The sequence below is a fragment of the Diuraphis noxia genome, unplaced genomic scaffold (assembly GCF_037042655.1).
Source record: "Diuraphis noxia isolate RWA-SAM2 unplaced genomic scaffold, SU_Dnox_SAM2 contig0010, whole genome shotgun sequence".
In the NCBI taxonomy this organism is placed as follows: domain Eukaryota; kingdom Metazoa; phylum Arthropoda; class Insecta; order Hemiptera; family Aphididae; genus Diuraphis; species Diuraphis noxia.
Genome location: NW_028301720.1, coordinates 2,635,386 through 2,707,427, shown reverse-complemented (window position 1 = coordinate 2,707,427; position 72,042 = coordinate 2,635,386). Strand labels below are relative to the sequence as shown.

Sequence of the window (72,042 nt, the reverse complement as noted above, 5' to 3'; positions counted from 1 at the left end):
TAATTATTTTATACATATCAATAGAAACAACTAATTACTGAATACAACAGTTTTTTTATTCACGACGCGGGTCGTCCAACCGGACGCACCGTATCAAACAATATAATGATTATGAAAATATTAAAAAATATCAATATCTAAGGAAAAAAGAAATAAAAAATAAAAACATTAATATGAGAAAAGTTTGCGATCATGATCATTTGACTGGTAAATATAGAGGGGCTATATGTAATCTTACTTATCAAAACCCTAAATTTATTCCAATCGTTTGTCATAATCTATCAGGTTATGATGCTCATCTATTTATAAAAGAATTTGGGAATGATGACAATGATTTAAAATTAATTCCAAATAATGAGGAAAAATATATTTCGTTTTCAAAAATTATAAAACGTACAAAAGTGATCAAAGATGAAGAAACAATATTAACAACAGAATTAAGATTTATTGATTCATTTAAATTTTTACCAAGTTCTTTAGATAAACTAGCAAATAATCTTGAAAAACATCAATTTAAAGAACTTAGTAAATATTTTCCTGAAGAATATTTAGATTTAGTTACTAGAAAGTTAGCTTATCCTTATGAGTATATGGATTCTGAAGATAAATTTAATGAAACATGTTTACCACCTATAGAAAAATTCTATAGTTCTCTCACTGATAAAAATATAACCAAAGAGGAATATGAAAACTCACAAAAAATTTGGAAAGTATTTAATATACAAAATCTTCGTGAATTCACCAGTTTATATAATAAGATTGATGTTTTACTATTAACAGATATAGTGGAAAATTTTAGAGACATTTCTTTAAAAAATTATAAATTAGATCCTCTGCGGTATTACACTACACCAGGATTTGCGTGGGATAGCATGTTAAGAATGACAAAAGTAAAGCTAGATTTATTAACAGATATCGATCAAATATTGATGTTTGAATCCGGAATAAAAGGGGGCTTATCTCAATGTAGTCAAAGATATTCAAAAGCAAATAATAAATATATGGGAGATAAATTTAAAGAAAATAATGAATCAATATTTTTACAATACTTGGATGCAAATAATCTTTATGGTTGGGCAATGAGTAAATATTTACCTACTGGAGATTTCAAATGGGTTGATAATCTGAATGATTTTTATGTAATGAATATTTCTGATAAATCATGTAAAGGTTATATTTTAGAAGTCGATTTATCTTACCCTAAAGAACTTCATGATCTACATTCAGATTTCCCTTTAGCACCAGAAAGACATTTTGATGACAAACAACTCCCGAAATTATTAACAACTTTGTATGATAAGAAAAAATATATAATACATTATGACACACTAAAATTATATATTAAACTAGGTTTAAAGATAGAGAAAATGCATAGAGTATTAGAATTTAGTCAATCTCCTTGGTTAAAAGTGTATATTGATTTCAATACTAACCTTAGATCAAAAGCTAAGAATGAGTTTGAATAAGAATATTTCAAATTAATGAACAATAGTGTTTATGGACGTACTATGATGAATGTGAGAAATCATGATGATATAAAATTATGTTCTAATGTTTCAAAACTAGACAAATTAATTGCGAGACCAAATTTTGATAAAAGAACAATTTTTACAGAGAATTTAGCTGCAATCCATATGAAAAGATGTCAAATATGTTTCAAACAACCAATATATATATAGGAATGTGTATTTTAGATTTATCTAAATTGTTAATCTATGATTTTTATTATAATATAATAAAGAAAAAATATGGAAATAGAGTTAGATTATTATATACAGATACAGACTCACTAATATTAGAAATAAAAAATGATGATTTCTATCATGATATAAATGTAATGATAAATAATAAAGATAGATCATTAATTGATGATTATTTTGATACATCAGATTATTCAAAAGATAATATTTATGGTTTACCTTTAGTTAACAAAAAAGTCTTAGGCAAGTTTAAAGATGAGTTAAACGGAAAAATTATGACTGAATTTATAGGTTTAAGATCCAAATTATATTCACATCGAATCTTAGGTACTGAAAAGGAAATTAAAAAATCTAAAGGTGTTAAAAAAAATGTTGTGGAAAATAAAATATGTTTTAATGATTTTGAAAATTGTTTACTAACAAAAAAATCAAAATATGTTAAACAAAATTTATTCAGAACTAAGCTGCATGATATTTTTACTGTAGAACAAAACAAAAAAGCTTTAAGTGCTTATGATGATAAAAGATTTATTTTGGAAAATAGTATTGATACATTAGCTTGGGGACATTATAAAACAAATATAGATAGAAATGATTTTGTAAGCCATCTCAATACATTAATTAAAAATCAAAATAAAAAAGATTGAAAATATAATATATTAAAATATTTTCCATTTCTATTATTTATATCACATTTCAATATTTTCTAATATTGAAATGTTGCATTTAAATTTTCAATTATTAATATCATAAGTTTTGCGAAAAATATTTTAATAATTATTGCATTTCAATTGTCTGATCTTTTTGCACATTGTTTTCTTTGTGATCTTTTACTGATGGATTTAAGGACTGTGCCAGGAATGGTACATCTATACTACTGCCGTGTATTTTCGAGCGTTTTGTTTAAGTAGTACTTGCAGTATCCCGACTTAAGGTCCAAAATGCTGAACATATTTGCACCTCGCATTTGACCTATCAACGTATTAAGATCCGGCATTGGGTAAGCGTCGGATTCAGTGACGTCATTGAGTCGTCTGTAGTCGATGCACAGTCGGGGCGAGCCTTCTTTCTTTTTTGCTAAGACAACGGGTGCGGCCCATGGTGATGTGCTTTGCTCCACAAGTCCCTGTTGTTCCATATCCTGTACCATGGTATCGATTATGGTCTGTTTTGCCTGCGGTTAGGGATATGGTTTGAGCGCTATCGGAGTTTGGTTCTTTAAGAGCATGTCGCAGTATAAGTTTTCCAGAATGGCTACGGTGAAAGTGACCGTCAAGTCTCCTATCCTGGCTTTGAATGTGGCGGTACCACTTGTTTGTGCCTAACCTAACCTTGTGTTGTGTCCGTCCGCTATTCGTACGTGGGTGGGTTGTCCGTGGCGTGGTGTGCCAAATGAGTGTGCAATGTTCGGGCTTACATATGATTTTTGTGCTTGTGAGTCGAGTAGCGCTGTTACGAAGCCTGACCTAAATTCGAGCTCGATCGCAGGGGTCAGAATTTTGTCGGGGCATGTTCGTTTTTCGTTACTCAGCGTTGTTTGTTTACTGTAGAGGGGCAACTGGTTCTGAACCGCCTTACCGGTGCTCTGGTGAGAGGTTTGCTCCGCCATTATCAGAGCGTCCGTTTCGGTTGCCTCTGTGCTACCTGTATGTTCCAACAGTGCACGTGTGAATTTCATAGTAGTGGTCTGTGTGTGTGTGTGTGGTGGTGACGACTGTTGTATATATACATAGAAAAAATTATAAAATTAAATCGGTCGATGCAGAATTCCATCGAGTCAAGTCAGCAGAATTACACCACCAAACACACTACATAAGGCGACCTCTGGGACGGGAGCGGGGCATTTTTTCGAGTAAGGTTTCGTTCGCAGTTACGAATATTATTACGTGTTTATTTTTATTGTTTTTGATATATTTTATTATAACAGTTTGATTTTTAACCAAGTGTTTATTATTATTCTTTAATTCTATTTTAGAATATTTTACTATCGTGCGTAGACTTTTGTGGTGAAAGACACTTGTCGATCAGGATCAGGTAGCAAGACACTGTAATACTTCATTTTCTCGTCCAGTACTCGTCATCGTGGTCAGTCGAGAAAGAGTAAGACTTTGGTCTAGGTTAAAGAGATCTCACTCTCGAAAACATCTAGTACTCGTTATCGTGGTCAATTGTTCGAGAGTAAAGTAACCTTAGAGTTGTATAGTATAAATCCTGTTGGGCCTAGTCTAATTATCTTTTTGTGCAGTACTCGTTATCGTGGTCACCAAATGGAGAACTTACATTAGCTCATACAGCAGGTATCAATAATTTACTCGTTTGACGGTTTGGGAATCGGAAACCGTAATAATATACCTGTTATATACATCAAGCCTTTGCGTGGCGTATACGACACGACCTACTACTTAATGAAATTTTGTGTGTGTGGGTGGGTGATATATCTGATGACGCCGAGCTTGTCGATGCCTGTTTGACAGTTATATCCCCTTCCGTAATGCCGAACGTTGGTGGCGTGGTTGTGTGTATATGTGCATGTGAGACTGCGGAGCGGACAAATGTCCGCCGACTCAGTATCCGTTTCCCGAAGCCGGTGTGTACCCGGAGCAGTCACTGTTACAGTGAGGCCCTCCACAGTACTTGCACAGATTTGGCGGTAGCGGCTTTCCAGCCGTAAGGTTAGGTTAGGTTAGGTTAGTTCAGCGGTGGCTGTTGTGGCGTGTGGTCGTGTTTCTGCGTCGCTCCCGGGCAATTGTCGTTGTTCAACGAAAACACCAAGCCGTTTTTTACGCTGCGAGTGCGAGTCGATGCGTTACGTCTTCCTGTATCAACGTATCTAAACCGCGCGGATATCGGTTGAGTTATTGCAGAGTTATCGTGATTTCCCTTCCTTACTGTACTTTTCCGCCTGTTACGCAAAACTGTTTGTTTACCTAAAAAGTTCACGATCGGGCCGGTGTCGGTGTTGAGCCGGCCCGAATAAAGCTCACCGTATCCTCCCGAAGAGTTCGGAGCATCGCGCATCCCTCTCGGACCCCCGTTGGCCGAGATAACCTACAACACAAGTCCCAGCGCCGCCGGGATTTTAGTGACCAAAGTACCTGAGATAATTTCACGCGCAGTGGCTAGAAGGACGTGGCTCGGGTAGACCTTTCCTTGGACACCTTGACCGACAAATTCCGACGAACCGCGGGTGAGTAATACGAATTTTTAGTTTTCCCCTATCTGTTAACACGGCCGCCCAAAGCCGCCCGGGTGAAAACGGTATTTCCAAACGAACAGCTGTTTGGCGTTGGTGAACAGCGGCTTTCAAGTGAACAAGTGTCGGGGAGCAATTGGCACAGTGTGAACAATCGACGTGGCATAACCGACGGCGCAACCGTCCCACGGCGGGAAAATCAAACTTACCTCCACCGTGGAGGCAATTATACAAACCGCGGCGCATGCGCAAATAACTCGTGAGCGACGGGGCAAACGCCATAGACATTGTTGTAGGGCACGGCTTGCATTCCCCTTCATCGGAAACACAAGCCCCCAGCTTCCTCCAGATTTTTTCAATTTTTTGCTGATATCTCGGCTGAGTTTGCTCTGAGAGCTTCGGGAGTGAAAATTTGCCCTCCCAAAACCTTCCGACCTAACACGGCGCTTCTACGCAAGATCCCCTAAGCCCGACCACTCCAGCCCCCCCAGGGGGGGAGTTACCGGAACTGATAGGGACAGTGAGGCTCGACGCGGTGAGAAAGGATAGGGGCAGTGTGTCTCAACAACAACAAAGAGCGGAACAGGGCACCGATACCTTCGGATTGGGTGCCCACTCCGTTGAAATGGGCGACACAAGTGTGAGCCCGACGGGGTCGGATGTTGTGACAACACAAAATAACATCAGCAGCCACGAAAAATTTACTCGACGATAAAGGCTTGGGGGCGGTAGTCAAGGCTCAGGATGGCGGGATCTCCTTGCTAGGAACCAAAGTAAAAGCCCTCGAAGCCATAATACCTAAACTGCATAGTGACGATGCCAAGAAGACAATAAAGGAGTTGCTATTGGTGGTAAGTGCTCTCCAAGAGTCACGCGAAAAAGTAGGTACCATTAAAGAGGAGAAAAACAAACAGGTGGTAAAAGTCACAAAGTCATGTGATGCTGAGACACAATCCCCATGTTGGTGGGACATAGGAGGCATAGGAATACTGACCCCGGGACAAGATTCAACGACGGGGAATGTTTGCGCGACTGTCGGCACCTAACCTAACCTTCCTGGACTGAGGTGGTAAAGAAGGGGAAGAATATGAAACCACCCGCGTCAGCGGAAGAAACTGATAAGCCAATAACACCTGCAGACATGCGATCGCGAGCCACTGCTCGGCCGTCAGCCATTCTGGTAAACGTTGGTGCGGATGAGTTCCCGGAGCTCGCCAAGAAGATACGCGAGGGTGTAAACAAGGCGATCACAGGCGACAGTTTTGTGGGCATGCGGCAGTCCAAATCAGGCGGCCTACTTAACTGAAGTTCATGGAGATCAAGAACACATAGAAGCGGTTCGTGCTGAAGTTGCTAGGTTTGCGGGGCCTGACTTTCAGGTGAAATCCCTCCAGCGGAGGGCACTGGTGGAAATATTGGACTTGGATCAGTGGACTAGCTCCGACAAAGTAACCCACGCGGTGGCGAGGGCGGCAATCATCGCGCAGGAAATCATCAAAGTGGTTAGCCTTAGGAAAAGGTTCGGCGGCTCACAGCTGGCCCTGGTATCTCTTCCTCGAGAGACGTCGCGGAAACTAATCAATGCAGGACGGCTAAGAACCGGTATGGTCAGCTGCAGGGTCAGAATGGCTGACACAAAGGTCAGATGCTTCCGCTGCCTTGCTTTTGGACATACATCGAATAAGTGTGAAGGCCCGGATAGGACGGCGTGCTGCAGACGCTGTGGGGAAGCTGGCCACAAGGCGGCCAACTGTAGCGCTTCTGATCAAGCAGTGAGTGCCTTTGCCAGGGTGGTCGAAGTGGCTAAAGTAACATCGTCATGATGAGCATAAGGTCAGGTAACCCCCCTCGTTCAGTCATCTCGGATGGGACTAAAGTAATTCAAATAAATCTCAATCACTGTTGGGCAGCCCAACAGCTGCTCCTGCAGGCGATGGCAGAACGGAGTTCCAATATTGCAATCATCAGTGATTATCACAAGCCAATGGGAAACACTGAACGGTGGATTAATAGTGACGACGGCAAGTCAGCAATTTATGTAACGGGTAACCCACGCCCGCTCATCATGGACTATGGTGCCGGTTTTGGCTTTGTTTGGGTGGAGATTAACAACAGTATTATGTATAGTTGTTACTGTAGTCCGAACTGCAGCATTGCTGAGTTCGACTTCTTCCTGTCTGGCCTCGAGGCGTCCATTCGCCTACAATCCATGAGCCAGGCAAATATCATCGTGGCTAGTGACTTTAATGCCCACTCAGCCTGTTGGGGATCAACAACGGATGACGCACGGGGCTCGTTACTCTCCGATTTGGCATCGTCCCTTGGCATGATGATTTGTAATAGAGGCTCTGTCCCGACGTATGCACGGGTAAACGCAGCCTTGGTCATCGACGTTATTATGGCAAGGCGTCTGCCCTACAATTATCCCTTGATCACAAATTGGACAGTGTTATAACATGTGTACTCAGCAAGCGACCACGCATACATTTCGTTTGACGTAGTGATCGCACAACCACGCTTTCCTGCTGACGGTCCAACTCGTGTCCTGGCTCCAGGCTGGTCAGTCAGAAAGCTCAATCCTGCGGTGGTAAACTAGTATTGGGATTTGACAGGTGCTCCCCTGAAGCTTCCGGCAAGCGAGTCAGCCGATAGCCACGCCGACCGTCTCAACGAATTCCTAACAAAATCTTGTGACGCAGCGATGCCACGTAGAGCTGTATTTACAAGCAAATTTTCGGCATATTGGGTGGAATAGCGAAATAGCGGAACTGCGCAGGATCACCATTGCCACCCGCAGGAATTACCAGCGGGCCGGTCGTCGATCGTCAACGTCTTCACGAGAATTGGAGCGTGAGTCATACAACAAGGCGAGACGGGACGTAAAGCTTGCTATAAGAAAGTCACAGGAGAAGAGCTGGCAGGAGCTGTGTATATCAGTGGAAAATGACCCTTGGGGAGTTCCATATAAATTGGTGTCAAAAAGACTTGGCAGACGTGCCCCAGATCTGAGTCAAGACTTGGTTGTTAACCTGGCCCGCGGGCTATTCCCAGCGTCACCGCACACAGATTGGACACGCATTCCCAACGTGTCTCAGCAGCCATCAGTTTTGGTAGACTTACCCTCGACGCTCGAAGACGAACCCATGATGCGGCAAATTACTGACCATGAAGTAAGCAGCACCGTAGATAGGTTACCGTCGCGGAAGGCGCCGGGTCCTGACTTTATCCCAAATGAGGTAATTAGGCTGGCATACGAAAAATTTCCAGAGCTGTTTACTACCTTTTACAACACGTGTCTCTCCAATGAGGGCTTCCCAGCAAGGTGGAAGCGCGCAAAGCTGGTGCTCTTGCTGGTTAACGACTGCGTAGAAGTTTGTCTAACCGATACTATCTCGGCCCGCAGCCGGGATTGTATGTCCGCGTTGTAGAACTTTTCCAAAAATTCGGCGGGGAACTCATCCAGGTGAGGTTCAGCAACCTGATGGTGTTCCACAATGTACTGGCTACGCCCTAAACCGTACCGGGTCCTTGGGTGTGGTTTCGTGGAACTCCGGCTTCGAAAATCTCGCTGTACGTACATCGTTGTACGGTATCAGTATAGACTGTTGCGGTTCATATGTGTGGGTGAGTGTGGGAGCATTGTGATGACACGCTGTGTTTTCAAAACGCACTGACCGGTCAGGTGCGTGGTCGGGTGTTGATATTCCGTGGCACGTGATTCGCGTGTCGCCGGGTAACTCGTTCTGTGGTCCGTGGTGGTTGACGTGTTTGTGTGCGTGTGTGCGTGTGTGTGTGCGCGCGCGTGTTATTGGTCGCTGATATCTCTGGAGTGTTCCGGTGTTGTCCTGATAACATTGTGCTGTGGAGGTTGGACGGTGATGGTACATCCGGTTGTCGTTCCGGTGCTTGTTGAGACATACCCATCTCCAAGCGTCGCATTGTCTCTGCTATGCGACGCTGGTCGTCACCAAAACGGATCATGCAGCTCGAGAGCATGGCCAGTCGTGATTCCAAACTGTCTGCACGCGGCGGGGTCGTTGCCGATTGCTGCGCCTCCTGCAGTATGCCGTGGGCTCTTCTAATCATGTCCGTAGCTTGTTGGTTGTTTGGTGTGAGTGTTGGATTGGTGGTGTTCTGTGGCTGGTGGGTGTCCGTTCTGTCGTCCGCTGTGGTCACAGGTGGTCTGCCCATGGTGTGCCTGACTCGAGTCCAAGCGACTTCCGGTCGGCCTAATGGTCTCCATAGGCTGAAACCGGATGGCGTTTGCCTGCAGATCCATGCCCGCGAAGTGCTAGGTCAATCGGATTTCGAGGGCGTCTTTCGCGCCCCCTTCCGGTAGCCCGCGCTGCCTACATTCATAGCCTAGTTCCACAACGGTTAACTCGTTAATATACTTTCCCGACATGTCATCCGGTCGGTTTTCCGGTGCTGTGTACGGGAAAGAATATGTGTGGCTGTTGTCGGTAGAACGGGTGTCACGTTCCTCCGATTACGAGTGGGTCGTTTATATGTGTTTATTTCCGTCCGAATGTAGGTCAGTGGGTCTGTTGTTGTTGTGCGTGCCGGGTGATTACACTCACCGGTTTTTGTGACATATGTCGCGGCTGCGCGTGGTGCGTTGTCCGGTCGACTATCGCGATTACGAATGCGGCGGCGGCAGTCCGGTTTTATGTATTTTTGTCCTGGGTGCTTGCGGGTGGTGGTGCTGGGCGGTGGTTGTGTGACCTTGTCGCGCTCTAGCGTTCCTACCTATCCTACTCCGTGTGTGTTTATGGTGTCGCGCGCGCTGAAAATCGGTGCGTCCGTAAGTCGGGCGGCGTAGCCGGTCGGTCGTTACGTGCTTTATGGTTATGTTACGTAACGCCGGGTTTTTCCAGGCGAACCACGTTTCCGTCGTATGGGATCGGGAATTTTCCGCAAGTTGCACAACAAGGAATGTAATGGGGGGTAGTATGTGGTAAGTAAATGATACCAAGTATTCACTTACCGGTGATTCCTTTTCGGGGAGCCAAATTTGTGGCGGTCCTGGCACGGTTGCCACGAGGATGAATGTGGTGGAGTTGTTTGACAAAATAGAAAAAAATAAACACTAACGTTTTTATGTCGCAGAGATGCGGTGGTTTGTCGTATATTTCAAAAACAAAAGAAAAGAACAACAAAAAGAATTAGTGCGGGGGGTGGTACGACACGTGCGAGGACGATGGGTGTGATGTGGTGATCACTGCAAGCGCAGTCATAGAACTAACTGTCTACGAGCCGGTTCGCGTACGGGCGGTCGACATTTCCAGGCACGCTTATCGGGTGTCGGTGTCGGCCGTCGTCGATTGGCGGTTGAACCATAGACATATAAAACAACTAGATATCCGACTACGGGATAATATTGAAGTCAGCCGCCGCCCTCCATAATATGCCAACAAGGCAATGTTTACAAAATCGCATAGTTGATAAGAATATTTAATAATGATAACAAAATTAATATAAATAATTGTACTGTAGTATATTATGTACTTATTACTACTTTATGTAATTTAATTTGTAGTTGACATTTTGACTATAGAATATGAAAAGAAATTCGTTTTTTCATTATTTGAATTATTATTTATTATCACTTATAAATATAGGTATGTTATCTATTGAGTTATTATGTAAACATTGGCCTGTTGGCATATGGCGTCCCGACTTCAACCTTCTTAAGGGGAATGTAATTCACAGTCGGCTTTCTAGTTATTTTATATGTCTATGGGTTGAACAAAGAAGTGACAGCGCGGGTTATCGAGCAAAGGCCGTTTGATTTTCAAACGGCTATTACGCGGGACCCCGTCAAACTACGTATTTAAAATGTTTAATTCTATGCTTGGCCTAATAGTAGACATATAAGTATGAATATGTTATAACCAAGAATTCTATTTCAAATTAAGTTCAATGATTTTTCTACCCTAAATATTATGTTTCGAAATTTATATTCTACCGATGAACTTGAAAATTCTTTGCAAAAATTTCAAATAATTCACTTGATTTTCCACTTTAATCGTAACATTTGATGAATATTTTATAAATATAAAATACATTATACACTTATTAATTATTATTGGGTATTCTCTGTCTACAATAGTCCAAAGTAAGTTGATTTAATATTAAATAATTTTAGAATTTTACACGATTTATAATATAAATCTTAAATATATTAAAAGTTTAATCTTACGTTTATATTATATCCAAAATAATTTCAATGATTAGTGTGATTTTTTTTTAATTATCTGCATTCCATTTTCCGAGAATCTAAAAAAAAAGCCTTTAGTTATAATCTATTATAATTAAATAATAACCTTAAACCGGAAAATGGTAGTTGTCAGAAAAATGATAAGAGTGGTTACCCGACGGTTAAATATAATGGTTATACGACAACAAATGTGTTGCCAACCTTGTAAAATTAAAATGGATTTGGGTGGTACTAACAACTATATACCACTCGTTATATTTTATGATTAACTATGAAAAGGTTATTATGATTTCTACATAGGAAATTTCCAATAATAAAAACCTATTTTACTCCATGTTATACTATGACTTCTACATAGGGAATCTCCAGTAATAAAAATTAATTTTACTCTATATTTTACCTCCATGTTATATTGTATTTAATATGTACAAATATGCTATATTTATGAAGAATGAGAGACATATTATTGCTATCACTCATTGGTACCCGTTAAATTTTTTTTTCAATATTTATAATTAACATTTAAAATTTTTAAGAATTGTTTTTTTTTCTTTTATAGGTTCAAAATAACACAGCTAATTTGCTGATGACAATTTGGATGGTTAAATTCCAAACAAATTCAATCTATGTCGAATCCATCTTGTAAAATCTAAAAATTCAATTTTAATAATTCTTTAACATTCAGAAATGCCACAATTGTTAAATGTATTAAAAAATGTATTATTTATTACATAATTTTATTTAATCTGAGGTAAAGATTAAAGACGTATAGTGCTAAAAAGTCAAAACATTTTAAATACTATGTAAAGATTTTGTCATCAGTGATGTCTATATGTAGGCTGTGATTATTATTGCGATGATTTTTTTTTCACGCTGGTATCACTGCTGGTTCACTAGTATAAATCGTGGTTAAAAATTCTTATCATTTTTCTGACAACTACCCTGTACCCACCTTAAACTACGTATTTATAATGTTTAATTCTATACTTGGCCTGATAGTAGACGTATAAGTATGAATATGTTATAACTAAGAACTCTATTTCAAATTCACTTCAAATGATTTCTCTACCTTAATTATTATGTTTCGAAATTTATATTCTACCGATGAACTTGAAAATTCTTTGCAAAAATTTCAAATAATTCACTTAATTTTCCACTTTAATCGTAACATTTGATGAATATTTTATAAATATAAAATACATTATACACTTATTAATTATTATTGGGTATTCTCTGTCTACAATAGTCCAAAGTAAGTTGATTTAATATTAAATAATTTTAGAATTTTACACGATTTATAATATAAATCTTAAATATATTAAAAGTTTAATCTTACGTTTATATTATATCCAAAATAATTTCAATGATTTGTGTGATTTTTTTTTAATTATCTGCATTCAATTTTCCGAGAATCTAAAAAAAAAGACGTTAGTTATAACCTATTATAATTAAATAATAAACTTAAACTACGTATTTATGATGTTTAATTCTATGCTTGGCCTGATAGTAGACATATAAGTATGAATATGTTATAACTAAAATCTCTATTTCAAATAAATCACTTGATTTTCCACTTTAATCATAACATATGATGAATATTTTATAAATATAAAAAATATTATACACTTATAAATAATTATTATCGGGTATTATCTGTCTATAATAGATGAAAGTAAGAAGATTTAATTTTAAATAATTATTTAATTTTACACGATTTATAATTTGCATCTAAATTATGTTTATATTATATCCAAAATAATTTCAATGATTAGTGTGATTTTTATTCAATTACCTGCATTCCATTTTCCGAGGATCTAAAAAAAAAAAGCCATTAGTTATAATCTATTATAATCAAAATATATTAACCTTAAATTTGCGTTTTTGTAATGTTTAATTCTATGCCTGATAGTAGACATATAAGTATGGATATGTTATAACTAAGAACTCTATTTCAAATTAACTTCAAATGATTTTTCTACCCTAATTATTATGTTTCGAAATTTATATTCTACCGATAAACTTAAAAATTTATTGCAAAAATTTTAATAAATCCCTTGATTTTCCACTTTAATCATAACGTTTAATGAATATTTTATAATAATATAATATATTATACACTTATTAATTATTATCGGGTGTTCTCTGTCTACAAAAGTCCGAGGTAAGTTGATTTAATATTAAATAATTTTTAAATTTTATACGATTTATAATATGAATCTTAAATATATTTAAAGTTTAATGTTATGTTTATATTATATTCAAAATAAATTCAATGATTAGTGTAATATTTTTTAATTATCTGCATTCCATTTTCCGAGAATCTAAAAAAAAAAAGCCGTTAGTTATAATCTATTATAATTAAATAATAACCTTAAACTACGTATTTATAATGTTTAATTCTATGCTTGGCCTGATAGTAGACATATAAGTATGAATATGTTATAACTAAAATCTCTATTTCAAATAAATCACTTGATTTTCCACTTTAATCATAACATTTGATGAATATTTTATAAATATAAAAATTATTATACACTTATTAATAATTATTATCTGGTATTCTCTGTCTATAATAGATAGAAGTAAGTTGATTTAATTTTAAATAATTATTTAATTTTACACGATTTATAATTTGCATCTAAATTATGTTTATATTATATCCAAAATAATTTCAATGATTAGTGTGATTTTTTTTTAATTATCTGCATTCCATTTTCCGAGAATCTAAAAAAAAAGCCGTCAGTTATAATCTATTATAATTAAATTATAACCTTAAACTACGTATTTATAATGTTTAATTCTATGCTTGGCCTGATAGTAGACATATAAGTATGAATATGTTATGACTAAGAACTCTATTTCAAATTAATTTCAAATGATTTTTCTACCCTAATTATTATGTTTCGAAATTTATATTTTATTGAACCACTTGAAAATTCATTGCAAAAATTTCAAATAAATCATTTGACTTTCCACTTTAATCATAACATTAGATGAACATTTTATAATTATAAAATATATTATACACTTATTAATTATTATCGGTTATTCTCTGTCTATTATAGTTGAACGTAAGTTGATTTAATTTTAAATAATTATTTAATTTTACACGATTTATAATATGCATCTTAAATATGTATAAGGTATAATCTTATGTTAATATTATATTCAACATGATTCAAATAAGTAGGATGATTTTTTTATTTTAATATCCGCTTTCAATTTTTTGAGTTCCTAAAAAAAAAAAAACTGTGGCACGAACCTTTACTGTCGACCCAGAGCCATCGACCGATCCGGCTACATTTAAATAATTTAATAATTGTGGCGTATACCTTACCACGGCGTATTCAAAACTTACCTCCTAGGTACTGCTCCAATCCACGAAGGAAGAAAGAGGACACTTTGCAAATATAATGGAGATTGAATAATAAAAAAAAATAAATAAATAAAGAACACGCAAATACTGTGTTTTTAGATACGGGCACAAAGCGCCGCCGTACTATTCAAAATAATAAATAATCAAATAATACTACACTATACACTGAACTAATTCAATAAATTTACATGAGACCTTGATGGCCTTAACCAAATAATACAATATTTAATATATTTACCGATACAAAGAGTACATACATACGATCTGGCACAATGAATGAAGTCTTCGTATAAGAGTGTATAAAAGATCCATAAATGCCGCACAAATAACGGAAGGAAGATGGATCAAATCCAACGTTGTCGGAACGCCACAACAAACAACGCGTGTCAATATAAATTGATACGCGGTTGAAATATTACACGTTGCAAATAATAATAATGAAAGGCCTTTTGCTGTGCATTTATTAGCACCTTCACATCGGCGACCACTGTCCGACTACGAATGTCGGGCGACAACTATCCGACTACGAATGTCGGGCGACAACTATCCGACTACGAATGTCGGGCGACAACTACTATTCATGTCCGGCTCGCCGGTGACACCGTCACACCCCGGTAAAGATAATGGACGAGCGGACGAGTGGCGAGTGGGGAGTCTAGAAGGTTCTAGAACGATCTCGACTATCTTAATGACCGGTGATCGATCGATAAAGGCGATATCCGACATCCTCCCCCTAGTAAGACGTGCACGTCTTACTACAAAACAATGCTAGCTCGACGACTTCAGGCTGCTGTAAGTGACTGGGTGACATTGGACCCGTGTTGACCGATGAAATTGGTTTAAAACCCGGAAGGTTCAACATAAAATAATACAACGAAAGAAAAAAAAAAAAATAAATAAATAAATAAATAAATAATAATACAAAAAAATTATCGAATTCCAAATATTATACAATTCAAATGCCAGGGCTTATAAATACAATATTTTCAATATGCCCTTAATTTTCTCTGGCATCTATCTATAATACATGTCCACTTTCCTCCGTGAATCATAAGCGAAGTGCCTAGTAAAAAAAAAAAAAAAAAATGTATACTGTGTGGAGGAGTCAGTGACGGAGAAAAAAAAACCAAAAGGGGGAAGTTTGACAACCTTTACCACCGGACGGGTTAGGATACCTGTAGCGGTTCGGAGTCGAACGACTCGAACGACCTGGTCAGCGCCTGGTAATACTTCGATCACGCGGCCCATACGCCATTTTAAAGGCGGTGTTTGAGCGTCCTTTATCACAACCATATCATCCACTTCTATGTTGGGGACGTCATCAAGCCACCGACTCCGCATCTGGAGCGTTTGAAGATATTCATTTCGCCAACGACGCCAAAATGCTTGGACACATTGATTGACCAATTTCCACCGCTGTACCCAGGGACGCGTTTCATTTGGAATTTCCGATTCTGGGACAGCAAGTAATGGTCTGCCGATCAGAAAATGGCCTGGAGTTAAGCATTCGAGTTCGGCGGGATCGGACGAAGCGGGAGTAATTGGCCGAGAATTTAAAATGGCTTCACATCTACACAAAATTGTTCCAAATTCTTCGATTGTGAAGGTGTGCTCCCCCATTATGCGAAGTAACAATGTTTTGGATGAGCGCACTGCGGCCTCCCACAAACCACCGAAATGAGGGGCACCCGGAGGGTTAAAGTGCCACGTACAATGAACACTAGCTGTCAGTTGGTCGCGATACGATGGGTCATTGACCAGAGTGCGAAGTAGATTATTTGCCCCAACAAAATTCGTACCGCAATCGCTGTAAATATCGGTAGGCAGACCCCGGCGAGCCACAAACCGCTGTAATGCTGCTATAAACGCCTCGGTACTCAAATCTGATACATACTCTAGATGTACCGCTCGGACCGTGAAACACAGAAAAACGGCAATATACATTTTGTACTGGCGTGGCTTCTTGAGCCGGTTCTCTTTTACTGAAAAGGGACCTGCGTAATCCACTCCGACCCTCGCAAACGGATGGCATTCTGTCACTCGTGCAGATGGTAAATCCGCCATTATTGGCTGAGGGTTTCTGGCCGTAATGCGTACGCACGTGATACATCGGCTAATGATCGTACGGATCAATGTGCGTACCGATAATATCCAATACTGACGACCAACCAACGAAGAAACGATCTGTGGACCACTGTGACCTGTGATGTCATGCCAATGCCGAATTAATAGGACAGAAAAATGTGAAGTCTTTGACAGCAGCAATGGGTGTTTTTGGTTATCAGACAAATCCGATCTTGATAACCGACCGCCAACTCGTACTAAATTTTCACTATCGAGGAACGGACGCAAACGCGCCAATAGTCGTGCCGAGGGCGCTTGCCCCTGCGACAATTCACGGATCAACATACTGAAATGAAAACGTTGCGACGACCGCGCAATCAGGAGTGCTGCCTGGTCGAGCTCTTTCCGGGATAGATACCCATTATAAACTGGTTGCTTTTTGCATCGCGTGATGAACCGGAGCATACGGGCAGTGGTTCGAACTGCTTGAACATAAGTGGAAAAACGCTCATACCACTCAAATTCTTCTTGTATAACCAACACCTTCGATGATTGAATCCTAAATTCAGGCAATTGATCGGTGGTATTAATCGGTGTATACTGGTTCCATTGTTGAGATGACAGATACAGACATGGTGGACCGTTAAAATAGAGATCATGTTTAATGAAATCTGACGGAGTAAGTCCCCGTGAACAACAATCCGCTGGGTTGAAGGCTGATTCTATATAATGCCACTGGCAATTGGGCACGAGAGAATGAATTTTGTAAATTCGATTAGATACAAATACCTTAAATGAATCATGTGGATACTTTAACCAACTTAAAACCGTTGTGGAGTCCGACCAAGCATGTACGTCAAGGATCTGTAGTTTGAGGCTTAATGTGACGATCAGGCAAGCCATCCATCGAGCGAGCAAAAAGGCCGCACAGAGTTCCAGTCGTGGAATGGTAATTGACTTCACTGGTGCAATTTTAGATCGTGCTCCCAGCAACGAAATCGTAGAACGACCCGACGAATCCACTGCTCTAAGATACACCACGGCAGCATATCCGATTGACGACGCGTCACAAAACCCACATATTGAACACTGCATGTTTCGGCGTGTGCCTAAGAATCGAGGGATGCGGATTCATTTCAGATTGGGCAGGTCAACAACGTACTTGCGCCAAGGCTCCGCAATCTCTGGAGGCAGTTGCTCATCCCACGAAAGCCCGGCTTTCCACACACGTTGGATCAATGTTTTAGCGAAAAAAGTGACAGGCGATAAGAGTCCCAGCGGATCGAACATCCGCGCTATCAATACCGCGTTTCGTGGAGACGTGTTGTTCGGGTTGAAGGTTATACACAAATGCATCTTCTTGGTGAGACCATTGTAATCCCAATACTTTCGTCCCGATGCCAGCAGAATCATCTAACGACAATGGTTCGCATGTCCTGTCCTCGAAAGGAACCTTATCAAGTATGGCGGGCGTATTACTGGCCCACTTTTTCAAATCCATACCAGCGCCATTTAGAACCTTAATAAGACCATCTTGAAGGGAAAGGGCGTCATCTTCCGTGTCACCACCAACGCAGATGTCGTCCACGTATGTTTGATATAATAATGCTTCTTTTACAAAAAGAAAATTATTACAGTCTTGCTCTGCAATGGACTAAAGTACCTTGATCGCGAGGTAGGGGGCACAGTTGACTCCGTAGGTAACAGTATTAAGCTCATATGCTTGCAACTTTTGTTCGGGCGACGATCTCCACAATATATGTTGATACCGCCGATGTGATGGAAGCACGGACACCTGACGGTACATTTTGCTTATGTCGGTTGTGAAGGCAAAACGGTGGACACGATACAATAACAAAACATCCATAACATCGCGTTGTAATTTCGGTCCCGGGAGCATTCAAAGAAACACCCGAAAACGACCTCGCGGAAGCATCAAATACTACACGTATTTTCGGATCGATATCATTAGGACGGTAGACGGCATGATGGGGGATAAAGTAGTCACCATCGGAATTGGCTGGGGACATATGTCCCAATGTCAGATAATCAGATATAAACTCACAATATAATCGCCGAAGACAAGAGTCATTGGCCAATTTCTTCTCCAAATGCTCGAAACGCTTCTCAGCCAAGGCACGTGATCCTCGAAATGTGTCACCGGAAATGGAATGACGGAACAAAAGTGGTACACAAAACCGACCCGAACTATCACGAGTACATCCGTCACGGAATATAGATTCGCATTGTCCTTCTTGCGTAAATTTTTCAGGTGCTGCGTCTGGTTCTTCGAGGGCCCAGAACCTCTCCAGCAATGTTTCCACCGATGTAGTCAATGATGCGTGACATGATATTAAAACCTTAGGTAGCGATATTGGGACCGGTCCTATGACAGTCCAGCCAAATACGGTTCCGAAGGCCACCGGAAAAGCATCACCAACCGACACACGCTTTCCGTTTAGAATTTGAGCAAACAGATCCGCACCTAATAAAACATCAATAGTACCAGGATTGATGAACGATGGATCAGCTAAAGCAAGGTGTTTGTATCTTTCTGCAATTGAATGTGGCAATGGATGCCGTGGCATCTCGGCCGTAATTGACGGGAACACCCACGCATCGAAGTTGAAGACTGGATCCGGTAAAAATCTTGGTTGGGCCTGACAATGGACAATTCCCAGAACGTTTTGTACCGAAACACCACCAAGACCGGACACAGGAGCTGTCCATCTACGCATCTGGAGTCCTAAACGATTTTTACACTCCAAGGTAATTGCACTAATTTGTGAGGCTGAATCGATAAGCGCTCGCACCGTATGCATCACACCGACATTATCAGGCATGTGGATGAGCGCTGTCCCAAGAATAACAGAAGGCGATGTATTTTGACCAAGACATGACGATGGGGTGGCAATGTCCGATTGTCCCTCCTTTGAGGAGTTCTCTTCCTTTGAAGGCGCTGTAGATCCGACTGAATGCAATAGCGAATGATGCCATCGTGAACACTGACCACATACATTCGAGGATTTGCACTTGGTTACCCAATGACCGGGGCGCAGGCACCGAAAGCATATCCGCTGATCTCGCGCCCAATCGTTACGCGCCTTTTGCGTCCAACCTTTGAATTTCGGGCATGACGTTAGATCATGAGTACCCTTGCAACATTTGCAAGACTGTGCTGCTTTGGGCGGGTTGTTGCTTGTAACCATAGAAGTGTGCAGCGGCGGCTTCCTCGCATTATATGACGCAGTCTTAGTAACTTTGTGAGAGTTTGATTGTTTCGATGTAGACTCCCGTGGAATGCATTCCAATATGGCCACACGTGATTTTATAAACGTCAATAAATCTTTTACTGTAGGGAAACCGTTGGATAATTGCGCTTCGAATAATTTAATGCTGTAAATAGGTAAGCACCGTGAAGCTATTGAAAATAATATAAAATCGCCTAAATTTGGTATATTCAGGGATTCGAGTAACGACACACCTTCATCAAATACCACCAATAATCTGTTCAACTCGGGTAGGTTTTCTGAGGTAGCTCGTTGTGCACTTAACAATTTTTCAATTAAGGAACATGCAACCAGACGGGGTTTGTGGAATCGTTCCTCAAGAGTGGACCACGCCAACTTGTAATTATGGTCTGATACCGGAATTCCGCGGATAGCGTCTCGGGCTGCCCCTTTGCAACATCCCACCAAGTAATAAAACTTATCAATATTTGACAAATGTTCTCGACGATCTACCGATGTAATAAAACGATCGCGAAAAGTTATCCACTCATAAATGTCACCCTCGAACGTGGGCAACGGGATTTCGGGCAGGCGGGCAGGCTTGAAGACTGGAACGCTATTAGATCGGAGAGAACCTGCATTGTTAGATCGTACTTCACTTGGGTTCACATCCACAACCACATTGTCAGGAACCGCTTGCTCGTCTGATTTTGGGACATTCTGGTCAACATCATTCAGCGACGCCTGTGAACCGCCGTGCGTGGACGCAATAGTTTGATCGGGGCAATATTGCATAAAGCGATTAGTTGTTGCCTTAGCAAAAGAAACCAAATTGAACATCTCGACGCCCTCCATGTCGGGGTATTCACTGTCCCGGTCCAAATCCATCAAATGATTTAAAAACGCTTCATCTTCAATGGTGAATGACGCTAACAACTGATCGAGTGTTTCTACCATAACTAATAATTGAGGCACTACCGACGTATCTTCCGCACTACGGATAGCCAAATCGTAAACTGACCGAATTTTATTCATGTAACCCTTGCGTTTTACTTCGCATTGACGGACCAACCACCTGGCTCGTGCTTCATCGCCGCTTGAAGCCATGATGTAGGTTTACACAAAAGGAGGAAAAATAAATAATTAAATGGACGCAAAAAAAAAAAAAAAACAAACGGGGCTCTTACGTAAAGAAAATAATCAAAATATTAATCGCAATATCAAATGAATTAATGCAACACAAGTGCGTTTTGCGCAAAATATTAACTAGTGGACTAACAATCGCAAAGAAAATCAAAATAAATTAAACGCGACAAGAGGCACGGTTGACGCGAAATAATAATAAAATTATTAAACGTTGATTAAATAATTGAATACGAATAGTACGATTTTCGCAAATTAATAGCAAAATAGATATTAACGCAAAATAAAAATAATTTAAACGTAAACCGCAATGCGCAAAATAATAATAACAAAATTAAAAAATAAAAAATAAATAAACACGCAAAACCAAAAAATATTACGAGAAAAATAAACGCGTTTTTACGCGAAATATAAATATACCAAATTATTAATCGCGAGATAAATGCACGGAGCGCGACAAATATGTGCGCGGTTTACGCGAAGTAATAATCAAAACACGAAAATAACCGCTTTAAGCCAAATAATAAATAAAATTATTAATCACAGATCAAAATAAATAAGATACGACCAAAGCTGAATAAATAATTTAAAAAATATTATTAATCGTAGTATGAATTGTTTAAATACCAACGATACGCGCGTCTTACGCAAAATGATGATAGAATCAACTGATAATCGTAATAATCACAATAGTCGCAAATGAAATACTTATAGTACGACAATACGCGCGTGTACGCGAGATAAAATAAGTTAACAGTCACACAATTAAATAAGTAATACACAAGTTTACTTTATATAGAGCGCTATTTAAACGAATTAATAATTCAGAAATAATCAATCGTGTACAACTAAATAAGTCAGCACGTCGCTCACCCAGTAACGTGTGACAACAAAATAAAAATAAATTTTCACCAATATTTACGCTTACCTTAGGACGAGCCCATTGATCATAAAAATATAATAAACAAGATGTGGACGAAACCACGCTCTGCTACCAGAAATGTGGCACGAACCTTTACTGTCGACCCAGAGCCATCGACCGATCCGGCTACATTTAAATAATTTAATAATTGTGGCGTATACCTTACCACGGCGTATTCAAAACTTACCTCCTAGGCACTGCTCCAATCCACGAAGGAAGAAAGAGGACACTTTACAAATATAATGGAGATTGAATAATAAAAAAAAATAAATAAATAAAGAACACGCAAATACTGTGTTTTTAGATACGGGCACAAAGCGCCGCCGTACTATTCAAAATAATAAATAATACAATAATACAATCGAAATAATCAAATTTAAATATATAAATATATATCTGGGCGCCCAATTCAGTAATACAAGAACTGAACTAATTCAATAAATTTACATGAGACGTTGATGGCCTTAACCAAATAATACAATATTTAATATATTTACCGATACAAAGAGTACATACATACGATCTGGCACAATGAATGAAGTCTTCGTATAAGAGTGTATAAACGATCCATAAACGCCGCACAAATAACGGAAGGAAGATGGATCAAATCCAACGTTGTCGGAACGCCACAACAAACAACGCGTGTCAATATAAATTGATACGCGGTTGAAATATTACACGTTGCAAATAATAATAATGAAAGGCCTTTTGCTGTGCATTTATTAGCACCTTCACATCGGCGACCACTGTCCGACTACGAATGTCGGGCGACAACTGTCCGACTACGAATGTCGGGCGACAACTATCCGACTACGAATGTCGGGCGACGACTACTATTCATGTCCGGCTCGCCGGTGACACCGTCACACCCCGGTAAAGATAATGTACGAGCGGACGAGTGGCGAGTGGGGAGTCTAGAAGGTTCTAGAACGATCTCGACTATCTTAATTCTTAATGACCGGTGATCGATCGATAAAGGCGATATCCGACAAAAACTGTTAGTTATAATCTACGAGTATTATAATTAAATATTAACTATAAACGACGTATTTATAATATTGAATTTTATGTATGGCTTGATAGTAGACATATAAGTATAAATATTTTATAATTAAGATCTCTGTTTCAAATAATTTCAAATGATTTTTCTACCCTTATTATTATTACGATTTATAATATGTGTCTTAAATATATTTAAAATTTAATCTTATGTTAATATTATATCCAACATGATTTAAATAAGTAGTGTGATGTTATTTTTTAATTATCTGCATTCAATTTACCGAGTAAAAAAAAAAAAACTGTTAGTTATAATCTATTATAATTAAATATTTCGTGGCTTGGTGAGGCTTGGTCGTATGCTCAATCTGTGGAAACGCAATGAGCTCACATATAATCTACCACTATAGATTATATTCTTGATCAGTGATTACATTGCCATGGAGACGATCAATATTATATTATCCATATTATAGTAAGGGCTGTTTTAAAAAGAAAAGGGCTGTTTTTAGGGTCTTCCCAGCAATTATTCGAATTTTTCTCGCTGTAAAAACAATCCTTGGACTTCAATGAACATTAAAACAAATAATTGGCCAAATTGGTCCAGGCGTTGTTGAGTTATGCGCTTAAAAAACGGTTAGTTATAATCTATTATAATTAAATATTTCGTGGCTTGGTAAGGCACGGTCGTACGCTCAATCCCTGAAAACGCAATGAGTGTACGTACTCTGGCCGCAATTGCTAGCTCCCGGATGGGTGACCTCCTGGGATTTCTAGCAACGTATCCTTGCCACACATACACAAACACGTGTTACAATCATACCCACTTAAAAAACCTACAAACTCGATACACAAAAATAACCCCTACCGTACCACCTCACAACATGCAATGGCCTATATATAATGACATTAGTTACCGGGCTTTAAATCAATAAAAACAAAAAAAATTAACCTTAAACTACGTTTTTATAACGTTTAATTCTATGCATGACCTGATAGTAGACATATCGACTGGTATATAAAAAAGAAGGGGCCAAGCGACATTTTTACAACTTTTCAGGAGTGCAAATACAAAATTTTCATGTGTTCTCAACTTTGGCGTTGGGGCTTTGGTGTTTAATTAAGCTCCAGGAATGAGGTTATTGTATATTTTCATTTGATGTCATGCTACCTTGATGGCTTGATACTAGTTATACTGAAATATCTCGTTAATGTTTAAACAAAATAAATTTTGTTAAAACTTACCAATTTTTGGCACTTAGCTCTGATTTTATTGTTTACAAACAGAATAATTTGCCTTTATAAACGAAAAGCTCAAAATATGACTGATGATGAAATGTTGTAAAATATTGAATTAAAATATCTGTCTATTTTTAAACATAATAGTAATAGGTATGTAAATACAAGCAGATACAATTTAAAAATTCGCTAGATTCTAAAGGGATTCTCCACTGAAAATATTATATCAATGAGTTGTTTTAATATTTAATACAAATTAATTTAATGTATAGGTAATACCATTGATTATAAATACTATAGATTGCTCACTGGGTGGTTTTTCGATGGTCTACAATAAAACTCTCGGTAGATGGCGATAAGAACTAGAAACATTTAATAAATTCGTATTTCATTTTTAGCCTCTGTTAAATGGCCCAGTGCGGTGCGGGGTTAAACAGGTTTCAGCGCTGAGACGGCCGGCATGTTGACGCACGACGTAGCGTTATAAATAAATATAAATATTTCGTTCTAATTATTAAATTAAATATATTTTTTGTCACGCCTGCACCGAAAGTTTGGTTTTCGACCACGGTTGAAGCGTTCGAAAGCGTCCTTTTTCTGTCCAGCGGGCGGTAAAGTGGAAATCCCCAAAGTGCCGAGCGGAAAAGAGGAAATCCCCAAAAGTGCCAGGCGGAAAAGAGGAAATCCCCAAAAGTGCCGGCCGCCGGGCGCGTATCCCCTGCACAACAAGAAACTAATATGTATACCTACCACGGTTTTTACAAAACATAAACTTTTGGTTACATCTTAAATGTATAGTATAACCTCCTTGCATGACGAATAAACATTTAAACATATTTAATTTGCACTGTTCCTAGATAAGTGCGTCGAACGATGCGTTAGTAATAATATAGTATATTAGTATAATAATCTTATCAGTTACAATAATAAAATATACTAAGTAAAAGTAAAAATTGTAATTTTGAAATTAAATAAAATGTCTTCCATGAAATTGTTTTTGTAGAATAGTCTATAATTGTTGCATAGATGATGTTGCAGGGAGCATAACCTTTTCCATGAACGCAGGGGCGTGACAAAAAAACAGTATGTGTGGCTCGCGCGGGAAGGCCATTTCAGTCTTGGGCTAACCTAACCTAACACGACGCCCGCAACTGAAATGGCTCACTTCCCGCCCTTGCCACACAATATACTATTGGAGACAAATAAAAATGTTATAATATATTTTAATAACAGGGATAGAAATCATACGATATCTTTAAAGTTTTAAATTTAAAATGTTAAATTTTTAGATATGGTTATTATATGACATTGTAATATAATATACAATGTATATATTATATCACAGTTATAATTATTTATTTTGTAAAATACGTAACTTATCTGCATTTTGTACTTTTCTTTTTCCAATCATCGAATTTTCTAATTTGCATTCTTTAAATATTTTTGTTCTAAACAACAATTCAATTACATACATGTAATGACAATAGCATTTTAAGTTTTGAAAGTTTGTATATTTTTTATTAATTTGCAGCAATGCTTTTTCTTTTAGTTGCTGTAAAATTTTTTAGATTCTGAACGAAGTGATGAATGTATTGATTTTACATTGATGATGTGTGTTTTATTTTTTTTTTTTTGTGTCTGTGTACAGCATAACTAGTCGAAATAATGCTTCAATTTTAAACTTTGAGGGTGGTTTCCGATGTAAAATTGAATATCCATGGTGCATTATAGAGGTCAAAAGTAAATATTTTCCAACTGTTTTCAAAAAAATCGAGAAATACGAAAAAAAAAATGACAAAAAAACCGGAAACAAAAAAAAAAACACACATCATCATTGTAAAATCAATACATTCATCACTTCGTTCAGAATCTAAAATACAACACTAAGTTCTCCATTAGTTTTACTTCAAGTAGCTATAGATAAAACTCGAAACATCATTATAGAAAAATTTTAAGTGCGTTTGAATTTTAAATTTTTACGAAATAGCGTAACGATTTATCCTCAAACGATTTTAAATATTTGTTATTATTCAAAAAGTATAATTCGTAGATTCTTGAAAATTTCACAAGTTATTTAGATTGGCATTTTCTTTACATGATTTAATTTTCAAAATATTTTGACTTTTTTGACATATTTATAGATGTTCGGTACGAGTCGCTTTATCACAGGTAAAGCTAATAATTATTGTTCGTGATGGAGACCGGTCGGGTTATCTATATTTTTATATAATAAAGGCGACAATCACCGACGGTCTTTAACCAGCCGTTAGTCAGTCGCAAATAAAACTCGTACCGAAACGCACCGCACTCCGAAAAAACAAAAAAAAACAAACGAAAATAAATGATAAATTTAATTATTAAAAATACACCGTTGTATTCACCTTAACATTTGGTCCTTCGCCCGTGATCTGTGTATCAGTAAAAAAAAAAAGAGAAAATTCTCAACGCGTAAAGGTGCGGAATTGATGGTGTCGAAAAGCACCACGAGGTATCGTTGCGTTTAACCTCAAAAAATATTCAAGTTTTCACAAAATATAAAATATTCGGAGTAAAAAATAAATCGAAAGTGCGGCGAGTGCAAATACAGTATACGGCAGACCACTGACAGGCACGTGTTGTATAAATCCAGTGAAGGCTAACAGTCATCTACGTGAAGTGTAAGGTAAGGGCGTTATTAATATTATCCTATTATCTTATTAAAGTTCATCATAGTCTCTACCCGAACTCCAATATAGTAGCTACTGTTTACTACGTAGTACGTACTCTCGATAGTCACCACATTTGTAGAGCCGTATATCTCATAACACCGAAATGGGGGAAGTAGATAATCTGAACTTAAAAAGAGGGCAATTAAAAGCATCAATAACACGCTTTTGGAATATTTTACAAACCTCAAAGGTTGATCCAATCGAGATAAAAGCTCAACGAGAAAAAATCGAAGAGGTTTGGACGGAGTATGAACAGGTTCAATCACTAATAGAGATGCAGCAAGGAGTAGACATGGATGCGCAAAACGAGTATAGGACGATATTTGAGGATCTCTACTTTAAGTGTGTAGTGGCAGCGGAAAAAATAATTACGCCAACGGACAGCGTGGTGGAGAGTATAAAGGAAAATAGTGAAACAGGGCACGAAAAGAAAGTAATGTCAGCGGTTAAATTAGCGGCGTTAAATGTACCTACATTTAGCGGAAATTATTATGAATGGACGTCATTCTTCGATATATTTTCGGCATTAATTGACGAAAATAGTGCGCTAAGTTCAATAGAAAAATTTTTCTATTTGCGAGCGTCACTGTCAGGCGAAGCATTAACTTCAATACAGTGTTTAGAGACGACGGCAAATAATTATACGATGGCGTGGAAGTCGCTGGTTGAGCGCTATAATAATAAACGGGTATTAGTACAGGCACACGTAAAGGCAATATACGACCTTGAAGTAATGATAAACGAATCAGCGGCAAAATTAAGGCAATTTACGGACAAGGTGTGTGGACACATGCGTGCGTTAGAGGCACTAGGCGAACGACCGACGGATTGGGGCCCGTTACTAATACATTTAATCGCGATAAAACTTGATAAAACCACATTGAGAGATTGGGAATCAAAATCGTCGCATGATAAGGTTCCGGCCGTTTCAGAATTAATTAAATTTTTGGAATCGAAATTCAAAGTATTAGAAGCGATAGAGGTCGCAAAAAACATAGGTGTTCGAGCGCCAACGGAGCCAAATGCAAAAAAACGGCAGGAAAAAGGAAGTACGTCGCAATTATACGTGTCGACGTCGACATTGAAATGCTATGTGTGTGGACTAATGCATACGATTTATAAGTGCCCTACATTTTGCGGTTTAAATATAGCGGATAGAATAAAAAGAGTGACTGATCTGAATTTATGTAAAGTCTGCCTACGTAAACACGAAGGTAAAAACTGTAACGCACGGTTTTGTTTCAAATGTGCAAAGCCGCACAATAAGTTGTTGCACTTAGCCGGATCCGAAAATAAATCGACTGCAAACGAAGGAAAGCAAGGTCAAACGGCAAGTTCGACTATGGCCGTAGCGAACGAGAATAGTGAAGAGTCAAAGTCGTCCATAAGTGCGTACGCGTCGGTTGTAGCGGACGATCGTATTTTATTAGCAACAGCGATAATATTATTGCGAGACGATACGGGTAATTTAGTACCCGGGAGGGTACTACTAGACTCGGGGTCGCAGAGTAATTTAATTACTGAACAGATGGTTCAAATTTTACGATTGAAGAAAAGGCGAGTTCATCATAATTTATCGGGAATCGGAGATAGCGCGCAGACGGTGTCGTCGGTAGTGAATACGACAATCAGGTCAAATTATAGCGAGTTCACACTATCAACGTCGTTTCTGGTAGTAAAACGAATAACAACAAATATACCATCGAAATTGTATAAAGGAAATTACACGGTTCCTAATGGTATAAATTTAGCGGATCCAGCATTTTTAAAACCACAAAAAATAGATTTATTAATTGGGGCAAATCACTTTTTCGATTTAATGCAATCTGGACGGCTTAAACCAATAACAAACGGACCGGTGTTCCAAGAGACGTTCCTAGGATGGGTGGTGTCAGGTCCGATAGGGTTTCCAGAAAAATCCGAATATGAACACTCGTCTAGTGTGGTATGTTTATCGGTCAGTGAGACAGCGGAGACGGACTTAGAAAAATTAATCGCGACATTCTGGCGGCTCGAGGAGTATGAAGCAAAGAAAATATATACTTTAGAAGAAAAAACGTGCAAAAATGATTTTGACAAAAATGTTAAACGGGACGGCGATGGCAGGTTTATCGTGCATTTACCGTTTAAAAAAGACAAAACTAAACTAGGAAATTCATACGATATAGCGATGCGTCGACTATTATCACTCGAGAGGCGTTTCCAGAAAGACCCGAATTAAAGACGGAATATTGTAATTTTATGTCCGATTATGAAAAGCTGGGAAATATGGAACTTATCAACGATGATCATAACGGCAGTATCGAGGAGTCATATTATATACCACATCACGCGGTCCGTAATGAAAATAGTTCGACTACAAAATTACGCGTAGTGTTTGACGCGTCGTGTAGAACTAATAAGGGCGTCAGCTTTAATGACGTTTTAATGAAGGGGCCTATGATCCAAGATGAGTTGTTATACATCTTAGTACGTTTCCGGACGTATAATTACGTATTATCAGCCGATATTGAAAAAATGTATCGGCAGATTTTAGTTACCGAAAAGCATCGAAGTTACTAACGTGTGTTATGGCGAGCAGATACAACGCAACCGATACGAAGCTACCGGCTTAATACGTTAACGTACGGCACGGTGCCCGCTTCATATTTGGCAACAGCGTGTTTGGAAAAATTGGCGGAGACTGAATACGAAAATTATCCCGATGCGTGTTTGTCAATTACAAGAAATTTTTATATGGACGATTATCTCGGTGGCGCCATGTGTAAACCCGAAGCCATAAAATTGCGAGATAATGTTAATGCAATTATGAAGAGCGCGGGTTTGGTATTGCGCAAGTGGATATCCAACGATAAAGAATTAATTAACGACGTCCAGTGCAATAGCGGCGGCGTGCGGACTATGGGCGATAACGGATCAACCAAAATACTAGGCCTAAATTGGAATTCGGATAATGACGTGTTATTATACACCGTGCGCCAAATAGAAAATAACATTACAAAAACGACAAAACGAAAGATACTGTCCGAAATTGCGGCCATATTCGACCCGTTAGGATTGCTTGGTCCGGTTATAGTAAATGCCAAATCAATAATGCAAAGTCTGTGGCAAGTAAAGGCTGGTTGGGATGAGCCGCTACCGGAAGATATTCAAAACGAATGGCGTAAATGTCGAGACGGTTTACCACAATTAAACGAAATATCAATACCACGAAAAATAATTGGTGGAGGTATAAATATAGAATTTCAAATACATGGTTTTGCGGATGCGTCTCTAAAGGCATATGGCGCCTGTTTATATTTACGCGGTACCAATGTGACTGGAAATAGTGTTGTTAATTTAATTTGCGCAAAATCGAAAGTAGCGCCGTTGAAAGTTGTATCTCTACCACGGTTAGAGTTGTGCGCCGCACTATTGTTAGCTCGGCTAGCGAGCCGCGTAATTCCAAAATTAAATTTACCTATAGGTCGGCGCCAATTCTGGAGCGACTCAAATGTAGTTATTGCGTGGATATCATCGCCATCAACCCGATGGAGAACGTTTGTAGCCCATAGAGTGGGGGAGATACAAGAGTTGACATTATTTAGTGAATGGGCACACGTAGGTAGGCAAGATAATCCGGCTGACCTTATATCACGCGGATGTGAGGCAAAAGATATAGGGAAAGACGTTGTGGTGGCATGGCCCTAAATGGCTAAGCGAAGTCAGCACAGCATGGCCAAATACCGAATCGGGAACGTATAATGCTACAGATACGGATATACCTGAAGCAAAAGATAACGCCGTAACTACAAAAACGAGCAGTATAGTTTGTACAATGAAAGATGATTATTCAGTGTTATCAATATTATCAAAGCGATCTTCATTAAGTAAAATCATACGTATTACGGCGTATTTTTTACGGTGGAAAAGAAAAGAAAAAATGATTTTTGGTCCGTTGCGAGCTTTTGAAATAGAACACTGTAGTGATCCCTCACTAACGCCTATTATTTGAGTTCAGCGACGTTGGATTGACAATCAGGTTTTTCAAAGGAGACGGTGATAGAGTTACAAGTTACACAACGTTGAAAATGTTAAGTATTTTTATTAAAGTAAAATATAAAATTATTAAATTTGAGGACAGAACGTAAAGTATCTGCCCGAGAATTTAGTAGTAAAAATTGGAATGAACTTATGTATAGCGGCGTTGTTGAGGACAAGCCCAACGACTATACTAAGTTCTACATTGAGTGAGACACAAACTAATTCTAATTCTGCAATGGACCTAATCCTGTATTTATGCAGAATTTTTACACGGTAGAGATTGTAGGGAGTGGATCAAAGGAACCGCAAGGTGGTTGTTATTGTGAGTGTTTGGATTCCCAGTAATTCGGCGAGCCAACGCCCATACATTCGGCAATATTCTAATCTAATTTATTGCTCTGTTTTCGTACTTATTTGTAATCGATACGCGGTTGAATCTGGTATCGATAAAACTGTCATTCTCGAGGTCCAGGAAGACAGTAGTATAATTGTAGTGTGAATTGTAATTATAATATGTTAATGTAATTAAAAAAATAGTAGAGCGACTCCGTCGGTTTACTACAACACGCAAATCTCGTATTAATAAAAATAGTGCAGAAAGAACATTTCGAAAAAGAGATAAAGGCTTTAAGGGGAGGTATGCAAGTAGCCATGAACAGTAAATTATTTAGATTACGACCCTATTATGAGGATGAAGAAATTCTACGCGTAGGTGGTAGATTAAAAAATGCAATAACCTTGAACGTGTATCAGCGAAACCCGATAGTTCTACCTAGTGATAGCGCGTACACCCGATTGCTATTTCACAGTGAACACGTAAAACTGTTGCATAGTGGACCACAAGCGCTCGTAGCGTCGATCCGACAACGGTATTGGCCGTTGAACGCGCGTAATATCGCTCGTAATACCGTGCATAAATGTGTTACGTGTTTTAAATTAAAACCGGTTATCGTGCAGCCGATTATGGGCGATTTACCGCGCGACAGAGTGACGCCGAGTCGACCGTTTTCACGATGCGGTATCGACTTCGCTGGGCCGATAATGGTAAAAAGCAACTTGCGAAGAAAAGCAGCATGTACAAAGGGGTACATCGGAATATTTTTTTGTTTCGCGACAAAGGCTGTCCATATAGAATTGGTTAGTGACTTGACGACAAAAACGTTTTTACAGGCGTTAAACAGGTTTTTTGATCGTCGAGGTCGAAGTTCAGTCATATATTCTGATAACGCCACTAATTTTGTTAGAGCGCAAAGGCAACTCAAAGAAATATTTCAATTATTTCAATCCACGGATCACCAAAACGAAATTATGACAGTTCTCGCGGACAAAGGCGTCGAATGGAAGTGCATACCGCCACGTTCACCGCATTTCGGAGGGTTGTGGGAGGCGGCTGTAAAATCTATGAAGAGTTTACTATATAAAGTGTTAGGCGAGTCTAGGCTTACATATGAAGAAATGAGTACGGTACTGACCCGGGTAGAGGCTTGTTTAAATTCCCGTCCAATAACGCCAATGTCCTCTGATCCAGTCGATCTTTCTTTTTTAACGCCCGGGCATTTTTTAATTGGGGACGCTATAAATGCGATACCAGAGCCCGACGAAACAACCACACCTGATAACCGGTTGGACAGGTGGCGAAGAGTTACTAAATATTCTCAAACGCTATGTAATCGCTGGAGTACCGAATACCTTAATCAGCTTCAAGTAAGGGTTAAATGGGCAAGTACAATAAAAAATAATGGCCCGTCAATAAAAATCGGAACCGTGGTAATAATTCGAGACAGCAATTTACCCCCCTGCAGTGGCGGCTAGGACGGGTGGTCAAGCTAGAATCTGGCACTGATGGTGTGGTTCGGGCGGCGTCTGTTCAAACCAACAGTGGTGTATGGAAAACGGCTGTGCGGTTACTTTGTCCTCTGCCATTTGAAGGGAACACGAGTTAATCAATACCACACGGAGCCAGTAGTAATTGATATTAAATTTGTATTGTTTTCTTATTATTATATTTTTTTTTTGTCAAAGAGGCAGTTATGTCTATTGAGTTATTTATATACGATTTATTGGTATTGTTAAAATTATTAATTAGTGTAAATATGTTATATTCGATATCAATTTAATTAATGTATTATTTGTTATTTCATTGTAAATTTAGATTGAAAATTAATGTTTCAAGGCGGGCGGCTGTGTTCGGTACGAGTCGCTTTATCACAGGTAAAGCTAATAATTATTGTTCGTGATGGAGACCGGTCGGGTTATTTATATTTTTATATAATAAAGGCGACAATCACCGACGGTCTTTAACCAGCCGTTAGTCAGTCGCAAATAAAACTCGTACCGAAACGCACCGCACTCCGAAAAAACAAAAAAAAAAAAACGAAAATAAATGATAAATTTAATTATTAAAAATACACCGTTGTATTCACCTTAACAATAGACGACTGAATTTTTCAATTTGTCTGAAAATTTTTTTTTGAAATGTCGATAAAATTTTTTTGGTCCAATCAAAATACTTGAAAATTTAATACAAAGTTCCTCATAAGTTATTCTTATATTTACTAAAAAAATATAAGAATACATACACACAATTTTTTTTGTTAGCATTTAATAATATTAACTTTAAATTTTATAGCTCAATTCACTCAAATTTTTAAATTAACGGAAATTAATGTGTTTTGCTAAGCGTAAAATTTGACATGCTACGCGCTTGAGACAATAATGATTAATGTCACTGTAACATCCCCTAAGTTCTGTTATAAATGTACATTTTAAAGAAAACTATACTACTAGCCGAAAAGGAGGCCACCCATATTTAGGGTTATATTATGGATAGGTTGATAGATATTTAAATATTAAATATTAATTATTTTGTAATCGTTGGCAGTGCGCCAGTGCAACAAGTACCGGTTTACACTAACCGTTTGAAGTATACGCAGTATTGTATACAGACATACAGTATTGTTATTGTCTTATTCTGTGCCCTGTGGTATAATACGCGTATACGTATTCATAGATGCCCCGAGAATTGAAACCAAGATAGGCCAGTCAATAGGTAAGGTGACGTACACTCGTACGTCCATTTCTACTGTGAACAACTTTAGACTAATCCCTACTCCTACGAAATATACAAGCGAATATTACGGTACACGCCATAACTACAAATATCGCGCGGAGCGCTACGTAGCGGTACTCGCCATTCAGCGAGCAGCATATTTTGTACTGCAGTGAGCAATCTATAGTATTTATAATCAATGGTATACATTTATAAAATAACCACTTTTTTCTGTATTTCTTTAAAGCTATGTAAAAGAATTACAAAATTATTTATAAAAATTATTATACTTATGTAGGTAATAATTATTAATTATTTGATAATAACTCTAAATACTTAAACAGATATTTACAAGCATTTTAATATAAGTACTCTTCAATCAATTATTTAAAACAATTCTTAAAATACATAACATTATATATTAGAGGAAATACATTTACAACATTGGCTGGTACCCATAATGTAGAAATAATATTGTTTTGTTTTTTTTTTTAGAATAAGCCTCGGCAGCGAAGTCCACTGGTTGACATATAATATTATTATAATAAGTGCATAAATTAAGTTTCTAGATGTGTTTTATATAAAACTTTGGTTGTGAGCATTAAATGTTTGTATTCAATGCTATAATATAGTTACAGTGTATACTTAAATTACTAGCTACCAACTACAGTGTACAATTGATGTGTGTCAGTGTGTCACAAACATAACAATCTATGTGAAAAGTGCAGGCATAAAAAAATTAAACTTCAATATTACTAATGTTTAATATATAATATTATTATGTTTAACTTCTGATATTGTTTCATTCTTTAGCGTAGAACCATAAAAAACCACGAAAAATGATTAAATTAAGTGTAGTAAATAAAATATATTATACTGTAACTGCAGGGCCAGCGTTAGGGGTGGGTGACCTGGGCCAACGCCAAGGGCGCTTGTTAATAGGGGGCGCACAGTGGTAGGAATTGAGGTTTTACCGCGACAAAAATAAAAAATATATATATAAAAATATAGATAAAAACTACGTACATAACATTTGTTATTATCTACTGGTTTTAAAATAGATCCTTATCTAAAGTTATATCAATACTATTAGTAACCAGAGCGACGCCGCGACGGAATAATCATCATTACCTAGCTATTTTCTATATAGTACACACGGTCAATGTTAATGCTTGTTTTCAGTTTTACGAAATCTAAAATTATTAAGTTTATTGAGTTTATTTATTTTATACCATGGAAGCTACTGGACAAGGTATGTAATAGTTAATAATAATTTAATTAACCCTTCAATTAAAAATTAAATATTAAAACTGCAATTACGAAATATCAAAATAAATTATTTATTTTATAATTAAATTGATCTTAAAAAAAAATAGCGTAAATTAGCCCGGGCGCCTCAATGATATATTGTTAAAACTTAAAACTGAAAAAAATATAGTAATATAGTTCTAATATTCTATTCATTCTATTGATTATTATTTATTATGTAATTATGGTAGGTATAATATGATAATTTAGTCTATAGGTGATAAATGATTATTATTTTAATTCGCATGACATGCAGGTCTTCGTCACGAAGCACAATGTTTAGCCGATAACCTATGTGAATTTTAATTTCTTATATCACTTGTGGTTTGGTACGATTTACTATTTCAAATCAATGTAGCCAGTAAAGCAATGCAAGGAATCACTATGGAAATAATCACAGCAACTTCAATTTTTAAAGGTTGTTTGAATTATATTATTTCTTATCGAAACACAGGATATATTACCGCAGTTTCATCTGCTAAAGACATCGCTGAAACTTTAAATGTGGAACCAAGTTTCAAACCCAAAAGACGTAGACTAACTAAAAGACAATTTCAATATGAAAGCTTAGACAATTATGAACCTACCCTAGAAGAGGAATTTAAAAGAGATTTTTTCTATTGTCTTATAGATACAAGTATAACATCAATACAGTCACGTTTTGAACAGTTGGAAGCTTATAAAAATACATGGGGATTCTTATATAATATTTCTGATTTGCCTGAACATGATACTTTGGTAAACATTGTATGGATTTACATAATACACTTAAAAATGAAGACCAAAATGATATCAACGGAATAGATTTATGTGTTTAGTTAGAACATATTAAAACTATATTACCAAAAGATGTATCTTCTCTAAAAGCAGTATTGGAATATATGTTACAATCTAATACATCTGATCTATTCCCAAACATCTGGATATCCTTAATAATTTTACCAACAATTCCTATTACTGTTGCCAGTGGTGAGAGAAGTTTTTCAAAATTAAAACGTATTAAAACGTATCTGCGTTCGACATTCGGAAACGAAAAGCTGACATCTCTAGCAATATTCTTTCTATTGAAAATGAAATAGCTCAAAGGATGGATTTCTCAGAAATTATTAAAAATTTTGCAAAATCAAAAGCAAGAAAAGTTTTTATCAAGGTTTAGAAACTTCTTTTTTTTATTAAAATTAATATAAATAAATAACTAAATGTTAATTGTAATATGATATGATTTATTTTTATTGTTTTTTTTTTTAATGAAATAATACAATATATGTTTATTTATAAGTAGTACAATAAGCATTAGTGATGTTTTTTAAATATGATTTGTTGACGTAAGTAACGAAACTATAAAATCATGGCACTTGAATTTTTAATTTAAAATAAAACGACTACTATTTATATGTGGAGGGGCGCATATTTGTTTACTCGCCCAGGGCGCCAACGACTCTACCGCCGGCACTGTGTAATTGATTTTGATAATAAATCTCATAATATTATTATCCATATTATGTAGGTGATAAGCGATAATAGAGGGGCCCAAGCACTACGTGTTTGTCGCTTGGTAATAACAACTTTTATCAGTGTCGGCTATACCCTAAAAAAGGCACTTGGCCAATACACTTTTATCAATAAATATCACTTATACCGAAAAATGCCAAAAACAATAATCAATTATCTCATTACTAAATTGTCATACGAACACTAACGCTCGTGTGCAAGATTGCTTTAAATGTTGGTTTTCTCGTAGTATACATCATGTCGCTTAGCCACTTTTGCCTTATACCAGTCGATATAAGTATGAATATGTTACAACTAAGAACTTTATTTCAAAATTAAGTTCAAATGATTTTTTTACCCTAATTATTATGTTTCGAAAATTATATTCTACCGAGAAGCATGAAAATTCATTGCGAACATTTCTAATAAATCACTTGATTTTCCACTTTAATCATATCATTTGATGAATATTTTATAATTATTAAATATTATATTATACACTTAATAATTATTATCGGATATTCTCTGTCGATTATAGGACCAGGTAAGTTGATTTAATTATAAATAATTTTTAAATTTTATACAATTTATATTATGAATCTTAAATAAGTTTAAAGTTTAATCTTATATATAAACAGTTAATATATTATGTTCAACATAATTTAAATAAGAAGTGTAATTTTATTTTTTAAATATCTGCATTCTATTTTTCGAGTTTTAAAAAAAAAAACTGTTAGTTATAATCTATTATAATTAAATATTAACCTTAAACTACGTATTTATAATGTTTAATTCTATGCTTGGCCTGATAGTAGACATATAAGTATGAATATGTTATGACTAAAATCTCTATTTCAAATAAATCACTTGATTTTCCACTTTAATCATAACATTTGATGAATATTTTATAAATATAAAAATTATTATACACTTATTAATAATTATTATCTGGTATTCTCTGTCTATAATAGATAAAAGTAAGATGATTTAATTTTAAATAATTATTTAATTTTACACGATTTATAATTTGCATCTAAATTATGTTTAAATCTTAATCTTATGTTTATATTATATCCAAAATAATTTCAATGATTAGTGTGATTTTTTTTTAATGATCTGCATTCCATTTTCCGAGAATCTAAAAAAAAAGCCGTTAGTTATAATCTATTATAATTAAATAATAACCTTAAATTACGTATTTATAATGTTTAATTCTATGCTTGGCCTGATAGTAAACATATATGAACGAATATGTTATAACCAAGAATTCTACTTCAAATTAAGTTAAAATGATATTTCTACCCTAATTATTATGTTTCAAAATTTACATTCTACCAAAAAACTTGAAAATTCATTGCAAACATTTCAATTAAATCACTTGATTTTCCACTTTAATCATAACATTTGATGAATATTTTAAAATATATTATACACTTATTAATTATTATTGGGTTTCTCTGATTATTATAGCGATATGTAAGTTGATTTAATTTTAAATAATTATTTAATATTATACGATTTATAGTTCACATTTTAAATATGTTTAAAGTTTAATCTTATGTTTATACAGGGTGATTGATTAAACGTAAAACACTCATTATCTCAAAAAGTATTCACTTTTTTCAATTTTTTTTTTTTCAAAATTTTAGATTTACGCTGTTCTAGAATTATATAATTATTTAATATTTTTCAACCTTATATTTATTAGGTAAACCACCATCAACTTTTGATTTTCAAATGGCAACCCATACTGAAAATTTAATAATTTAGTAAGGCTTTTTTTCTTATGAATTATCACGTTTAAATTTTCATTTTTCGTTTATCCGTTGACGAGATACAACTCCTCAAAGTTGGGGTGTTTTGGGAGGTGTTTGTGTGTAAATGCGTTATACCTAGTCAGCACTGTAGACTGCAGTTATTAGGATTTTTGTGCTCCAGCGTAAAAAATAATTAACTATTCAAATCAATTCAGTAAGTACGATAGTTAAGCCTAAGTTGTGCCCCAAAATACCCCATTATGTTGCACAAGTTCTCCCCCACGCTAATAGTACGACTGATCATGATATTATTGATATACTTATCGCTTATAAAGACCAGAAGTTACAAGTAATAAATTCGATACCGAAGATATGGTGATAAATGATTATCAGTGTATAGGTATACTTCCGACAATAACATTTATTGTTATACATACATATTATAAGTAATTGGATTACTGGACTATCACGTCTTGTCACATGTAATCCCACGAGAGGATCAAGAGCAAAATTCAGCGACCAATCAGAAAGTAAGGATTATTATCATATTATCATATAATCATATCATATAATACATTACCCGCTCATTTTTAAAAATAAATATTTAAAAACAAAATAAGTAAAAACAAGTAAGGATTATTACCATATATTCATATAATAATTAAGGAATATACTATTTACTCAAATACTTTACCATACTGGACTACAGTGTAATTTAAACTGAGAATAAAATATAATAATAATAAAATAATAATTAATATGTATGATCATTTGAATTATGGACGTGTAATATTTTTCGTTCAGCATAGAGCCTTCCAATAAAAAAATTGATAAACAGCTTCGACTTATAACAAAAAAAAATAATTATAAATCTCAACTTCAAAGTATTACCACTGAACGTGAAAAAATTGAAATTAAACAAAGTTTTAAAAATACTCCAGCAGTAGGAGCTGAACGAAAAATATTACACATCCATAATTCAAATGACCATAAATATTAATTATTATATTATATTTTATCCTCAGTTTAAATTACACTGTAGTAATTTAATATATTTCTATTTAATATACCAATAATAACATTAATTATAAGAAAGCGCATATTACATACATTATACCTACTTAGCATAATCATTAGACTCCACAGAGCCCTATGAATTATGATTACCTGTCAATGTATCTTAGATACTATATTTACACTACCTACCTAGACAATTAAACAGCAGCTTAATTAAATAATGGTTTTCACACTATACAGTATACATTATTAGTAAGTATTAGGTATAATATAAAATCTCCATTAACCATTATCAATATTATAATAAAAGAGAGAACTTTTATTTAAAAGATTTATTCAATATATTGTTTAATATATCTTCTAATGATTTTAAATAAAGAATTGATTCATTCATATCCCTTAGTGGTATATACATTTTTAAATGTTCTGCAATTAATAGATACTTGCAATATTTAAATATAAGACCAACATCATAATGAATAATAAAAATAAAAGGTGATATAATCATGACTCTAAAAGATCTATTCGATAAATAAGATATTATTACTACCTATTTTACCTACCATTTAGAGCTTTAAAACATGTTCTTTTGTTAAAACGATTTTGTGGTACTCTTCAACATGTTTTCGTAGCAATGCATATCCGCTGAATAATTGTCCAAATTTATTGTCTGGGCATTTTATTGATATTTTCTACAAAGATTCCACTGCCGCACTTCTTTCTGTGTGCTACTAAATTCCGATGGTAACCAAAAACATTTTTACATATATTGCACGTAAGTGAAGACGTAGGCGACATTATATAAACTGTACTTAGGCGACACTTAAATTGATTTTAAGTAACACTTATATGGTTGTGCATACGAGTACCTAACAATATTATAAAGTTGCAGTGTATGCATATGAAATAATAAATAATAATTTACAAGATATTATGAACAAGCGTCAAGCTGTACAAAGGAAATTAATAATATTTAATATATATAACAACACTAATAACATTCATAAACTTAATGATCAACCATCAACTTTTTATACTAATACTATAAAAATACTAGTTAGTTCATATTTATTTAATCGTTGTACACTCAATTTACAATTCTGAATAAACTATACTAACAAATTTAAATAAGATTTTAAACAGGTAAATTTTACATTACCTATGATAAATAAATTGGCTCTTAACTAATTTTATTCATGACCAATTGTCCCTCATTTTATAACAATTTTCAGTGACGCTGAACCCTATGATAAATATTCAACTAGCTATTTTAACTTAAATGGGTGATTGGTTAGTGCGTAAAAATAATGATTTATATTTTGTGCATATTAATGATCTTAATCCTGCCTCAAAAAAGATAAGTTTCTGTATTAATAATTGAGAAAAACTCGTCTTTTGGATGTCTTGGTTTGTATAAAGAGTACATAAAATGTGTAGTTATAATTCAAAACTACATAAAATTAAACATCAATATTTTGTTTTGTAGTAAGAGTAAATTATACTCCCCCCCTTACAAGTACAATATTAAGGCTGATATTTAGATATTGTTGCCTTTTAAAATATTTTTCGCTTAACTAAGTTTTAGGACTTCAGCGTCACTGTTAATATTATGAACCATTAAAAAATTTTACTTTCATTTATAAGCCCAGGACTATGAAAAATCTATTCCAAAATGATGATACAGTTAAATCAAAATTGTCGTTTTGCAGTTTTGCAAAATATGAGTAAAGATATAACATGTATTCAAAAAATTGAAACCAACTTTCCAATAACCCCAGACTTAAAACATAAGTAAAATTTTTAAAATGCTGTTAATAATATTTTAACTCGAATTTAGTACAAATTACTATTTAATGACAACACCAATCATTGACAGAAAGAATTTATATTGAGCCATTACTTAGTATATTAATTTATATACATGTATATACATATTATATGTATGTATAATAATAATTAATCTCATACCTAATAACTATTATTTTTTTTTTTTTTTATTTGCTTTACACAATTTATATGTGTAGGTATGTGTGTTAAACACAAGATACATTTATCTTTTAAGTTGTAATGATTGATGTTGTCACCTCACTTAAATTAATTATAAAATAACATACAAATTATAAAACATAAAGTGTTAATTAACACTAGCAAAATTTTTAGTTTTCAATAAATATCATTGGTTATGTGAAGTTAGTTGTCCAAATAGATTTTTTTCCACTTCTTGCAATTATTAACTTGATTACACCTAAACAATTTATTTGTCATTATAATAATTAAATAATATTACAGTTAAACAAATTTATACTTACTTAATTTATTTTGTAGTCATATTTAAATCCAATACGTGAGACAATATTTATTTTTTTCACTGTTACCAAAATATTGGTATTTTTAAATGTAATTAGAAATAGCAGTATGAATATCATTTTAACATGGAGAATATTCCAACTTGTATGTGATAGTAGATTTAATTATGGTATATTCAAATTGCGATTTGAAATCATAATATATTATGTGTATGAAATACATTTAAACAACAATAATTGTAGATGTATAAATGATTAAACTGAAATCAAAATGTTTTAACTTAATGATATATGCATTGTATTATTTATTTAATTGTAGAAACTTCTAACTAGTAAAACTTACCAACAAATTGTACATAATATTATTTATATTATGTACCTACTCGTCAAGTATCCAATTTTCATGTGATTCACCAATTTAGGTAATTTCTTATTTAATTAAATTATTAAATAAAATACAATATGTGGTAGATAAGAAAAGATATATTCAAGAACTTTGTATAATGTTTATATTAAACTTGAACTTTATTATAACCTAATAAGTGCATTATTAAAATTTAAACACTTAAAAATGATAAATATTAAAAAGTAAAACTTTATTAACATTAACGACTCGATTCGAGGCAATTCAATAATTATTCAATCTTATAATCACATCGTGCTTATAATCTTAAAAGTTTATAACATAACCGTTTATCAGAATATACTCAACGTATTGCCATGTGCTTCACGATAACCAAGTATTGGGTATAATTTTATATCATGTACCTAACCATGAACTATGATATCTGTAATCGTGCACAGAATAATACAAATAACAGCTGATGTGAAAATACGTAATACGGCTGTTATTAATGGTCTGATAATACATTATGTATGATATGAAAATACGTCATTGTAGTGAGTAGGTCACGATTTAAGATATACAGGTTACTCAACGAAACTAATTTTTTGGTGCGCTTAAAATTAACGATATTGTCATAGCAAGAATAACAGTTAGCGCTTTTGCATTTTAGTGATTTATCCTGGTACTACAAAGAACATCATTATCAATAATATCAAATGACAAATTATCAACAAATGTCAAATATCAATATTCAAAAATCAAAATTCAAATACCTATTCAATTAAGTTATTAACGATTTAAGATATATCTTAATTCTTATATTGTGTATTCGTGTTCAATGTTCAATGGTCAATTAGGTATTAATTATTATTAATAATGTTGAAATGTTCGTAGCATATTGTTGTCTTTAAATATAACTAGCCTTTTACAGAAGTTGCATAAAATGCTAAAATATAAATTACAACCAATTTATAAATGTTAACAGTAATATTTATACCTATACACCTGTTCTTATTAACTAATGTATGTAAACATTTAGGATGCCACCTACGACCATTAGCTTCCACCACATTGATTCTTAGACTTTTTGTGTTATTTTTTAATATTCCTTGGCATACATTGATATTATTGAATTCATGAATACTATTTTGAATATCCATTAAAGTTAAAGGAATGTAATGATTATTCATTTTAAAATCACATGCATTAAGTATTTTAGTGTTAATTTGATAAATAATTTCAGAATCTATGATAAAAAAAAAAAATATGAATAATGAATGGTATAGATTTATAATATCAATAATTTTTATGAAATACATGCCTTTGCTTAAAATCAACTGTTTTTCTAAATACCTTTGGCTACAGTTATTAAATTTATTTAAAGTAAAGAATATTACAGCAACTGGAAAATTATTATCAACCATTGATATATCAAAAAACCATCCTTTTGGTAGAGCAATGGAGCCAATTTGACTCAGCGCTGAATTATTATTAAGCTCTTTAAAAACTTACAGAGTATTTATTGTTGCCACTGCCAGACACCCAAGTATTAATTATGTCGCTATTTTTAAAATGTTTAGCACACACTCTAGAGACACTGGTCAGTTGTGTACCTAAAGATTTTTCCCATACAGCAATATCTTTAATAGGGACGCCAAATTTTGTTTTGGAACTTTCGTGACACCCATTTACACAGCATTTATTTGACACCATAATAATGTTTTTACATAGATACTCAAATAAAAAACTAGATTAAGAAAACAAAAGAATTATGAAATATCTTTTATTATCTAAATAATAAACATAAATGTTGGTATAGGATATAGGAATCAGGAAGTGTATAATAAAAAATATAAACATTAATATCTGATTATTATAAATTCTATATTTATATAATAAATATTATACATACAAATTAGTAATTACAAATTCTAAAGCCCGCCTAAAATATTTGTTTGAAAATGTTTACTATCAGGTTTTTGGTTGATTTTATCCACGCTTGGAGCGTTAGTAGCTTTTCTCACATAGTTGATCAGCTGTTTAAATCCAACATTTAAGCGCACCATTTACGGTGTGTATGTGCATAGGGTCGTTGAGTAACCTGTATATCTTAAATCGTGGAGTAGGTACAAAGATTATCATTTATCACCGATATACCTTGTGGTTGAACAATATCGAATTTATTACTTATAGCTTCTGGTCTTTGTAACTGATAAGTATTATTATGACCAGTGCCGCAAACACCTTCAATGGGGTGATCTACATATGCGAACCCTACTAAATTGGCATTATAAAATACATTTATGGGCCCAACTTACGTTTACATTAGGTACTTATTGAATTGATCTGAAAAATGTAATATTTTTTACCCTAGGGCATACAAATTCTAATTTTCGCGGTAGATATAACACATTTACACACAAACACCTTCCAAAACACCCCAACTTTGAGGAGTTGTATCTCGTCAAAGGATAAACGAAAAATGAAAATTTAAACGTGATAATTCATAAGAAAAAAAGCCTTACTAAATTATGAAATTTTCAGTATGGGTTGCCATTTGAAAATCAAAAGTTGATGGTGGTTTACCTAATAAATATAAGGGTGAAAAATATTAAATAATTATACAATTCTAGAACAGCGTAAATCTAAAATTTTGAAAAAAAAAAATTTGAAAAAAGTGCATACTTTTTGATATAATGAGTGTTTTACGCTAAATCAATCACCCTGTATTATATCCAACATAATTTCAATAATTAGTGTGACTTTTTTTTTTAATATCTGCATTCAATTTTCCAAGATTCTAAACAACAAAAAGGCGTTAGTTATAATCTATTATAATTAAATATTAACCTTAAACTACGTATTTATAATGTTTAATTCTGTGCATATAGCCTGATAGTAGACATATATGTATGAATATGTTATAACCAAGAATTCTACTTCAAATTAAATTCAAATGATTTTTCTGCCCTAATTATTATATTTTGAAATTTATATTCAACCGAATAACTTGAAAATTCATTGCAAAAAATTCAAATAAATCACTTGACTTTCCACTTTAATCATTACATTTGATGAATATTTAAAAATATATTATACACTTATTAATTATTATCGGTTATTCTCTGTCTATTATAGTGCCACGTATGTTGATTTAATTTTAAATTATTATTTAATTTGAAACGAATTATAATAAGCATTTTAAATTTGTTTTAAGAGTAATCTTATGTTTATACAATATTCAACATAATTTTGATAAGAAGTGTGATTTTATTTTTAAAATATCTGCATTCAATTTTCTGAGTTTTAAAAAAACCCGTTAGTTATAATCTATCATAATTAAAATATATTAACCCTTAAATTTGCGTTTTTGTAATGTTTAATTCTATGCATGGACTGATAGTAGACATATAATATGTATGAAAATGTTATATCTAAGAACTCTATTTCAAATTTAGTTCAAATGATATTTCTACCCTAATTATTATGTTTCAAAATTTACATTCTACCGAAAATTTTGAAAATTCATTGCAAACATTTCAAATAAATCACTTGATTTTCCACCTTAATCATAACAGTTGATGAATATTTTATAATTATAAAATATATATTACACTTATTAATTATTATCGGGTTTCTCTGTTTATTATAGGTATTTGTAAGTTAATTTAATTTTCACGATTTAAAATTTGCAACTAAATTATGTTTAAAGTTTAATCTTTTGTTTATATTATATTCAACATAATTTCAATAAGTATTGCGATTATTTGTTTTAAATATCTGCATTCATTTTTTCGAGATTCTAAAAAAAAAAAAAAACCGTTTTAATTATATTCTATTATAATTAAATATTAATCTTAAACTACGTATTTAAAATGTTTTATTCTATGCATGCCCTGATAGTTGACATATAAGTGTGAATATGTAATAATTAAGAATTCTATTTCAAATTAAGTTAGTAGAATGATTTGGGGTGTTCTGGATACCCTCCTCCTTAAATTTTACATGTTAAAGAATAGGCCTTTCAGTATAGGCAATTCGTAGTACAAGATCCTCCCAAACTTGTATGAATTACTCAGTATAGGCAACACGGAACACACATTAACCTATATTAATCACGACTGTCGGTTACGTGCGTGATATATATTAGCATATTATTACAGTTTTCCCATTGACTTTCTACTAATAGACACGAAGTGTGTATAACAACTTCATAACGAGCGGCGTGCAAACATCTCGCAGTGATTTAGCCCGCCTTAACAACATGTGTGCTAATTTTAGGAAAATACGCTAATGGAAATTGTCGTACAATTATTGTACTCGATGGTTATTTTACGTAAATACGTACATTTATTTCATTGTACATTTTTTATTATTTGTTTAGCTGATTGCTAATAAGCACTATTAAAGTAGGAAGTGCCTACTGAGTAGGTCCTACTCATAATATTTAATTATTATATCGGCTACTTACGTATACTTACTTATATCATTGATTATAGGTAGGGCAGAGGACTTGTAGCTCTAAAAAAGCTCTAAATATGCAAGCACTTATGCACTAAAAAACCCCATAATAAGCAATTAAAATATACACTTAAAACTTTTTTTAGCCTTTTTGTTTAAATAATAAATACATAATACATTAACATTATTATTTATTATTTATTAATTCATTACATTAATACTTGTTGTATATCGTATATCGATACAGCACAGTCATTATAATAATTATCTTATTTAGTGACATAATACATTATAATAATACACGCGGTGGGGACTGTCCACCGCGTACGACGCCGATCGGTACCGTACACGCCAGTCGACGTTACGGTTTCACAATAAATCATAATACGTTTAGTTATCACACAAATTAGTGTTATTTATTTCTTGGTGTTGTATAAGTAGAATACAACAAGTGGCGACGAAGATAGGATACGAACCCACGCGTGTAGAATTTCCAACACAGACGACACCAAAGCGGACAAATGGACGGGGCCAAACCAACGGGAAAGAGGAGTGCCAGGTATGCGGTCGTTCCAACCACGACACCGGACTATGCAGGTTCAAAAATTATTCATGTAATACATGCGGGGCAGTGGGTCATTTGGCACCCATGTGCAAAAATAGAGGTACTAAGCACAAGTCGCAAAATAAGTTTTTGACAGAAAATGAGCGGTCAGGCGATCACGAATCTTGCGTAGAATTAATTGATTCTTTTTTTGCAATTAACGATATTTCCCGAGATAAGCTCAAAGTACCTCCGTACCGCGTAAAGTTAATCATTAGAGGTAAACCTATAGCATTCGAAATCGATACCGGTTCGGTACATAGTATTATTTCCGAGTCGACGTTTAAAACGCTAATAGGTCCAAAGGTAATCGTAACTAACGACGTGGAGTTATCAGATTACGTTGGTAATAGAATTACACCGATAGGCAAGGTAGCACTCACGGTCACGCACAACGATAAAACAATCGGAATATGGGTATATATAGTGCCAAACGGAGGACCACCAATACTAGGTAGGAACGATATAGCAACGCTCGGTATTAAAAACGTGTTTGAATGTAAATTTACCGGCGCAGAGGATAGCGTTAATACAATTTTAAAAAAGTATTCCAACGTATTCAGCGAGGAGCTAGGGACATTTAAGGGGTACAAAATATCCCTTACAACAAGGCCGGGGACCACGCCAAAATTTTTTAAACACCGACCAGTTCCACTAGCGCTAAGAATAAAAGTCGAGGCTGAAATAGATCGGTTGTTGGCCATCAACGCACTAATACCGGTCGACCACAGCGAGTGGGCAACTCCCGTAGTTCCAATTTTGAAAGAGGACGGTAGCGTCAGGCTATGCGGAGATTTTAAAATAACCGTAAACCCCGTATTGGTCAGTACAGAATACCCTCTACCAAAAATCGAACACCTTTACGCCAGAATAGCGGGAGCGAAGTATTTCTCAAAAATAGACTTGAAAGATGCCTATCAGCAGTTGGTACTCGACGATACTTCACGCGCATTAACGACAATAAACACGATAAAAGGTTTATTCAGGTACACGCGCGTTCCATTCGGACTGAAATCATCGGCGAGCGAATTTCAGAAAGCGATCGAAAGTATCACAAAAAAGGTTGAGGGGGTCGAGGTATTCATTGACGATATAATAGTATCAGGTAGGACGATGCCCGAACATAACATACGTTTGGAACAACTTCTAAAAGCACTCGGATCAGCAGGGCTGAGAGTAAGAGAGCGTAAGTGTACTTTTATGCAGACAGAAGTAGAATATTTAGGGCATAAAATAGATGGACAGGGTTTGCATACACTAGACAAACACACAATCGCGATTAAAGAGGCAGCGGCGCCCCAAGACAGGTCGGAATTAAAAAGTTTCCTAGGGTTGGTAACATATTACACTAAGTTTGTGAAAAATGCGGCACGTATATTAAAACCGCTGTACGACCTTTTAAAAACGGGGGCGAAATGGTCATGGTCTAAAGAAGCGGATGAGGCGTTCGATAGCATTAAATCAATATTATCGTCCAAACCCGTACTCGACCACTATGATCCGTCGGTGCCGATTAAATTAATGGTAGACGCCTCGTCATTTGCTATCGGCGCTGTTATATCACAGGTATACGGAAACGCCGAAAAACCAGTAGCCTATGCATCGCGTGTCTTATCAGAAGTGGAACGCAAATACCCGCAAATTGAAAAGGAGGGGTTAGCGATAATATACGGTGTTCAAAAATTCTACGACTACTTGTACGCACGAAAATTTACTTTAATCACCGACCATAAACCACTCTACCACATTTTCGGGGAAAAGAAAGGTATACCAGTTTATGCAGCTAATAGACTACAGAGGTGGGCGTACGTACTTACAGCATTCGACTTTGACATTTCGTTCGTTAAATCAAGTAAAAACGCAGCAGATTTCTTATCGCGCGTAAGAATAGGCACAGCATACAGAGTGTCTACGGCGCCGCAGTGTCTAAACTTTATATACGACAATTGTCCGTTTAACGTTAATTGGGTCAAAATAAAAACACAAACACGAACCGATAAAATCTTATCGCAGGTAATTAAAGCTATCAACACAGGTGAATGGCCAACAGGCGCGGATAAAAATGAATAGCTTAAATCATATTACACACGACGCCACGAAATTTCAAGTGAACAGGACTGTTTGATGTGGGGGTACAGGGTGATTATGCCTAGTAAATTCAGGGAGGCCCTGTTGACAGAATTGCACTCTACGCACGCGGGAATGAGCTGTATGAAAGCGATCGCGCGTTCGTATTTTTGGTGGCCGGGAATCGACAATGACATTGAAAACACGGCGCGCAATTGCAAAAACTGTATACAGGTTAGACCCGCACCACCAAAAGCAGTGCTAACGCCATGGAAGTGGCCGGAACAAGTGTGGACGCGCATACACGTAGACTTTTTAGGGCCTTACAAAAATAAATTTTTTTTAATAATAGTCGATGCGACTTCAAAATGGCTCGAAGTGTTCGAGGTAAGCACGAGTACGGCGTCAGTGGTAATCGTAAAAATGCAGGAACTTTTTGCTCGTTTTGGGGTCCCCAAGTCCATAACCACTGATGGAGCCAAATGTTTCACAGGTACGGAATTTAGTACGTTCTGCGTTAACGGAAACATAAAACACTTGGTGGGAGCTCCGTTTCACCCGGAAACAAACGGGGCAGCCGAATCAGGGGTTAAAATTGTGAAAAACTTCTTTAAGAAAAACCAAACAACCAGCGCGACGCTTATACAGAAATTCCTGTTATTTTACCGCAATACACCGCACTCGGCAACGCGCCAGACACCAGCAAAATTATTACTGGGACGTAGCACCCGAACACAGTTCGATATGTTGATTCCCAGTACAAAGGACGTGGTTAGCGATCACCAGGATTCCCAAATCAAACGTCACGGTAAACGACAGCACGAAATCCAACAGGGAGACACAGTAGCGGTGCGTGATTATCGGACGAGTGAAAACAAGTGGTCGATAGGGACGGTTACGAAAAATGTGGGAAAACAAGCGTTTGAGGTGGATACTGAGGCGGGCACTTGGAAGCGACACATAGATCAGACCATTAAAATACCAAATAGGGACTCAGGAGTGTTGGAAGCCGAACGTAACGAAACCCCACTCAACCCAAGGGGGGAACTGGCCCCAGAAGGGACCGGGCAGGATACAGACGGGCCAGACAGGGAACCCGAGACAATATCACGTTCTCGCCCGACTAGAATGAAAAGATCGCCCGACCGCTATACAACAGTAGATTTTAGGAAATAAAACCGACGCTACATGTTTATAAGTATGTATACTTTGTTTTTATAATATAGATAAATTAGCATGTAAAAAAAAAAAAAAAAAAAAAAAATGTAAAATTAGATGTAAGTTTTAGTCAGTAAGTAGAATAACTAATAAGCACGGTGATAATTTGTAAGATCAAAAGCTAATCAATAATCAAATTATTTAATGTTAGGGGAGAGGTGTTGTATATCGTACATCGATACAGCACAGTCATTATAATAATTATCTTATTTAGTGACATAATACATTATAATAATACACGCGGTGGGGACTGTCCACCGAGTACGACGCCGATCGGTACCGTACACGCCAGTCGACGTTACGGTTTCACAATAAATCATAATACGTTTAGTTATCACACAAATTAGTGTTATTTATTTCTTGGCGTTGTATAAGTAGAATACAACAATACTAATTAATAAATTTTACTTCATTTTCTTCATTTTCATAATTTTCTACATCTTTTGACTCTAAAAAAAAATAATACCCATGGTTTAATAAAAATAATTTTAGCCATTACATATTTAATTATTATAATACTTTTACCTTGAAAATTACATTTAACGATCAAATGTTTTTTTAAATTTTCAAACTGAAAAGATTATCTGTTGTCTGCCAAAAGAACTTTGAACATTGAAAATGACCTTTCAACGTCGACAGAGTTAACTGGAGCGTATTTGTAGTAGACCAAATCGTTTATGCTAAGATTTTCGGGTAGTTCGTCCATTGAAGTTTCTTCGCCATTTAAAATGTTTGAAATTCGAATTAAACTTTGATATCCAATATTTTTTTTCAGAACTTCATTCATTTTTTCTTTAACAATTTTTTCAATTGGACCAGGGACTTGACACAATTTCAAATTAACATTTTGCACTGCATCGATTGCATGACTAAGTAAAATATTTTTTGCTTCAAGACTGGTAATTGTATCAGGTAAAAATCCATAATGTGACTTGATAAATACTAAATTTGCCGCAAGGCTTGCTTCAGAAAAATACTTTTGTGAATTTGGAATAGAAATAGCGTCTTCCTTATCCAAAGAGTCGACAATAGATTTAATAACTTCAAGGTGTTCACAGTAATAAACAGCGGCTCTTATCCACGTCCCCATCTTGTTAAAATAGGTGCTGGCGGTAGTGGAATATTGGGCGCTTTGTCTTTAAATATTGCAACACGATAGGGCACCTTCAAAAATACTTTTTTGACATTTGCGATGATTTTATCAACTTTACAATAATTTGCCCGAATTTTTTCAGCAATAAGATGAAGTCCGTGCACAATACAAGTAACGTGAATAACTTTAGGATAAAATATTTGAATTGATTTCCCGGATTTCACCATATAAGGAGCCGCATCACTTAAAAACAGTAGGACGTCGTCGTGACGCACTTTTTCTGGCCACAATAAATGCATCGAATTATCAAATAATTGCGCAATAGTCGAATGATTAGCTTTGGTCAGTACTTCGGAATTCAATAAAAATGTTTGGCCTGGACCATCGGTTTCAAGAGTACCGATTACTACGTTTGCAATATATCGGCCCAATGAGTCGGTGGTCTCATCTATTGATACCCAGATCTTTTTACCAGTGACAGCATTTCTAATTTTATTAATAGTTTCAGAATAAATTTCATCGACATAGCCTTTGCGCAAAGTAGTAATGGCCGGAATTTGTTTCCCAGTATATTTTTCCAAAAACTGTTTTAATTGAACGTTACCTAGCTTACGTATTAAGAGGTATGTTGGCTGATAGCATTGCAGAACATAAGTCTTTATTGAAAGATGATTTTTTAGAATTACTCACCAATTGTTGTACTTTTCCCAATTCAAGTGCATTTTAGTTTTTTTCTTTACGTTTGACGGAATTTTTGTGTTTATCTGTATTAATGTGTTGCGTAACATTAAACCGTTTTTCACTCCCTACTTTAACGTCACAATAGTTACAGTACAGGACTTTACCGTCGGTCGAAAACATACGGGCACCAAACTCAGACACAAAACAATTTAACCGGCTACTTAAATGCTGTTTAACTTTCGGAATTTTATTACAAATTTGAAATTATTAAATTTAAATGTTCAAATAAATTTATAATATTATACGGCTAATAAGTCGGCATGATAACACGATAACACGATTCCGCTGAACTGACTGAGACTAAATACTAAAATAATGATTCTTGTAGTGTCTAGAAACGTTTTATAAATAAATCCTAATCGAATAAAAGCCCGCATGGTGTACACACGTATCTGTGGTGGTGATATCGTAGGTATAGTTTGCGTTAAAATCGTTATCGCTTCTAAGAAAAATGTGTGACCGAGGACAGACATAACCAACTTTGTGACGGGGAGAAACGAGGCTCTGACCCCGGTGGCTGTGTTTCAAGCCCTTATCCGTCTTGCACGGGCGAACTCTCTCCTCGCCTTCGTGACACGGTCTCATCCCTCCGGCGAGTTTTATGCGCGGGCGCCCGGACGCCAGTCACGCCTCCCGCCCGCCGGCGGCTCTCTTTCTGAGATCGATCGTTGGGTCTCGAGTCCCGTGTCGGCGACCGCCGGTATCTTACCTCCGGACAAGTTTCTCCCCTTCTACTAATACGTTACTCCCACAGTCTCCACGAGGCCGTCCACATAGGCGCGGGTGTGCGACGAGCCGGACGCGGGCGCGAGGCTTGGCCGGCGCACGCGTGCGGCCCGCCGGGCACGCGCTCCACTGCTAACCAGAACACCGCTTTCCTTCCGGGCCGTGAGGCATTGTCGGTCTTCGCGGCGGGGCGTATTTCTGGTTCCCGTGGAATGGGATTTCGGAAGCCATTCTTCCCGGTACCCACAACGACCGTTTTCCCGCTGGCATTATCGCCGGGGACGAAGTTTTAGTCCGCCGCGGCGCAACCCTTGTTGGAGCGGTACGGTTTTTGTCGCGGGTTTCCGTTCCCGCACCGATTTCTCGGCGGTGCTTACTAGCGGCGATGACCCCGAGCCGGTCTTCTCCGTGCACTAGGCGTCCTGAACGGTCTGGGTTCAATTGGTCGGACTCTCGATCGGAGTCGGACGAGTGATAGCCGGCATGTGATCGGAGTTCCACGGATAGGCTGGCGTGAGGTACCTACGCGTGGTTACTTTCTCCCGGTCCTTCCGTCTCCACTCGCCCAATTTCCCCATCGGTATGTCGCAGATCTGCGGGCATTTCTTTACAGTTGTGCCCCTATTCCTACTCGGGTCTGGTTTTCCTCGTGCGGATTAGGAAGGGGTTATCCCTCTTTACCCTCGATCCTGGCTTCCCCAGGATTCCGTGTCGGAATCTTACATTAACGCCGAAACACGCCTAATGAGCCAGCCCTTCATCAGTGCGCTTCTCAAGCGATTCATGTGCGAATCTTTGAAGCGCCCGGAACATGACCTCAGATTCGGTCATGTGCTCTAAGCTGCACGGCCAGTCCGCACCGGTCGCTTGCGCCGCAGCTATGAGTTGTTCTCTTTCTCGGTCAGCAAGTGGGCATTCAAACAGCAGATGCTCGGCGGTTCCTGCCGGGAACCCGCAACGGCAAGCTGCATCGCCAGTAAGGTTGAAACGGTGGAGTGAATGATTGAAGTCCCCGTGCCCACCAGCCACGGTCCAGCCGCGTCCGGACGTCCGGGAACCACCTCTCAGTCCACCTTCCCTTACTAGAGGCGACCCACTGTTGCTGCCAAAGGAGGATGGTTTCAGCGGTATATCTTTCCTCCCTATTCGCTGCCTCGAGGGCCGTCATCGCGCCTCGCCTTACCGCGGCTCTGTCCCTTTCAATTCTGGCCAGTTTCTTTAGCTCGAGGTCCAGCGGGGGCACTCCCGCTAGGACCTGCAACGCCACCGTGGACGTCGTCTTATAGGCCCCCGTTATCGCTAACAACGGTTGTCTCTGTGCCATATTTGCCCTCGCTCTCCTGTGTCCCGAAGCCATGCACTTCTCCGCCCAAATCGATGCCGCGTACCCCATCTGGGGCACGAACACCGATTTGTAGATCCGTAGTGCCACGTTGCTCTTAAGTCCCCATCGGGTCTTGGCGACTCCATGCAGTCTGCTGAACAGGCTTTTCGTCGCTTCCGCCTTCTCCGCTAGGTGAAGGCTGAAGTCCTGTTTTTGGTCAAATGTGACCCCAAGGTATTTCGCCTTGGCGGTCGATCTTATCTTTACTCCGCCCAGTCGGAGTTCCAGCGGCTTCGAGAGCGAGTTTTTAAGCCATAGCGTTTGAAACTTGGCCGCGGAAAAGGTGAGTTTTCGCTGCTCCGCCCATTGCGACGCTCTCTCGAGTAACGCATTTGTTCTGCTAGTGACTTCCGGTCGGTGTTTACCGGAGACTAGAATCGCGATGTCGTCTGCATACGCGACAATTTCTGTTCCCTCAGGCAGTTCCTGCGTTAGCAACGGATTCATCGCGTATCGCCACAAGTCCGGGCCGTAGCTCGATCCTTGCGGCGTGCCCTTAGTTAGGGTCCTCGTTATGTCGACGCCGCCGATCCTCATACCGGCCCGACGGCCGTCGAGATAACTCTTTGTCAGTTCGATGAGCCCGCTGCTGCAGCCTGCCTGTTGCATATCGAGTATGAGCTGGGGCCACCAGAGGCAGTCGAACGCGCCCGATATGTCCAGGAATACGGCATGCACGTATTTCTCTGTCCTGTTTTCGGTCCAGCTGAGTACGTGATTGATCGCGTCGATCGTGGAGAGGCCTTTCGTGAACCCGAATTGTCTTTTCGACATGCGGGGATCCGTATCTTTGCGGATTCTCTCTACTATAATGTGCTCAAGCGCTTTCGAGATCACCGGCAGCAAGCTAATAGGTCGATACGACTTCGGCTCCGCCGGGTCCTTACCCGGGGCTTTCCTGAACACTACTAGACGTGCAATCTTCCACGATTTCGGGAATCGCTTCGTCCTAAGACAACAATTGAAGGCCCATGTTATGTCCTTGCCTATCACAGGCCACGCCTGTCTCAGTATTTTCGCCGTTATGCCGTCCAAGCCTGGTGCCTTGTTCGGAGCCATTCTCCAGATGGCTCCCTTGACCTCCTCCACATCGCAAGGGTCAATCGGTCCCGACTCTACTTGTTCCGGTCGAAATGTTCCCAGGCCGACCCCCGCTCTTTCCCGGGTTTCTTTTTGTTCCAGGTTCTCGCCTACTTCCGTATCACCTGGAACTAAGGCATCCATGAGTGCATCGCCTGTCTCCTTAAGAGTTAACGTGTACGATCCGTCCAGCTTACGGATCGAGGCCGGAAGGTCTTCCGAAGGCTTAGTCCCTCCGGTTTTCAGCCATTTGAAGACGGGTCCCCACGGGTCGCTATCTCCCGCGTCCGTGACGAATTTTCGCCAAGCGCTTCTTCTCGCTCTGAAGCAATGCCTCTTGAACGTGCGCTTACGTCCCATGTAGACAGTACGGATAGCCCGTCTTCTGAACGCAGTTTTTGCATTCCTAAGCTTGACCTTCCAGCGGCCGAGTGCACTCAATTCGCTATCCAGCGCTTCGTTCCACCACGGGGGAGGTCTCCGTCTGGCCTGGGTCCTCTTGGTCATTTTGACCTCACAGGCCATTTCCAGCACTTCGGCGAGTGCTGCCGTGCAAGTTTCAACGTCTGGCGACTCGAGACTTCGCGATTTCGCGTCTCTGCATTCCCTCAGGAACTTCCGGAACTCAGTCCAATTCGTTTTGGTGCAATTATATTTCCTTGCCGTATCCTGGGTCTCGACGCGCACGTCTGCCCTCGTTATTATATTAAAGCTGATCAACGCGTGATCGCTCGACGTAAGGTCGTGAGTGGCCGACCAGTCCGCAACCCTGACGTTGTTACGCGTCAGCGTCACGTCCAGGCAGGCCGACCCCCTGTTCCTAAACGTCGGAGGGTGCCCCGCCCTGTTATGCACTGAGAGGTCCTTCCGACCAATCAAGTCCACGACCATGTCTCCGCGGGCGTCCGAGACCGTGTCGTGCCACACCGATGACCGTGCATTTACGTCCGCGCAGATCAATACGGCACCATTGACTTTGCCTAGAATGTCGTCTAGCTCGTCAACGTATGTCTGGGTCGGCTCACTGTGCTGAAAGTAAGCGGAGACCAACGTCAAGGTAACGTCTCCATAGCTCAGCACGGCCACGGCAAAGTGGCTGGAATCAAATTGTCTAAGAGTCAGGAGTCCTACGGCAGGGTTCACGACGACGATCGCAGCCATGGGCGTGCGACCGGTCGCTATCACCCTAAAGGGGCGCCTATCCAGTAGGTAGACCCCTCTGCCGTCGGTCGCTGGCTCTTGTATCAGGCAGACATCTATTTCGTTCCTGACTAATAGTCTTTCAATTTCATGCATGACAGCTTTACTTCTGGCTGCATTTATTTGATAAATTTTAATTAGCGTCTCCGGTGGCACTTGGCCGACCGTGTTTTCAAGTCTACTGGCGTCAGATGCAGCGCTGACATCTGAGCCAGCCGTTCCTTCTTTATCAAAGTCACCCTCAATTTGAGCTGGCTCCTCCGCGAGGACAGCTAGAGTGGTTTCCGCATCTGCCAAACCACCTGACTCGGTTGGTAAGTCTCCGGGTAACACATCCCCGGGATCGACAGTCTTTTTTGGGCACTTAGCCCGTTTTCTCAACCTGAGTACTTTCCGTCTCACTCCCTTCCGGGAGCGAGCCGGTGCCCGCACTGGGTCGCAGCTAACAGCTGCGGCCGCAGCCTGGCTTAAGCGGCTTTCTGTCGACGGGCCGCTCAGCACCGTCCAAAGACCTAAATCTTTGACACATGGGTGGTTGGACTCCGCAATCCGATCCCCACCTTCCGAACCGCAGTTCGGCATACACGGAGTAGTTGCGCTTTTCGCTATTTTGTCCATGCGTTTGTGGGATTTAGGGTCTTCTAAGACTGGAGTCGACCACTCTCCAGAATTCTCCCTATATCACCGGGGGAGCCGGTTCGGAGATGCGCCCTCCGCCGGCGTTGAGAGTGTGGTGCGGGGTCCTGAGACCCGAGTAGGCCGCTGCCAGCCTTCCCAGTTCCGCTTCCGTCTGGAACTCGCATGACCGTGTCCTCAATCCCACGATCGGTTTCGCCCATCATCAGTCCCGGTACAACCGAAGCTGGGCTTATCCAGGCGGGCGACCAAGGGTACGGCCTTAAGCGATCGCCCGCCCGACTCCTTTCCCTACGTAGAGTTTACGGGGCCTGGTATATCCCAAGCGTCCTGACTCTTCGCCACCCGGAGATTAGGTGGTGCATAAGTCCTTGAGGTTAGCGGAGACGTGTTACGCCCTACATCACCTGCCTCAAATTTTTACGCAATCTCGATCCCATGGATCTGAAGCTAGGAACAAGCTTCGTTAAGTCTTCCGCGTCACTCGCCTCGTTTCCGCGGAGGGAATGACCAGCAAGTCGCAGGCGACGTGATCCGTCCCCGCGCGTCCGGTTTGCGCGTAATGCTAAGACTTCCCTCGTCACTTCCTCGGGCCCCCGCACGAGCCACCAAACCGCGCGCGTAAGACGCTGGTCCCATGTGCGCCCCGCCCTCACCGGCAATTCGTTTCGCGTTGACTCGCGTCAACGGGTGCCTCGTTTGGCTAGGCGTAGGCACACCGTCCCAGCCGTCCGGCGGGTGCCTTACCACCCGCGGCTCCATGGTCGTTCACGCGCCCCGGTCGTGTCAAGGTATTTGCGGTGCTTACGAGTCCCGCGAGAGGAAACTCACGCGCCGACCGGCCACCGGACGACCAGCCAGTAGTTTCTTTAACCAGCCAGCCGCCAGCCACCGGCCGGCACGCCAGTCCGTCCCTGTGACCGAGGACAGTCAAAAACCATATTAAACGACAAAAATTAAAAATAAATAAATTTTTATCCAAACATTTTGACTGTATTGTTTGAAATAAAAATGTCACTGTGGAAAAATCGATTCAAGTAAAATATGTCTCAAAAAATATTAAATAGCGCATAAAAGTGTAAAATATGCCCTACAAACTAAAAAAACGTAAAGTATGCATTTATATGCACAATAAAATTTCAAAACTAGCTTTGTGGAAGCATGAAACGTATTTGTTTCGCACTCTGTTATTTTTGTGGCTGTGCAAAAAAAATATACAAATGCTACAAGTCCTCTGCCCTAATTATAGGGATTATGAATGATAATATTAATATTATATTATAATGGCATAATATATTTTATGCAATATGCATAGAGTACTCTATTACTGAATTACTCTATGATTTTATGGTATACGATAATTTTACAGTCACTCAGTCACCGAAAAGCGCCCTCTATCTTTTCTCATCCGGCGTGCAATCACTTCGTGTCTATTAATATAAAGTCAATGAGTTTTCCCCTTGTCACTTATCATGTTATCAGTTATCATATACATTTTATCAATGCACAAGAAGTCCAACTCATATATTAAAAACTGCAAAATAACTGACCGGGAATCGAGCCTCAACCCTCAACTTCAACCCATTGCAACCTCAACCCGCCGTCGCCAATATACCAACAACACGCAGACACACAGACCCACAGACCCACAGACACACAGACACACACACACACACACACACACACACACACACACACACACACACACACCAATACAGCGGGACCCGGCCGCTGTCCGAGGTGGAACGGGGGAGAGTGGAAGTAGCGTCCTCACCCAGTATGACCAACTTCACATATGCTGAGCTAGCAGGGCGGTCTTACTTCGTGCACAAACAGATATATCAACTCATTATAAGATCTGATTTACTAGTACTATTATTTCATAGTGTACAAAAGTACGTATACAGGGTGATTCTTTTATCAAACAACACTCATTATTTGAAAAAGTATCGACTTTTTTCAAATTTTTTTTTTTTCAAAATTGTAGATTTATGCTGTTCTAGAATTGTATATCTTTTTTATATTTTTCACCCTTATATTTATTAGGTAAACCACTGTCAACTTTTGATTTTCAAATGGTAACCTATACTTAAAATTTAATAATTGAATAAAACTATTTTTTTCATTAATTAATACGTTCTAATTTTCATTTTTCGTTAATCCGTTGATGAGATATTGCTCCTCAAAGTTAGGTGGTTTTGGGAGATAGTTATAGTGTGTAAATGTGTTATACCACTTATACCTCGTCAGTAGATACCGCAGCTATCAGGATTTTTATGTCCCAGGGCAAAAGATATCACACTTTTCAAATCAATTCAAGTAGTAGGTACAGTAAGCTTAAGTTGTGCCCCTAAATGTATTTTATAATACCCATTTGACTGGGTGTAATGTAGTTCGCCCCACTGGTCATAATAATACTTATCTAATATAAAGACCAGAAGTTAAAAGTAATAAATTCGATATCATTCGAACCCAAGATATACCTAATAGTGATAGATGATATTAATTGTACCTACTAACTCGCTACATTAACTTATTGTCATGATGTCATATTTTAAGTAATCGGACCATTAGTATCACTCGTGGTGCCGTGGTGGCATACCTACTCACGTCGTATACCCCCGACGACCCCCCTCCATATCTATGGAGTACGCCGTAACCATAGACATAATGTTATGTCTATGGCCGTGACGGACTACGGATAAGAAGACAGAACAACACGGGTAATACGATATGGTTTATTAGGCTGATTTGCGATTAGGTAAAATCGTGAGTAAAACTAATTTTGATCAGCTGTTATTTGTTTTGTACGCTGTGGACGATTAAAGTCTGGTATCATGGTTACATGATATGGAAGTAAACCTTATACCTGGTTAACGTAAATCACATACCAACAATACGTTGAGTGAATAAACGGTTATAATTTAGGTTAAAATTTTATAAGACAAGTCATAACAACAATATTTGAATCGTGAGTCGGTAATAAGTAATAACTAATAAAGTATTTTATTTGTTAATACTTAATTATTTTAAATGTTTAAATTTTAATGGTGAATTTATAATATTATTAGTTCTTGTATATACTTAAATTATAATATTTACCACATATTGTATTTTATTTAGTAATTTAATTAAACATTTAAGTACCTAAATTGGTTAATCTCACGTGAATTGGATACTTTGCAAGTGCATTTGTACAATGTACCTATTGGTAAGTTTTACTAGTTTATAAATGCAAGCAAAAATTAAAATTAATAAAACAATCTATCTCATTAGCTTAAAGAACACTTAAACTTCACATACCTATTCAATCACAAGCGATGAGAAAAGTTGTACAGATGCAGTATGTAGAATAGCGCATGCCAAACAGGCCTACTATAAAAAAATAAATCTTTTACCTCAAATAGATTAAGTTTGGACAACAGAAAATCACTTATAAAAGGCTTTGTCTGGAATGTAGATCTACAATCTACATATATGGAGACACTACTGAAGACTGAGAAAGCCAAAATAAAAGCTTTTAAAGTATTATTGTTGGAAAACGCTGAAATTCAATAGACAGAAAAGATAAAAAAATTTTGAGGTATTTAGGAGAATCAAAAATCAATACGGAGTACGCTAAGATTGAGAAGAAAAGCATGGATCGGACACGTTATAAGGAGGAAACCTGTAAATGGAAGGGCTAGAACTCCATTTCTGAAGCAAGTGATTGAAGGTACTAGAATAGGAACATACTGAAAGTTGAAGAGGAATGTAAGTGAAGAGGGACATCAAAAATCATTTAACCGATTTTCGGAATGAAAAAAAAAATGTATTGAAAACTAAAAATTGTGTTAATGTTAAAGCTTTATAATTTGTATGCTAGTTTATAAATAATTTAAATTAGGTGACAACATCAATCATTATAACTTAAAAGATAATATACATAGATATAGATATTTATTTTGTGTTTAATATGTAGATTATGTCCTAAATCAAATTAAGAATTTTTAAGTGGCTTTGTGATTAATAATTATTTTATTTTTATTATTTACGGACAAGCCCTTTAACAAAAAAGATATAATAATCAAAACATCCAAAAACATTAGTCTACTGTGCTACATTGTATAATGTCATAATGATAAATACTAAATTATTTCTGTCAATGATTGGTGTTGTCACCAAATAATAATTAGTACTAAATTCAAGTTAGAATATTATTAATACCATTTTTTAATTTTACTTTTTAAGTCTGGGGTGATTGAAAAGTTTGTTTTAATTTTTTGAATACATGTTTTATCTTTACTCATATTTTGCATATTAACTGCAAAACGAACATTTAGATTAAACTGTATCATCATTTTGAAATAGGTTTTTCATAGTCCTAGGCTTATTAAAGTAAAATTGTTTAACGGTTCATAATAATATCAGTAAAATATGTGAGGAATTTTGTCGTGAACAGGGTTCAGGGCTAAACAGAACCTAAAATCATCAAATCAAACGCTTAAAAAAACATTTAAATAATCAAAATTAAGCAATCTAAAAAATGGTTATTCTCTCCCTAGTTTTTGTTAGTGGTTATCACTTGCATCTTATTAAAGTAGAAAATATACATTAAAAAATTTAAAACGTGGGGTGCTATAATATTTTATATTTTAAAAACATTAAATTGAGGGTATTTCACTATAATAATGATAGTTAAATCTAAAAAAACAAGAGGTGCTAAAGACCCTTTTGCACACTCTAGTTGTGCCAATGGTCTCAAACCCTGTTCGCGACATTGAAAATATGATTTTTTTTACATAAAATATAATTATATAAATTGATCAGTGCCATATATGTATATTTGGACGTATGTCATTGTTTATTTAAATAGCTACAAATTGATTAAATTCATGTGATTGGTCAAAAAGACCTAGTCCTACAACGTATATTACAACTATTGAAGCGATGTATGGTGAATTATTTATATTATACTAATATTTGATTTGAAATTGTAAATGTATTAAATTGAAATTATAAACATAAAAAAAAATGTTGTTTATACTTAATATTAAATTAGTTCAGAGTATTGTATTTCCAGATTTGTAATAAACATATGTACCATAGTGTTATGTACTTGTCTAACTTCTTTATTCAATGTGCATGTGCTCAAATGATACTTTATATGAGAAGAGGTACAATATTTGATTTGTTAAAAAACAAAATTATCATTAAAAAACTTAAATCCTAATAGGCATTTACATGTTCAAAGTATCCATATGGTAAACAGCATTAAATAGATATATTAAATCTATAATAATAATTAACACATTATTTTGTATTAGTTAAACCTACCAAAGCTATACACAGTTATATGTATATTATATGTATAAAAAAATAAATTAAGTTACCTATTAAGTTAATTTATTGTTAATATTATGCCATTAAGGTCCATTATTAGATAATATATTGTACATTTATTATTAATTGTTATTGCACTCATTTATCATTGAAAATACCATTGGTTATTACTTTTGATAATACCATAGAATACCTAAATAACTAAAATTAATTTTGCCAATAGTGTGTGTAGGATGGTAGGATTAATAAGTTTAAAGTCGTATTCAGTGCTTACTGTTTAGATTTTTGTTTTTATTATTAATTTAAAAATCTTAAAATTAATGAACTAAGCAAGTTCGTTGGGGTGTGAATGTTTGGTGTGGGATTATTGATGAGTATTTAATTGGTCCATATTTTTTTGAGGAAAATCTTAATGGCAATAAGTATCTTGGTTTTTTGAAAGATGATATACCCATACTATTGGAAAATATTTCACTTCAACAGCGCTTGAATTTGATTTGGCAGCAAGATGGTGCACCAGCACATAATACCTTGGCTGTACGTGCATACCTCAATAAGATGTATGGAGACAATAACTGGTTTGGAACTCACAGCCCCATTATTCAATGGCCACCTCGTTCCCCCGATTTGAGTGTTCTTGACTTCTTTTTTTGGGGCCATCTAAAAAATGAAGTGTATAAAGAAAAATGCAAAAGTGTGGAGGAACTTAAACAAAGAATAAGAGATTGTTGCAACAAAATTGAAAACTCAATATTGAAAAAATCTACTTCCTCTGAAGTATTAAAACATTTTTGTTTAACTGAAGATGGCAAGCAATTTGAACATAAGCTAAAATATAAATAACATGTATTTTTTATTCAAATTGTATACAAATACATACATGTATATTTATGTATGTATGTTACATTTTTTCCATTCTTAACCAAAGTTTGTTAAAATTTATATTTAATATGAATTCTTATACTTACGAACGAATGAATTTTTGGTAGGCACATGTACATCAAGTTAATAAATTGGTCTTGGAATTTTATTGAAAATAACAAAATAAGTAAGTTGATAAATTAAACATATTTAAATATTTAACTAGAGCTCCAGTTAACTAGATCAGCTAGTTCGTTAAAACTACAAAGGCACAGAATATTATTTATTATGATAATATTATTGTGAAAATGTGAAATTTATTAAGTTTACTACTGTAGACTGTAGTACACAAGTAATTAGTACTTGGTAGTATCGGTCGCTGACGCCATAGCACCATGCTATAAATTATACTGACCAGTAACGAGTAACAGTCAACAGACAACGGAAAATAAATTACTGTACACTACAGCAGTGATTTAAAACAGTTAACAGTTGTTACAACTGTAGTACAGGCTGTCTACTAGAGTAACAAAAACGGGATTTTATTTGTGACAAAAACAGTAAGTTACTATTTATTTTGTAAATACACATATTGGTAACACTGTATTTTCTTTATGATAGACAGTTGTATTAGTTGTAATGATAAACCATGGACAACAGTAACTTTTATGGACTAAACACTAAAATAATTCTGTATTTCCGTATGTTATTCTATGGTGTGTTGGAGCATAGAATAGAGGTGAGATCGTGATCGAAGCTACAAACAGAAGCAGACCAATAATAATAGTAATATTATGATCGTGTGTTATTGTATGTAGGTATTATCGGCGATCAGGTACAAAGATTATCGCCGCTATATCTTGGGTTGAACGATATCGAATTTATTACTTATAACTTCTGGTCTTTATAATTGATAATAATTATTACGACCATTGACGTAATCACCTTCGTGGGGTGAACTTCGTGTCTCCATGCAAAATGGGCATAATAAAATACATTTAGGGGCTCTAAGTACTTTATGAACTGATTTGAAAAGTGTGATATCTTTTGCACTGGGACATAAAAATCCTGATAGCTGCGGTATCTACTGACGAGGTATAACACATTTACATATTACGATAACTATCTCCCAAAACCACCTAACTTTGAGGAGCAATATCTCATCAACGGATTAACGAAAAATGAAAATTAGAACGTATTAATTAATGAAAAAAATAGTTTTATTCAATTATTAAATTTTAAGTATAGGTTACCATTTGAAAATCAAAAGTTGACAGTGGTTTACCTAATAAATATAAGGGTGAAAAATATAAAAAATATATACAATTCTAGAACAGCATAAATCTACAATTTTGAAAAAAAAAAAATTTGAAAAAAGTCAATACTTTTTCAAATAATGAGTGTTGTTTGATAAAAGAATCACCCTGTATATCTAAAATAATCTGATAATATTTCAAATAAACATAATATTTTAAGTTATAATTAGTTATTACTATTATTATAACGAACGCCAGCGTATATACATCTTATTATTACTATTATTAGACAAAATAATGATGTGTAGGTAGGTATTACTAAGCTATAACCGAGAGCTTTATATTATTTTTGTTTTTGCTTTTACATATATAATATATTTATATTACATATACATGTATGTAATACTATAGCTTCACAACTATCTCTTTTTATTAATATATTTTTTTAAATCGTATTTTTTATATGTTAAACATATCACTAACATTATTTTTTTAAATTCTTAATTTTTCTTCATAAAATTTTACTGAAAAAAAAAATATATTTATTTATAACCATTTTATCTTTACACACATATTTTTTATAATTTTTATCAATAGAATAGTAAAGTATTTATTTTATTTCAGTTCCTTCGGCTTCAAATCCCAATGATCTTAAGCGTGTACATGTGGAAAATTCGAACGAATCAGTAAATGCTAAACAAACAGGCATGACCATCGTTAAAACCCCCGGTTTTGTTAAGACTGGTTCATCGCTCTCTAATAAAATCATTTGGTATTATAAGAAAAATACAGATGATTTGAAAAACGTCAGCGCATTTTTAGTATCATCAAAAAAAGACTTAATTCAATTACTTAAATCATCGTCGACAAAACACCCAATTAAATTCAACCTAAGAGTTAGCTCTGCCAGTAGTTTGATTATTTTAGCCACAAAAGGCAGTACCAAAAATACTGTTTATAAAGAGGTATTGAGATGAATAAAATATGTCAATATAAATTTATCTTTTTGGCTTATATAACACCATAATCAATAATGTATATAATAATGTTACAACACTTACAACGACGTTGTAAAACTTAATTAGTTTTAAAAGATATTACAGAAACTTCTATACAATACATGGGCAACCTAGGATCAACATATCTAAAATCAGCCTGTAATAAATATAAAAAAAATGATAAAATAAAAGTAATAGTAGGTAACACAAAAAAGGATTTTGTATTAATTGATTATATTAATTCACCGTTAGTGGAATTGAGTGAAAATGGAAACTTGGTATAACTTTAAGACTTTAGAGTTAAATCATACACTTACGTACAAATAGCACCAGGTCCGCGATCTACCGCAGGTAGATTGCCTACCTGATAATATTATACTTAGGGTTACCAACAGTCCTTCATCGGGGAGGATTGTCTTACATTTGTTTCATTCGTCCTACGTCCAACAATACAGTAAACTTTTTAATAGGACAATCCTATACATTTTACGAAAATACCTATTTATATTTCATTTTTATTATTATTATTTTAATCTCATCAATTATTATTATTTATTAATTCTACTAGGACGTTCTAGACTTAGACATATTGCATTTTCTTTATATTATCACAATCTAATAATAATTATCGATTTACGTATTCTGTATGATTTAAGAAAGTAGGTATTATATCTTTTATTTAGATGTTTTTGGTCAGTTATCATTAAATCATACATACTCTGTTGGTTGCAGTATTATTGTTTACTAAACTATGCAGAGCCTATGTGTAGCTATGGCCCACATGGGGAATGAGAATTGTTTATAATAATTACCATAGCGGTGGTCTTTAAATTTTTTACTTTTCACCCCCCCCAACCAATAACAAAATCTTGGCTATGGGCATAAACTATGTGGTTTAAATTGGATATGAGACAAATTGTCCTACATTGAACACCTTGAAGTTGGCAACCCTAATTATACTTCTGTGTGTGTGTGTGTGTGTGTGTGTGTGTGTGTGTGTGTGTGTGTGTGTGTGTGTGTGTGTGTGTGTTTGTGTGTGTGTGTGTGTGTGTGTGTGTGTGTGTGTGTGTGTGTGTGTGTGTGTGTGTGTGTGTGTGTGTGTGTGTGTGTGTGTGTGTGTGTGTGTGTGTGTGTGTGTGTGTGTGTGTGTGTGTCTGTGTCTGTGTCTGTGTCTGTGTCTGTGTCTGTGTGTCTGTGTGTCTGTGTGTCTGTGTCTGTGTGTGTGTGTGTCTTTGTGTCTGTTGTCTGTGTCTGTGTGTGTGTCTGTGTGACTGTGTGTCTGTGGTTCTCTGTGGATCTGTGTGTCTGTGTGTTGTTAGTTTATCGGCGGCGGCGGGTTGAGGTTGTGGTGGGTTGCAGTTGAGGTTGAGGCTCGATTCCCGCTCAGTTATTTTGCAGTTTTTTCCACTGCGTTAATATATGAGTTGGACTTCTTGTGCGTTGATAACTTAGATCATATACAATGGATAGAGCTACTGGCTAAATATATGAAGCCAACATTACTAAGGTGAATCGCCGCAAATGTGCATGCGCGCAATTTTTATCTCGCGCAGTCACGCGGTTGAACCGCAACACCACTGCGGCACTGTTTTTGACAGTGATAAACTGATAACGAAAAACAAAATTGAAAATTCCAGTTATTTTTTTGAAATTTAAATTTTTAAGTTTAAGCTGGTTAAAAAATGAATAACAATAACGCTTGTAGATTTTGCCTTAAAACTCCCGCCAAGTATCCAGGCATCTCTTTACACTCGTAAGTACATAGCACCGTACACCAGGTCCATAGAGTAATTGATGCAATCTACGATCTACCTCTCTTGAAAACAAATGCTACTGTACTTGTGCATTTTTAGACATCTCCCAAATATTTGACAAAGTCTGGCATGAAGGTCTTCTGTTCAAACTTCGTAAATTTCTTCCTCCTACACTATTTTTACTAATGGAGTCATATCTTACAGACCGACATTTTCAAATACTTACACAATATATTTAATATCAAGGGCGCCGAAAGTAGGTTATGTCATAGGTAAATAAAAGGGTGGGTAGATATAATGTTAAGAAAGATAGGGACCACATAATAGAATAATATATCCTTAACTGTTCTATATTTGTTTGAACTTGAGCCGTTTTCGCGCTTGTGATCAGCAGTGTGACCGTTGGACACCTGTCTTGTCACTCCGTTGGTTGTCCGACGTCGAAATGCGTTTGCGCGGAGTTTTTGGCGTCCGGCATCGCTGACCACCGGTTCTCCAGCGGTCCGGTTTTTTTGTATATTCACCACCGTCGTCCGGTATAGTTGCCGTGACCGGGTGTCGTGTGCCTTTTTTTTTGGTACTACCTTTGTAGTCGTGTGTCGACCGACAAATCCTGTAGTTCTATATATTGTATACGTTCGTCGATCGCAGTGTGTGCCGTATGGATGTCGACGGCCTTATAATTCATATGATATTATAGTTGCGTCGATCGTCGATCATTTGTATTATTTTGTATGCGGGTTTGATTCCCAACATCACCCGTCGCACGTAATTACACGTGCCCGCAATTTCGTGTGCGTCTATAATAAGTCGCGGAATTATCGTGTGTCTGGTGTATGAGACGTATAACGCAGCCGCCGTCAAGAGGTCAACGAGCTCACCATCGCCGAACCGTCTACAACATAATTTGGCTACCTCGCGGGACTAACTAACTTCGCACACCATTCGTATCAATCGTCGTGGGATTCCGCCATCATTGCGACTAGCGGTATCGTTACTATTATTATTATTGTATTTTTTGTCATATATATTTTTATTTAGTCTTGCATATTGCGCATTTGTTGTGTCCTTAATTATATTATTTTATTGGTATTATTATTTATTATTATTATAACAACTGTCCGAAGAGATATCTTCGGCGTTGTAACGTATTAACGTATAACATTGTTTGTACTTAAGGTGTAAGACACGTCTGATTATTATATATTCTGTATACCCTATTTCTTTCTAGTATTATTTACTGTCATTTGCTCCCACACATTTCGCGAGTCGTTCAACAAACTGCTCAAGCAAGTGCTGGCGGCGCAAACATTTTGGTAGCAGAGCGTGGTTTTTCCGTGTCGATGGGGGACCCAGTGAGCGTTGTGCGTGGGTATTGGTAGTGTTATTATAGGACAAATTGTATTAGACACTTAATTAGTGTGATCAGCGCACGGTTCCGAGCGTTATCGTAGGCCGCTAGTGTAATTGCCTCGATATCACGCATTATCGGTATTGCCCTTATAGACGCGCGTTATATATTATTATAGTGTTTATCTGCGTGTATATTATAGCGTATATTATTATATTATTATTATAGTATTACATAGTTAGTGTTTTATCGTTTATATTTTATTTCATTTATCATGGTAAACCAGGAGCAGCAGCGGGTAGATCGGTTGACGCGATCGAAATTGTTCGCCGATGCAAAGCGCAAGGCCGCAATATCAGCTATTCGAGCAACACACACATTATCATTACATGCGTTAAAGGAGCCTGATATAGTTTCTGAATTTTTAATAGCAGCCACTGATTTGGAAAGTCAGTGGGCTCAATTTAAATTGGAATACGAGTCTTTTTTAGAACATTTAATTAATCTCGGTGAATCGGATGATTATTCGGTGGACTTGCCAGCTGAAGTTCAAACTCTAATTAATGCGTCGCGTTCGGTTGTAGGAAGGTTGACCCCGAAAGGCGTGGATACAATTGATTTATCGTACCTTAAATGTAAATTAGGACCGTCTGTCACCCCGAATAACCAACCGGGTCCGACAAAACAATTTTCTCGACTTCCTGATATTTCGTTGCCCGAATTTGACGGGGATTATCGTTATTGGCCTACTTTCTGTGATGCATTTGAGTCTTTGGTCAATAGTCGCCCCAATATATGTGATATCGATAAATTATATTATTTAAAAGGATGTCTAAAGGGCCGTGCGGCAGATACTGTGAGAGATATACCATTGTCGGCGGAAAATTACGCGTTGGTGCGGTCTACGCTTTCGGAGCGATTTTATCGTCCACGTCTATACTCTATTCGCCGTAAGTTGACCCACTTGCGCGCATGCATACTGAGCCGCCGAAACGTTCAGACCCCCCATGTCGGAGACAGGTGGCTTGTGATTGGTCAGTGGTGTTCGGCAATCGGCGGTGTTCGTCGTAGTAGTCAGCTGCCGCGGTGCATACAGAATGTTATACAAAATAATTGATACGAATTATAGCAATATAATAGCGCGCGTTCGCGGAGATAGTGTCGATACGTCGTGAAAATAATCAAATCACTACGTATACGCCAGGTGCGGTGGTAACGATCAACACTAGCGCTCCGACGACGCGGTGGCCTGCGCAGCTACGACCGGTTTTCGTCGAGCAAGTGGGTCAACTTACGGCGAATAGAGTTTAGTGGCTATGTCTTTGGTCGACAAATTGTTAGGCGCTACGCCCGTTAAACAGGAGTCCCTTTCCGAACTTATAGTTTCATGTGTTCATTTAGTGAAAGTATGTCTCTCCTCAACTTGTTAAAAATTCCAGATTTACGTTCTTTTATTTTATTTTCGGTTGCTTTTCGTTGTTTGCCGGTATCGACGCACAAATTGTTCGAAAAAAGTACGGTATCCGATTATCCAACAATTGACGAGCTCATGAAATTTTTGCGAAACCGCGTAGCCTTATTGGAGGTTGTAGGCGAACATCGTGATCACGGCGCCTTCATCGCGCATACAAAATCGACGTCACAACAGAGCCACCTCAAAAGGGAGACAAATCGATTAGGGAAGCCGCGGTTTTCGTCCCATCCCACTATGTTAGTTACGACCAAACCGTCTAACTCGACGAATAATAGTTGTCCGTGTTGTTCTGGTGCGCATGGTTTAGGGGTATGCGCTAGATTTAAAATGTGGGCTGTTGACGAGCGCTCTCGCTGGACACGGGAACATAAACTATGTTTTAACTGCTTTAGCGCCGATCGCTGGGCTCCTAAGTGTACTGCCAAGTCGCGATGTCACGACTGTTCCCGTAGGCATCACTCCCTCCTTCACCCAACGGGGAATGCTATTCATGGTAGCGAGGACGCACAACAGTCGGATGTAGTGTTATGTGCGTCTGCACCACCGCCACAAGTGTCTAAAGTAACGTCAGTATTGTTAGGAACGGTGCTAGTCCATGTACGCGACAGGTCGGGCTCGTGGAAAACCGTACGCGCACTAATTGATTGCGCGTCACAAATTAGTGTAATAACTACCGCGTGCGCCGATCGGCTGGGACTTCGGCGTTAACGATGGACCACACCCGTGACAGGTCTGTCTGGCGTTACAATTATGGATGTTCAGGGCCGTGTCGATTGCGTAATACAGCCGCGATATACGAACGAACCCGTGTTATCAGTTCTGGCGTGGGTACTGCATTCAATTACGTACTAATGATCTCCCTAGGAATATATTACCTGCAGGACCGATTTTCGAATTTAGCGTTGGCCGATCCATCGTTCCACAATACAGCTCCGGTCGATTTATTGTTGGGGGGTGACGTGTATGCGGCAGTAATGGACGGGCGCAAAATCATGGTTGACAAAAATCTGCCGGTCGCGTTTAGTTCGATTTTCGGCTGGATTTTGATGGGACCAATTTCCGAGGGGGAACTGACGTCATTTCATTCATTATCGGTGTCCCTTACTATTTCCCTAGAGGAACTCATGCATAATTTTTGGGAAGTCGAAGAGCCTGAGGTTGCTCCGGAGACCTTTACTGATGATGGGCGATGCGAACAAATTTTCAGAGACGGACACGTGCGTTTTCCATCTGGTCGTTTTGCCGTGCCACTACCATTCCGCGCACCCGTTTCTGACTGTGAATTTGATCGATCCCGTGAAACAGCAATAAAACGGTTCGAATCGTTAGAACACAAATTGACCACGGATCCTAAGCTTAAGTCGATGTATAGAGATTTCATGACCGAATATCTCACGCTAGGTCATATGTCGGTTGCAACAACCCCCGGCAATATTATATTCCCCACCATGCTATATGTAAGCATGACGGTGTAGATACGAAAATTAGGATAGTATTTGACGCATCCGCGAAAGGTCCCACGGGTATGTGGTTGAATCGCGCGTTGCTTCCCGGACCCAAATTACAACGCGATATAGTTGATATTTTGATCCGTTTCCGTTTATTTCGCCACGCATTCACGGCGGACATCTGCAAGATGTACCGTCAAATTGTGATTTTACCTGAGTTCCATACTTATCAACACATATTGTGGCGCGACTCCCCGATCGATCAACTGATTATGAA

The 72,042-nt window shown here is 37.1% G+C and overlaps 8 protein-coding genes and 1 pseudogene across 8 annotated transcripts; 6 read left to right on the top strand and 3 right to left on the bottom strand.

Moving 5' to 3' along the window:
* The first annotated feature begins 6,715 nt into the window (after window positions 1-6,715).
* On the top strand, window positions 6,716-8,321 carry LOC149054158 (uncharacterized). The gene is made up of 2 exons (XM_089230611.1): window positions 6,716-7,251; window positions 7,649-8,321. Exons 1-2 carry the CDS (start codon window positions 6,716-6,718, stop codon window positions 8,319-8,321), a joined length of 1,209 nt encoding a protein of 402 aa, XP_089086737.1.
* A 6,352-nt stretch (window positions 8,322-14,673) lies between these two features.
* LOC149054157 (uncharacterized) lies at window positions 14,674-17,648 on the bottom strand. Its single transcript, XM_089230610.1, has 2 exons — window positions 15,665-17,648; window positions 14,674-14,693 (listed from the first exon to the last, which is right to left on the bottom strand). The coding sequence occupies exons 1-2, from the start codon at window positions 17,646-17,648 to the stop codon at window positions 14,674-14,676; spliced, it is 2,004 nt and encodes a 667-aa protein (XP_089086736.1).
* Window positions 17,649-17,796: 148 nt separating this feature from the next.
* Window positions 17,797-20,890, bottom strand: LOC149054156 (uncharacterized). Its single transcript, XM_089230609.1, has 2 exons — window positions 18,277-20,890; window positions 17,797-18,164 (listed from the first exon to the last, which is right to left on the bottom strand). The coding sequence occupies exons 1-2, from the start codon at window positions 20,888-20,890 to the stop codon at window positions 17,797-17,799; spliced, it is 2,982 nt and encodes a 993-aa protein (XP_089086735.1).
* A 6,007-nt stretch (window positions 20,891-26,897) lies between these two features.
* Window positions 26,898-29,356, top strand: LOC149054155 (uncharacterized). Its single transcript, XM_089230608.1, has 2 exons — window positions 26,898-28,739; window positions 29,054-29,356. Exons 1-2 carry the CDS (start codon window positions 26,898-26,900, stop codon window positions 29,354-29,356), a joined length of 2,145 nt encoding a protein of 714 aa, XP_089086734.1.
* Window positions 29,357-29,530: 174 nt separating this feature from the next.
* On the top strand, window positions 29,531-30,484 carry LOC149054154 (uncharacterized). Its single transcript, XM_089230607.1, has one exon. The coding sequence runs from the start codon at window positions 29,531-29,533 to the stop codon at window positions 30,482-30,484; it is 954 nt and encodes a 317-aa protein (XP_089086733.1).
* A 984-nt stretch (window positions 30,485-31,468) lies between these two features.
* LOC149054153 (uncharacterized) lies at window positions 31,469-32,629 on the top strand. Its single transcript, XM_089230606.1, has one exon. The coding sequence runs from the start codon at window positions 31,469-31,471 to the stop codon at window positions 32,627-32,629; it is 1,161 nt and encodes a 386-aa protein (XP_089086732.1).
* Window positions 32,630-35,099: 2,470 nt separating this feature from the next.
* Window positions 35,100-41,234, top strand: LOC149054152 (uncharacterized). Its single transcript, XM_089230605.1, has 4 exons — window positions 35,100-35,118; window positions 35,629-35,912; window positions 35,993-36,143; window positions 41,149-41,234. Exons 1-4 carry the CDS (start codon window positions 35,100-35,102, stop codon window positions 41,232-41,234), a joined length of 540 nt encoding a protein of 179 aa, XP_089086731.1.
* Window positions 41,235-50,507: 9,273 nt separating this feature from the next.
* Window positions 50,508-52,461, bottom strand: LOC149054151 (uncharacterized; annotated as a pseudogene).
* Window positions 52,462-71,027: 18,566 nt separating this feature from the next.
* On the top strand, window positions 71,028-71,792 carry LOC149054150 (uncharacterized). The gene has a single exon (XM_089230604.1). The coding sequence runs from the start codon at window positions 71,028-71,030 to the stop codon at window positions 71,790-71,792; it is 765 nt and encodes a 254-aa protein (XP_089086730.1).
* Window positions 71,793-72,042: the final 250 nt, after the last annotated feature.

What these genes read in the sequence shown, in the direction of transcription:
- LOC149054158 (XM_089230611.1), top strand. Translation starts at nt 6,716, where the DNA reads ATGAGCATAAGGTCAGGTAACCCCCCTCGTTCAGTCATCTCGGATGGG. An exon ending in AATAGAGGCTCTGTCCCGAC is followed by an intron (nt 7,252 to 7,648) that starts GTATGCACGGGT and finishes TGGGTGGAATAG; the next exon opens with CGAAATAGCGGAACTGCGCA.
- LOC149054157 (XM_089230610.1), bottom strand. Translation starts at nt 17,648, where the DNA reads ATGCAGTGTTCAATATGTGGGTTTTGTGACGCGTCGTCAATCGGATAT. An exon ending in TCGACTCCGAACCGCTACAG is followed by an intron (nt 14,694 to 15,664) that starts GTATCCTAACCC and finishes TATTTGGTTAAG; the next exon opens with GCCATCAAGGTCTCATGTAA.
- LOC149054156 (XM_089230609.1), bottom strand. Translation starts at nt 20,890, where the DNA reads ATGGCTTCAAGCGGCGATGAAGCACGAGCCAGGTGGTTGGTCCGTCAA. An exon ending in CGCCCGAACAAAAGTTGCAA is followed by an intron (nt 18,165 to 18,276) that starts GCATATGAGCTT and finishes TTTTTGTAAAAG; the next exon opens with AAGCATTATTATATCAAACA.
- LOC149054155 (XM_089230608.1), top strand. Translation starts at nt 26,898, where the DNA reads ATGGGGGAAGTAGATAATCTGAACTTAAAAAGAGGGCAATTAAAAGCA. An exon ending in ATGAACACTCGTCTAGTGTG is followed by an intron (nt 28,740 to 29,053) that starts GTATGTTTATCG and finishes GATTATGAAAAG; the next exon opens with CTGGGAAATATGGAACTTAT.
- LOC149054154 (XM_089230607.1), top strand. Translation starts at nt 29,531, where the DNA reads ATGGACGATTATCTCGGTGGCGCCATGTGTAAACCCGAAGCCATAAAA.
- LOC149054153 (XM_089230606.1), top strand. Translation starts at nt 31,469, where the DNA reads ATGAACAGTAAATTATTTAGATTACGACCCTATTATGAGGATGAAGAA.
- LOC149054152 (XM_089230605.1), top strand. An exon ending in TGCCTGAACATGATACTTTG is followed by an intron (nt 35,913 to 35,992) that starts GTAAACATTGTA and finishes TTATGTGTTTAG; the next exon opens with TTAGAACATATTAAAACTAT. An exon ending in TCCTATTACTGTTGCCAGTG is followed by an intron (nt 36,144 to 41,148) that starts GTGAGAGAAGTT and finishes GTCGTTTTGCAG; the next exon opens with TTTTGCAAAATATGAGTAAA.
- LOC149054150 (XM_089230604.1), top strand. Translation starts at nt 71,028, where the DNA reads ATGGACCACACCCGTGACAGGTCTGTCTGGCGTTACAATTATGGATGT.